The 72,089-nt window shown below is 36.3% G+C and overlaps 2 pseudogenes; one reads left to right on the top strand and one right to left on the bottom strand.

Annotated features, from left to right (window-relative positions):
• Positions 1–19,585: 19,585 nt before the first annotated feature.
• On the top strand, positions 19,586–19,837 carry LOC148121705 (Nuclear RNase P; annotated as a pseudogene).
• Positions 19,838–34,894: 15,057 nt separating this feature from the next.
• Positions 34,895–35,609, bottom strand: LOC125388395 (14-3-3 protein zeta/delta pseudogene; annotated as a pseudogene).
• Positions 35,610–72,089: the final 36,480 nt, after the last annotated feature.

Below are 72,089 nucleotides of genomic sequence, written 5' to 3' on the forward strand. Positions count from 1 at the left end.
TTGTCTCAGTAAACCTGTTGTATGAATAGAATTAAAGAAATATTTTGAAATATAATTTGGATGAAACTCTGATGGGTCTTGAGAATGGATTTGGTCTGAAAACAGTGTGACTATAAATAATTCTGCTAAAAATAATACAGTCAAGAATATAAATTGCTTCATTTTTTCTGAATGGAAGAAGGGGGAAGGTGGAAATTTTTTATTCAAAGAAATCCTGTACCTAAGTTTTGCGTATTGGCCAGGAGGTGGTGACGCACACCTTTAATCTCAGCCCTCGGGAGGTAGAGGCAGGTGGAACTCTATGAGTTCGAGGCCAACCTGGTCTACAAGAGCTAGTTACAGGACAGGCTCCAAAGCTACAGAGAAACTTTGTCTCAAAAACAAACAAACAAACAATAAAAAAGATTTGGCTATTAAAGAAATGTTAGACGTAGGAAGGTAACAGTCTTAAAATGAAAAGTTAAGCCTAAATTCAAAGCTTAAGGGCACCTTTTTCAGATCGTGAGAGTCTATGCCATTTCAGAGGGTGTCGTACAACAGATCTTCACAAGAATGAACTGCCGAGCACACATTTAACTGTTGCTGTCGTTGTTCACACATGTCAGATTCATTAAATTTGTTGGTAATTAGTGTAATAGGAATTGCATTTTCAACTTATTTTACATAATTAAAGCAAATAGAAATGGGAAGCTAAGCATTTCTCTCTCCCTGATTTTGAAACCAAAATTAATTGGATGGGAAAAGCTGAAGGAGTCAAGACAGAAGCAGAAGAGTGAGTTTGTCCATGTCAAGGTCAAGAACAGGTGACTCTGTGCGATTTGTGCCACTGAATGTGAGAAAAGGTGCAGCAGGAGTAAGATATGTTGTTCTTTGAAGGCATAAGAAGAATAAAATACAAAATGAAGGCTCAATCTAATCTGTCAGTTCTTAATTGATTATCACGAGTTTTTTATAACAATTGTTGGTTTAAAAGAACTCATTATTCTCCTTAAAGAATAAGGCCAAATATTAAATGGAGGGATTTGTGTTAGTTTCATCTCTGCATGAATTGAAGCTGAGAGTCCCCATCTTCAACAGAAAGCCTTAGTAGATTGAGTAAACAGGAAGTGGGTTAAGGCTGAGAAATCTCAACTCCAGACCGTGTGACATTCTTCATTCAATAATACTGAACTATCCCATAACCTCCTCAAACAGTGGTACTTACTGAGGACTAACTGTTCAAATAATTGAGTCCATGGGGCATATGTTTCACTTAGGTCACCTCAAGGGGAAATTGTATTTCTTAGAAAGCATCGTAAAGGAAGATCAAAACAACTCAATCACATTTAATTGGATTTTGTTCTTTAATCTTCTCTTTAATATTAGTACTTTTTAAAAGTACTATTTGGATGTAGAAGAAAAATATTTACTACTTTCTTCGAGTTTTACTCAGAGAGTGAAGAAATTTTTAGTTATTTAATATTCCTTCAGTCCTCTTTAGGAACAGATGACATAAACTGAAGGTATGTCTGATTGTTGGAACAGATTAAGTTTCCTATTATGCATTTGCATTCCACATAAAGAGAGATTGTATACTCCTTTTTTGAAGACATATATTTTTTTTATTATTTTGTATATAGGTGTTCCTACGTGTACTTATGGGCACATTGTACATGCAAGTGTCCCCAGGTACTCACAAGTGCCCACAGAGGCCCAAATAGGTCATGAGATCCTTGAAATTGGAATTACAGGTGAGGCTCCCACTGTTTTGGGAAGCTCCCACGAAGGTCAAGTTTTCCAAGAGAGAAGCAAAAGCTCTTAACTGCTTAGCCATATCTCTAACATGGGGAGTATGTATCCTTAAGAATTCTCATGACTGAGATACCATTTTACATCTGTCAGAATGGCTAAGATCAAAAATCCTGAGATCAAAAATCCTGAGGACAGCCAGGCAGTGGTGGCACACACCTTTAATAATCCCAGCACTGAGGAGGCAGAGACAAGCGGATATTTTTGAGATCGAGGCCATCCTAGTCTACAGAGCGAGTTCCAGGACAGAGCACATCCCAGGGTACAGGACAGACTGTAGGACAAAGGTTATGTGGCTGGATTGTTGTCCCAATTCCTCCACTGGAAACCTTGCCTGGTCACAGGAAATGGCCAGTTCAGGCTCTGTAACCAATAATCCTAGGAGTCTCAGCTGGGGTCATTCTTTGAGATTCCTTGGAGTTACCATTGCACCAGGTTTCTACCTGATCATGAAAAACCTGCTCAGTTAGCTCTTTCCATACTCTCCACCTCCCTCCACTCCCCAATATGATCTCCCATGTTCACATATCCACTTGCCTCCAGTCTACCTCCAAAATCTTCTCATTATAGATGGCTGTGAGCCACCATATGGCTGCTATGAATTGAACTCATGAGCACAGATTGCTACTTTTCTATGAGTTTATCCCTATAAAAGAATAAACCTTTTTTTTATATTTCCTTCCAGGCTATTGAGAAACTTTTTTATATGCCAAGAAGAAAATTTCCCTTTCCCAAGGATATCTCTTGAGTCCTCTCTCTTAGCTAGCCTTTGGGTTATTGCATGGCTATCCTTTACATTACAGCTAATATATAAAAATTATTATTATTATTATTATTATATTATAATATATTTATAAGCAAGCATTATACCATGTTTACCTTTCTTGGTCTGGTTTAACTCACTCAGCATGATTTATTTCCTAGTTCCATCCCTTTGCCTGTGGATTTCATGATGGTAACGGTTTTTTGTGTATTACATTTTCATTACCCATTCTTCAGCTGAGGTGTATCTAGGTTCATTCCATTTTCTGTCTATTACAAAAACAAACAACAACAAAAAAACCCCTCTATGAACAATTTTGAGCAGGTTTCTTTGTGGTATGATTCAGTATCCTTTGGGTATGGGCCCAAGAGTGGTATAGCTGAGTCTTGGGGTAGATCAATTCCCAATTTTCTGAGAAACATCCATATTGATTTCCAAAGTGTTCGTACATGTTTGCATTCATACCAGCAATGGAATAGTGTTCACCTTGCTCCACTGTTGTAGAATATTATTTTAAGATTTGTTACATTTGCTTATGCTGTGGAATATTTGTTTTAATGATGCAAAGATATGTGACATTTATTTAATTCTGTGAAGATGTGTTCCTTTGCCTGTCTAAGACACATGATGGTCTAATAAAGGGCTTTATTCTTTATTAAGCAAGGTGGGAGAAAGAGGCAGGGCTAGAAATCTGAGAGAATAAATATGAGGAGAAATTTCGGAGGCAGGGGTTGATCAACAGGCAAGAAAAGAATGTCCCAGCCACCCAGCTACACAATCAGCAACAGAGAAAGAAAGAAAGAAAGAAAGAAAGAAAGAAAGAAAGAAAGAAAGAAAGAAAGAAAGAAAGGAAAAAGGAAGGAAGGAGAAACAGAAGGAAGGAAAAAAGGAAGGAAAGAAGTAATGAAGGCAAGTTATACAGAAATAGAGAAATGTAAAAGCCCAGAGGAAAAAGATAAATTGAATAATTTAACTAAAAAAAAAAGCTGGCTGGAAACAAGCCAAGCTAAGATCAGACATTTCTAAGTAATAATAAGCTTCCATGTGTGTGATTTATTTTGAAACTGTGTGGCAGGCATCCCAAAAAGCAAAAATAATGAAAACAGTAAAAAAATCTACAAACTACACTCTACATTCTTCTCAGCATGAGCTGTCACTTGTGTTTTTGATATTAGCCTTTGTGATATTTGTAAGATGGAATCTCAGAGGCATTTTCATATGCATTTCCCTGATTGCTAAGGATGCTGAACATTTCTTAAAGTATTTCTTAGCAATTTGAGAGTCCTCTATTGAGAATTCACTATTTAGACCCATTCCCCATTTTAAAATTATATTATTTGGTTTTATGATATTGAGTTTCTTGAGTTCTTTATTTAGTTTGGATTTTAGTTTTCTGTCAATACTTCTTTGCAAGAATGAAGAGATACCCAAATAGACATGGTTACATGGTTATACAAATGAGAACACAATTCCTTTGAACTAATTATATTCATTAATTTCATATACTGTGTTTTGATCATTTACTTTCTTCTTAGACTTTTCCACACTCTTCCTTACCCTCCTTTGCACTAATGTTGTTTCTTCCTTTTAACTTTTAATAACAGATTCATTCTAATTTGTGTTATTCAAATACTCCTTGGTATGTGATCACCCACTAGTTTATGGTTGACCTATGAGGACCCTCACCCTTAAGAAAAACCTTGATCTCCCTCCTATAAAAATCATCAACTTTCCACAGCTCTTTTGATACAGGATGGGGTTTGTGGGTCCTTTCCTGCTCTTTGCTAGAATGTTGTTTGGATTGACTGGATTTAACTGTGATGGTTTTTATCCATGACAAGCCCTTTATTTTGTAAAACAAGAAAAAATTCAACCTTGCTGAGAGATTTTGCAGTGAAGTGTGCCTAAATTTGAGCTCTCTAATAGTCCATAATTTACACCTTGTCTCTCTGATAGGCTTGGGTAAGACCAACTTTAACTAGAATTTTTAGATTTTAGGCATGACAGTAATGAAGCTGCCATGGGCAGTCCCTTTTGTTAAAGTCTCAGAGATAGAGTTTAAAATAATGTGTTTCGAAGCAGTACTCTCTGAGGTCTTCCAGAACCAATCATATTCTGCTGTTGATTTAAACAAAATCTCAGAACCAGAAGCACATCAGCAAAGCACCTTACTTAGCTTAATAATTTGATATAAAGGATCCTAATCACATCTCTGCAAACAGATCAATTGGAAGACCAATAGATATACAAGATCTGACACTCAAAAGAGTTTTCTTTTTTTCAAGAAAATAGATACTTCTGAACTTGAGGCTAAATATTGATTAAGAAGCATTGTTAAGTTTATATTTGTTGCTGAAATAAAGGAGTCAGATGTGTAAGATGCCTCCATATTGGCATTCAGGATGCCTGAGGCTGGCAATTTATACACAATTCAGGCTATGAAAACTACATTGACTCATCAGATTGCAACAAAGAAATGGAATTCCAATGGTTTTGAGAGGTCACTGCTGAGAGCTGCTGTGAGGTCATGCCATCTATTCACTATTCAAAGCTCTTCATCTACTTATTTTTCACTCACTCTTACCCAAATGATTTTACAACTATCATTTAACCCTCTCCTGAAAGGCCACACTCCTTTCAGAGATTTAAATAAAATAAGAAGGTATTTCTCTCTACTCTCTTCTAAATATTGGACTACTTTTCTGGAAATTTAATTTTTCTATTGTTTGCAATATTTTTTTTCAAACCTAATGATTGACTTGATCTTGCTATTGTAGAAACTATTTTGTCATAGTGCATATGAGTTTTTGTATTCCAGCTTAGGAATTCCCTTTGTGTTCCTAGAAAAATAAAATCACCTAACATCCTTAAAGCTTTAGTTTGTTCATTCAGAAAACAAACAAAACAATAAAGACAGATAGTAAAGTCAAACTTCTGTCAATTAAATAGTATAATATATGCAAATCATCTAGAAACACTTTGGGAAAATGTGGATTTCTCGATGCAAATTTAGTAAGATATCATCAAAAGAATCATTTTGATTTAACTGAGTTTCTCACTAACAAATCTCATTTTTTCCAGAATAAATAAAAGAAAAGACTAATTGTGAATAGAGACTATTCCTTCATTTTCCTGCTGTCCAGATCCATATAATCATGTAGAAACTATATTAACTGTAGCATTGTTTGGCCAGTTAGGTTTCTTATTAACTCATTCTCACATCTTAAATTAACCCTTTTCTATTAATCTATTTATCACTGTGAGACTGTGGCCTACTGGTAAGTTTCCAGCCTGTCCTTCTCATTTGATAGTTACATGGCAACTCCTTGACTCAGCCTATTTTTTTTCTATATCTCTTCCAGCCTGGCTATATTCTGCCCTGACATACAACAAAGCAGCTCTATTCACCAACCAAGAAGAGCAACACATAAGCAGAAGGACATTCCATGTCATCTGTCCTTATCTCTCTAAATAAGAAGTAAGGTTTTAGCTTTAACATAGTAAAATTTCAGATAAGAAGACAGATAACAAATAAGAATTATACTTACATTATTTACTCTATTTGTATCTGTAAAGTTTTATATCTAATTTATCTTTTATCATAACTTGGAAAATCATGACTGTCTGTCTTCAACTCTTCTACGATCCCAGAAGGATATAATATTTCCTAAGTAAACAAGAAGTCCATTGCTAAGTAACTTTCAAAACTTTTGAATTGACAGAGATATCTCACTGTCTGGAGAGTTATCCAAACTTCTTCTGTCACATTGGGGCATTCATATTTACCTACAGGCCCATAGTATCTGGCAGACTTTTCCATGAAGCAGGAAATTTGAAAAACTGCTTTGCATATTTTGATAGTTTGTCAGTCACGTTCTTCCATGTGCTGCGAATGTCTGGCATAGTGATTAATAAAGCAGGAACCCTGGAGCACAGTCTCACCTTTAATCAAGTTCAGCCTTTTATGAACTTGATTTATAAAAGTTCACTTTTATGGATCTTGCTTGTCCAATTGAAAGATCATAACATCAAGAAGTCAGGGCAAGAGCAGTTTCTTGCCCAAATAACTAGCAAACTCCATAAGGAAACTTAGATGCCCAGCTTCCCTTTGAGGTAATTGATGATGGCAGGAGCAAACATGTCTTACTATTGAAAAAGTCTAAGTCTTTAAAATATTTTAAATACCATATGTTGTAGGTCATTGAAACGTTGAAGACAGTCTAACTAAAATATACCGCTGTGTATCTAGAAAACTTAACAAACATAATTTGACTATTAGAACTGATTCTCTATTAATCTGCAATTTTAAATCAAGCATTGCATTTTTTAATGAACTGCATAAACATTAACAGCTTAAAAACAAAATTAGATATGTACATATAACAAAATTGACCTTAAATTTGTATCAATAAACCAAAATCCATACTGATGTAAAGCATTCATTTCTGTATCATATCCGCCATATTTTATTTTTTAGAAATTGACTGTGGTTCATTAAAAATTTATAACCAACACCTTCAAAATTAAAACAAACATTTATGAAAAATAATTTTGGAAATTTGAGTGTAGTTTTCTCCAAACTGCTTTCTACTGTTTGTTGCACAAAGTATTTTTAGTGTTCGGGCAGACCTTGCTGGGGTCTTGTTCTATCAAACCACATTATCCTAGAAGGAATCCACAGGTTTTCATCTTATGTGGAAAGAAAAGCAGAACCAGTTCTCTGTCTCCTAAGTCTAAGAAAGTCTAGCATTGTGCTTTTAGAACTAGGCATGGAGTCAAATTTGAAGCTAAATAATTATGCCTCTCATACTGAATCATAGCCCTCATATTCATCAATTCCTGAATATCCACTCTGAGGCTTAATATTAATTAAGGACTGTTTAGACAGTGGCTCAGGCTTATTACTAACTCACTTTTACAAACTCTTTTCTTAAGTAACATATCCTTAGATTCAAATTTTGAATCAATATACCTTTATAATATATATGTTGGTTTAGCTTAGAAGCCTGTACAATGAAATATTTCTCTATAGTTAGCTCATTCACAGTCAAAAAATTTAAAGAAAACACAATAATTTGCACAATCCTGACTCTGCATTTTCCATCTTTATGTGGCTTTTATTCCTTTTGTCTATGTTTGTATGCATTCTTTTATATTACTTTTACTGTATCTTTAAAAACTTTAATTTACATTTAAAACCATTTACTTATTTTTATAATTATTTATTGTCTTTTCCTTCTCTCTCCCAAGCCTACATTTTTTAACACACTGTGTCTTGTTTACAGGTTTTTTGTTTGTTTGTTTGTTTTAATCTGAATCTGTCCTATTGTATATCTATAATAATTTTCTGACCAGGAGCAGTTATTTTTAATGATAAGGGGTGTGGTTAGGACCAACTCCACAGCTCTACCTGTTGACTTTGTCCTATCTAACATGGTGGAGGTATGCTTGCCTCTTGTGCTAGACATGCTCACTGCCCCAACTCCAGGGACTCAGTGAATCTTTTTCCCATTAGCAGCATGCTGCTCACAAACATCATTTAAGTGCAGAACCTCTCAAAAGAATCAGAGTTTTTGCTTCCAGCATAAACCAGGAAGCTACCATTTCTTAAAGAAGCCACACAGTTTTTGCTGCTAATGTTGAGTCAGGAAGCCTCCTCTTAAAGGAGCCACACCTCTGCTTGTGGCCAGAAAATAAACCCTATCTGGAAAAAAAATGTGGCTGCCAAGAAACTACTACTCTTTTGTGTCTAGAATTCCTTCCCAAGCTCTCTGAGGTTTCCTGTGGATAGAAGTGGTCCACATTGAAGTCATTTTGTAAACAGAGACTGCTCGTTCATTTCTGGGCTGCCCAGACCAAAATAATCACTGAAAAACTATATTAATTACAATATTATTTTTGGCTTATTAGTGCAGGTTTCTTATTAACCAACTCTTATATCTTGAATTAACACATTTCTATTATTTCTATTAGTATGTGTATTTCTAAGAAGCTGAGGCCTACATGTAATGTCCAGCCTGTCCTTCTCCTTCAGCAGCTCCATGCATCACCTTGACTCCACCTACTCTATATCTCTTCCAGACGGTCTATTTTCTGTCCTGCTGTAGGCCAAAGCAGCTTTATTCATTAACCAATAAGAGTAACACATATACAAAAGGAAATTCTATATCAACTAATTGAGAATATGTCCAGATATATATTTAAAAATCAAAGTATCAAAGATATAAATCTCCCTGTGATTCTTGTGGTAAAGTAATTGTCACACATAATGCTACCCTTTAACTGTGATTGACATATTATAAAAGGCCACTTCTTGTTTCAGGCAGGCCACAAACAGTTTCCTTTCACTTAGTGGTTTCATACTGTTATGTTTCATTACACGGTATGATGTGAAAATAGGAAAACACTTCTCTGACTGGCTGATGAAAATTTAACATGTCATTTTTGAACCTATTTCTCATTCTTAAAAGTATTCCCCAAGCTGAAATAACATGCTAAATAATTGTTATGTAGCTTGAAGTTTCAAAAGAAAAGAATAGAATAAAATGACTATTCTAAACCATTTTTGATGCTTGTCAGGCAAACGCCTTAATTTGGAGAACGCACAGTTGTATGGAAGGTTGCCTACACTATATAGCTTGAAGACCAGAAGACAAATTCTAACTTAAGTAGTTTAAGTTGTGGATGGACAATATTAATATTAAAATAACAATGACATTTAGATTTTATTTAGAAATTGTTATGAAAATTTCTACCTCCATGAGTGTTAAAACTTTCAGTCCCATTCAATGAAATTTATTGATGGGCTAATTGCCATATATCTAGAATAAATCGATTTAAATAATTAAAAACAGAAATAGCCTGTAAAAAATTGGGGAAAAAAAACAAGGGATACGGCTGAGCAATTATCAAGATCTGAGTTTTTATCTTCAGTACTTACATAGAAAGCCATGCACGGCAGAATATACCTGTGTGACTGGCTGTGCTGAGACATCAATATTCCTAGATGTTGCTCCCTGGGGGCCTAACAAGACCAGTGGCTGTGATGAGATATGAACATCCCTAGAAGGTGCTGGCTAGTGAGACTAACCTATGAACTCCATGTCTTTAAATTGTTCAAAAACACTGACAAGAGTGAAGACATTGACATTGAACTCCCTTTGTCTTCCATTCTACTGCACTTTTACACACAGTATTGTACATTTGCCTGAATACATGTCAACACACCCACAGGTATACACATAAGAGGGGAAAAGAAAGACACAATGGTAATGTTTCCTATAGGACATCACCTTTCTTGTAATAGGGCAGTTGACTAATGTGCCTGGGTAAATTCTTTCAGGAACTATTTTATGACATTTAAAAATTCCTATGAAGAACATGACTGGAGATAAGCAATATAAATATGCAAGAATTTATTCAGTATTAGCAGTTGTTAAACAGACTGTTCTAAATATCAGCTATAAAAATTTCTTGTGGATACATCAGGAAGTACCAACCATGGAATATGTGTAAGAACACTCATACTATAGTGAGAATTTAAGGTAATGGAAATTAAGCATCAAATTTAAACCTAAATTTTAATCTGCATTCATCTTTGTACTTGAACAATTTATTTTTTGGTATTTCTATCATTTTCAGTACCATTAAAATCATGGTTTTAATTGTTATATTTTTCTCAAAGTACAAAATTATGATTTACATACACACATCCATAGATTACCTATTCATTGGTGGTCTTTCTTTTCCCGGTGATTTTCCATCCTGCTATTGTTCTGGAGCTAATCTTCAGATTATGGTTTTAATAAAAGTATTGTCAATTTCACAACTCAAAACCATGCATGTAAATATGTATATATGCATATTTATTTTAAATATGAGAACTCTTGCTAGCATTACTGTTCAGAGTTGCTGAATCCTTGAGTACTCACTGTAGTGTCCTATATAAGCTGAAACCAGAGTATGTATAAAGTTCTTGTATTTGAGGACTACTTAGATGTCTTCCTCACCCTCCTGGAAGATTTAATTCTCTGTACTTTCCTAATTCCCCAGAGCCACAACATTAGTAGAAAAACTTAACTGTCATTTTTGGTTGTTCATGCATGTTCCAGGCATGTACTCTCTTCTGCATCCTTTATTATTGTGGAAGATAAACAATATAAGTTATTTAGCAAGCATGCTAAGGGGTCAGGAAGTGACGAATATTCTCCCTCCCTTCCCTCCTTTCTGGCTGAAGTTAGTACACATGAACTCTCACCACTTGCTTGCGCAGGTGTGAGGATTCAGGTGATAGGAAGATTTAAAGGGTTGTTGGTTGGTTGGTTGGCTTGTTTTGTCAGTGTTTCCATTTTGCATTTTCTGAAGATCTGACACAGCATTTTTAAAAATTCTACTCTCATATAATCCATCCCAACTGCAGCCTGTCATTCCTCCACTCCTCCCACCCTCCCCACCTCCCCTCTATCCCAGATCTGCTGATCTTCTTTTCTCCTTTAGAAAAAAAAAAAGGTGACCCAGTGACAATTATTGATCATAGCATAACAAGAAGCAATAATACTAGGGGCAAACTCTTATGTCAAGTCTGGAGGAGGAAACTAAAGAGGTGGAAAAGGATACCAGAAGCAGGCAAAATAGAGAAAGTCCCTGCTTCCATTGTAAAATCTCTCTCTCTCTCTCTCTCTCTCTCTCTCTCTCTCTCACACACACACACACACACACACACACACACACACACACACACACACAAACCCAGGCTAAACAACCAGGCCCTCTTCATACAAAGCAAATCTTCATACAAAGCAAATACTTAGCTGAATTCTGGAACTCACATAAGATACCTTGGTCAGCACTTTTTCATGGGATTGGTGTTTTGTGGCAATACAAGAATGGAGATTTCATTCTCTGTTCCTTTCCTGGAGATCCACTACAGAGTTAGATTTCACATTAAAAGGCAGACAATTATAGGACTCCCTGCTATTTCCTGGGCATTAATCACTTTCTACAATATTACTTACAGATTCCCCGGGTCATAGAGAAGAGCCCGTTCCATGTCCCTATCTTCTTTGGTTCTGGTTCTAGTCCACAAAAATGTAAAAACTTGTAATTTATGGCAAGCAGATACACATCTTGGTGATAACATACAATCCTTTTAACAATAGACACAAAACTCTGAGAAGTGAACACTCTCTGTTTTAGAGGTTTGACAGTTCATAATTGTCATTTTCTTACTGAGAATATAAAGTTTACTGACTATATGTTAGACAACAACAACAAATGCAAATAATAGAACAAAATAATTGAAATTAATCTGCTAACTATAACACTAGTGATCAACTTGCTTGATTCAGCAGAAGCCTAGTATTGCCTACTGGATAGACAATAGCCACAATTGGATTTTATTCACTTCTGATCTTTAAGATAAAAAATAACAATTGTCCAGTATAATAACTGAATATAGCATCATGAACATTCTTGCCAGACATCAACTACTATCTATTTATAAATGTTAGCTTCAAAGCCATGCCCACAGCGCCTTTTGTTTTTACAATTACAAGATGACATATTTTCTTCGATGAAGAGTTAATCACTACTTTACTTTAAAGACATTGTAGAAGGTAAAAGAGAGAAACTAAATTGGACCATAATGAAAAGAGAAAAATAGACATCCAATGAAAAGGCAAAATAGAAAACTACAATTTTCGCCAAGCAAAGGATGTTTTGGTACCTATGACCTTTGAAAGGTCAGAATGTTAAGATCTCGTGCTTAGGTGAGCCAGAGATGAAGGACCTTTTAAAACTGATGAATGTGAACAGAATTTTAGTTTCTTTCCTTAATAATAAATTGAATAATTTAAAATAGTGCTCAATTTTAAAAATGTGTGTTGTATTATTTAAAAAGTCATGAATTATAATATTTTTATCTATAGACAAAATTTCATCTATAGATAACAATGCACAAGATACTAGTTTAAATTGTTTGTTGAAAAACTTTATGTACTTTATACAAATAGCAATTTTTCTATGTTAAATTCTAATCAATTTACAAAGAGTCTCCAAAATATTATATAAGAATAGATAATTTTAAATTTTAAAATGTCTTTTATTCATCATCAAATTAGTTTTAAATAATATTTAGCCAATAATTTCTTACAATTCTGAAATTATGAAACTGAAGTTTTTCTCTACTTTTAGAGTACAAATGCAATTAATCAATTAGATAATCTCATGAAATAATTACATATGTAACACAAATAACATAACATAGTAAATATATTCATATATAAAGAAAAACATAAATCTAAACATTTGATGTTTATATAAACCTATATTGTGAAATATAAAATGTATAATTTTTATTTTAAATTTTATAATTTTGATAATTTCATGAGTTCTGTATTTACAAAATCCCCATCCAGCTCTCTAGCTCCTGCCATGTCCCAGGACTCCTCAACAACATCTTATTGGTTAATTATTATTGTTTTATATATACATATATATGAAGAAGAATGCTTAAAAGAAATCCCACACTAGCTCCGAATTGAGAATAATAGACGCTTATTTATTTAGGGGTAGACACATATCAGAATCTTTTGCTAGACTGGAGAACAAAAACTGGTTGATAATTCATTGCTTTATATGATTTAGAATATGCTTGAATTGTAATTAAAATGTTAGTCTTCAATTAAAAACTCTTACTGACAACTTTTCTAAAATGAGAGTATGTTTTAATTTCTAAAATTCCCCTATCATTGATTAAGTCATGTTGGAGTAAAAAGTATGCACTTGAAATCCTCGTAAATGGTAGTATCCTTTCTTATCTACTTGATTGTGATTCTGTAAACCCAGATGAATCAGAATAGCAGACTGAGCAGCAAAATCATGTGTTCACCTCAGAAGGCTCTCCTCATTTTAGTGGTGTTTTGAGCTGGCTTCATCAGATTAGTTTTGATAGCTTCTAGTAGCACCTGACTGAACCAAAGTAACTCTTCACATTTGCTGGCACCTTGCTTGATTCATTATTGATTTCATTACTTATCTCCCAGGCTTGCTGTCTCCAGCCACCTTTGCTTTAAGCCCACATCAGAAACTCTGGTCAACAATCTCTGAAGCTTTTGAAGTGCTTTATCATTGCTTCTTTAACATAGTATACGACCTAGTAAATTTTAAAGGTTTCCATTTTACATATTTATAAAGTATTGCTTACCCTTTGGCAAGTTTTTAAAGTTATTTTAAAATTATTCTGAATGCTTACATTAATAAAATTACCTTTATCAAGCAATGGTTTGAAGTTTAAGCATATCTTTGGTTAAACATTTGGCTAGGAATCATATAAATACACAAATTTATTTTTTATTTAAACACCATCTGAGGAAAGAGTTAGATATTATAAACGAATAGCATATGCCTACTTAAAATAGCTGTTCTTTTATCTTTTTATTTTGTTGACTTATGTCCTCTGTTCATATATTAGACATAAGAGCAATATGTTTCTTCATCGTGCAATATAGACTTCTTTTCTTTCTCTTGATCTATTTGACAATAATAATTTAGACACACATACATGTAATATCCCAAGACAACAGTAAGATTTCTGTATTTCCTCTGTTGCAAGAATGGTTGATGTTATATAAAATGTTCACCCATGTAAATGTTGTAAGAAAAGAGATTTACCATATGTAGTTAAAACTAATATGTTCATGATATGAAAAACTAAAACGGTAATTCATATTAGGGATTTGTCTGCTGCCTTTGATCTGTGTGGTCTTGTACAGCTAGGGGATCCTTGTTACTACAACATAATTCCACAAGTTTCACAATCCATACCCTGTTTTAAGAGTCCATGAATTGCAAGTTTATATTTTTATTCATTTTCTTTGTTTTTTTTATAAATAATTCAGTTTTAGTTCCTTTATATATTTGTTTAAAATACAATAAATGTTTATTCTCTTTAGTTATTATTGGGAAATGGATTGCTTACATTTCTATTGCATATTCATTTACATATATGTACAATGATCCTTTTCCATTGTCTCTTTTCCTTATTATATAGGACATCGATTTGGAATAAAAACTTTATTTTTCAGACTGTCTCTATTAATGAAATAATATAATGGGAATTGTCAAATCCATAAAATATATAGTTTAATGAAAGCACCAAAAATCACCTCAGCCTCTACTTTTTAAAATATTATCCTTTAAGATATGCTTGCTTACTTTTTGGCTTAATATAGATTTTGAGAAATAAATTATTTTTTTTCAGATTGGCATGCAATCCATGTTGAGGTACGTGGCAGAATATCTTCTACACCCAAACGTTATGAAAATAAATTCCTCCAGTATAATTAACATTTACCTATGAATGTCTGAAGACATGAAATGAAGCATGGAACCAAACTATAGTAATAGAAATATTTATGTATCAACGTAGGTTACACTGCATACGTATACAGCATACATCACTTAAAACTTAAATTGTAGGCTTTATTACATTTTCATGGATGAATAGGAAGTTGAGACTGGATGAAGACAATGTTTTTCACAGGTAGTTTTTTTAAGATTTTGTCCAAGGCTGCAGTCTAGCAGAACCAGGCTGTGGTAAGAACATTTTGAAGATCACTCGTGATATTTGGCATTTTCAGAAGATCCTCTCTAAACTCACATGTGTGGCTATTGATAGTTCTCAGGTTGTAACTGTCTATGAGAAGACATCTTTTAATCACCACTTAGATATCTCTACAACTCATCACAATAGGTGAACTGCTAAGGAGAGAGAGAAACTTGCAACATGTTTATTCATTAAATAGTTCACTGAATATACTGTATATTCAAAAAGTAATGAATTATGCACAGACATCAAAATAGCAAAAGGTCAGTGGTAAATTCTCTAGAGATCTTCTACATTCATCCCCTCGTTCACTTCTAATCTTTGATAGACATTTCCATGTCTAGAATCTGCTATAAGTCACTTCCATTTTAGTACGAGTGCCTTGCTTTGCTTCCAGTTCTTTATTAAACAAACAAGAAAGAAGACTGAAAGTTGAGCTTCCCTGAAATTATAGATATCTATCTATAATTTGAAGTTAACCTTAGTCATATGAAGATGTAAAATAAAAACTAATATAGTGTTGATGAATTGTCTCAGCTAGTAAAGGTACTCGACAGCAATGCTGACCAAGTAAGTTTGGTTATCAGAACATACAATAGAAAGATTTGAACTAAATCCAGTTATGGAGCCTCTTACTCCAACATGTTCACAAAAGGAAGAATGCATTCTCACCCCAGTACACACACAAAAGTAATAAAGTCATGTTTTTAAAACTAGCATCAAATCAGAAAAAATTCCAGATACATCTGTATACCAAGAGTTGTACAACTAGGTATAGTAAATTTTACTATACAAGCAATATCTTCCTGGAAACAATTAAAATCTGAAAGCTGGACAGATCTTCATTGCATAAATAAGGCTTGAATCTTATGTAGAAATCTCTAAGAAAAATACTCAAAAAAACCGTATTAACAACATTTTTACTGATGTGAATAAATACTTGATATAATATGTTAAAAGAGGTTGGTATCATTAGAGATTTTGCCATGTATGAGAGTGATAACCTAATTATTATTAATTATTTACTATTAATTGACAATATTATTATTAATATCACTACTTATTATTAAAACTTGGTATTAATTATTAATAATTATGCTAATTATCACCTTCTAAAACTTAATTATTAACATTTAATTTAAAATTTTACATTCTTTTGCAAAGAACTGTTAATAACACATAGGAGCTCATATTCTAATCTCAGGGATTGGCATCGTTAAACTTGAAAGGATGATTTTAGAAAGAACAGTAAATAGTCCTTGGTAATGCTGAAAGCATATAGAAGTTTTACTGTCAGCCATTCTCTAGGCTTTCCCCAAAAGAACATATGACCTTTTACAAAGTAAACTGTACACTTGGGTAAAATAAACTATCAGAATTTCCAGGGCTTATTGGATAATGGCCCTGAATTAATGCTGATTCCAGAAGATACCAAGAAACATTATGGCCATCCAGTTAAAGTTGGGGTTCATGAATGTCAGGTGATTAATGGAGTTATGGCTGAATATCTGACTCTCAGTAGGTCGAGTGGGTCACCAAATACATCCTGTAGTTATTTCTGCAATCCCAGAATTTAAAACTGGGAGAGACAGACTTAGAAGTTGGCAGAACTTTCATGTTGGTTTTCTGATTTGTGGAGTGGGGGATATTATGTTTGGAAAGACTAAATGGAAGTATTTAGTGTTGCCTATGCCAAGAAAGACAGTGAATCAAAACAGTATCACCTTACTGGAGGATTTGCAGAAATTAGTCACTGTCCGGTTTTAAAAGTTGCAGGCATGGTGGTTTCCACCCCAACTCCTTTTAACTCTCCCATCTGGCCAGTGCAGAAGACAGATGGATCATGGCGAATAAGAGTTGACTATAGAAAACTCAATTAGGTAGTTACTTCAATTGCAGCTACTCTACCGGATGTGGTGTCCCTACTTAGGCAAATTAACACATCTCTTGGTATATGCCATGTAGGTATTGATCTAGTAAATTCTTTTGTCTCAATACCTATCCATTACAATCACCATAAGGAATTTGTTTTCACTTGATAAAGCCGGTAACATACCTTTACAGTTTTGACTCAAGGTTATTCTCTAGTCCCATGTCACATCTTATTTAAAAGAGAGCGTGTTTCTCTGTCTTGTCCACAAAATATCACATTGATGGACTATGTTGTCAACATTATGCTGATTAGACCAATAGCAAGGAAGATAGAAGACATTTTGGACTCATTGGTAACAATGTGATTCACTTAATGGTGCCTGCTGAAGGCCCCAAATAGCAACCCTATCTTCCACTGGTACCTCAAGCACCATCAGGTTTTCTAGGTCATGTGTTCCAAGTGGTAGAGCAGTCTGCACATCAGCCTGGACCTGCTGAAGAGTCTTTTTTCTGTTCTAAACCCCACATAATCCTATCACCTTCCTAAGTACTTGGTATATGAACCAGATTAACACAATCAAGTGAGGAAACTACTGTAGTACTATTTGTGAAATTCAAATAGGAACACTTAATGCTGCGCTTCTATCCAAATTGTTCGGGGGCAGGTGGAGTAACACCTTTCATCTTAGAAAGAATAGCTCTATGTATTGCACACTCATAGACTCCGCAGAATTTCCCTGAGGTGGAAGACCCTTGAATTTTTGTTAGATTTTTGTATTAATCAGAGTTCTCTAATGTAGCAGAATGCATAGAATGAAATTCTCTCTCTCTCTTTCTCTCTCTCTCTCTGTCTCTCTCTCTCATATTATCTCTCTATATATAGATAGAAATAGTTGATAACAAAGAGTAGCCATCCAAAGTCCACCCCTTGTCAAACTTGATAACTCATTATGAAATGATTAATTTCCAAGTGAAAACAATAACCAGGGCATAACAATACCTAAATATAATATAACTATGCCATTTACAACCTTAAATGCATTATAAAATTAATTGCATTATCAATGATAAAAAAATTATTGAGGAAAGAAAGTACAAATTGAAAGCACCTGTTCTTACTTACTGGGCAAAGCTACCCAATAAGGCCAGGTGAGGAATTAAACCTGGCTCAGATTTAGGGACCACAGTAACACTAAGGCTGTAAAATTTTATTGAGATCTATCATACTTTATATATCCCTATCAGAAATAAAATATAGTGGCAATTCCCAGGATAAATACAGTTATAGTTGCCAGTATACAATAATATTTGAAAGGTATGCTAGGTACACAAGATTAATATCCAAGGGCAATAGTCCTGTTGTAGGGAGCCACCTGGAGGCACAGGTGGTCCTGCAGTTTGGAGGTATACAAGCCCATACCTGGCTTAGTCACGTGAGGCTGAGCACCCTTGCCTGCACATGCTCAGAACAGCAGAATGGCATTAACCAATCAGGACAGCATTCAAGCCTCTCCACCGTTTAAAAGCAGCTGCCTCTGGGCTCTACTTCCTCTCTCTAAGCTTTCTCTTGTCCCTGCACTCTCTCTTCCCTTCCCCCAATTTTCCTCAACCAAATGCTCCGAATAAAGACGTGTACAGGGAAGGAATTCTCGTTTTTAGTGGCGTTCATTCCTGCTGGTCAGGAAGCGCGCCGCAACTGGTGCTGAAAGCCCGGGAGGAAGAAGGAGCTGAAATCAGACACCAGGACATAGAGAGCCGTGAATTTCAGAACTCTGGACATGGAGCGGTGAGTGACGTCAGTTAAATCCTCCAGAAAGGGGAGGAAAAAGAATGGAAAAAGTATAGGCCTAAAAAGAAAAGAAAATAGAAAGAATCAAAGTTAAGGTATCTGAAAGAAGGTACAGAAAGCAACCGGGAAGAAAAACCCCTCAAGTTCAGTGCAGGTGGAGCTGAGAAAAAGCGAGGTTTATGGTTGGGAGATCCGCGGCTTCCTCCGTCTGTACTCGCTGTTAGAGACTGGAGGCAACAGTCTCATAGGGAGGCGGGTTTGATCATGTTTGACGACTGCCTTTCCTATTCTTAAAGAGCCACAGAGTTTTTGAGGTGATTTTTGCCTAATTTTGATAAGAGAGCTCAGTCTCTGGCTCTCACGTACAGAAAACTTTAATTTTGATTGAGGAAATGGGCTGGTGCGGTGGCGCACGCCTGTTGTCCCAGCTACTCAGGAGGAAGACGCAAAATTGCACCGCAGAATGCTAACTCGTTCGGGAGGCGTGGCCATGCTAACCAGATGCTGGTGTGGAGTTTGCTGGAGTCCGCAGAGGCCTACGAAAAGCCAGGTCGTTATGGCGACTTGGGCGGGCTAAAGTCCGTGTGACATCAGAGGCTATGTGTCCCGGCCTTCTGGCGGGGCTATGGTTTTCGGAGGACTTTTTCAGCACCTGAGCGGACTTGACCTGACTGAGGCGGAAGCTGCATGGTGAGCAGCAGCGTCGCTAAAGACCTAAAGACGGAGAGGGGCCAAACTCTGAACCGCATTTCCATAGCAACATGGGCGGGGAGGAAGCTCATCGGCGGGGCCACGTGTTGAGTGCTCGTCACTCCCCGGTCCCTGGAAAGGTCTGAGACTGGGGCCCCCCGCGGCCCTAACTGGGCCCTCCGTGCGCGGGCAGACCGGGCAGGAGAGGCCCCCCCATGGGTGGGCAGATGCCCCCCCTCGCCGGAGCTTTGAAAAGACTCACGATCAAAAAGACTCACGGTGGTGCGAGTTCAATGCCTGAGGTGAGACAGAGTGCACAGTTCACAGGTACAGGATAAACCGGCGAGACCGCGCACGGCCCGGGGCGGGGCCATGCCTTTGTTTGGGCCACAATGGGCCACAATGGGCCGTGCCTCAGCCGCGGCCGCCAAAAATTCAGTCAGATAAAAACATTTGTCGCCAAAAATTCAGTTAGATAAAAACATTTATCCCCCCCCAAAAAAATACACATCGTCCCCAAGTCAGCAGGAAGCAGCTAGATCGATTGTCGACGCCCATTTTCCCTCAAAGAATTGGTCATATTTATCATAATAAAAGAGCATCAACCTGGTTACTGTATCCTAGGTAACAAAGACCTATTGCCTCAGGCAACGGGTGGACTAAACAATGCTACCTAGAGGTTTTTTCATTTGAATGCGGGCCTGGAGAGATGGCTCAGTGGTTAAGAGCTTTGCCTGTTCTTCCAAAGGTCATGAGTTCAATTCCCAGTGACAACTGTTTTGGTTTTAGACAAAAAGGGGGGACTACCAGTGACAGCTTCCCCCAGAGAAAGGATTTCTCTTGCATTCTTTACATTTAATTTTTAATTCAAAATTTTGCTGGAAAAACAGCAACAGACAGAGACGCTCTGTTTGAAAGCAATTCCATCTAATTCTAAGGCCTGCTTTAATGGCACAGGCAAACAAGATTTGCTCTTTGGAGCAGAGACATGCAGGTCTCTAAGTTCAAAACCAGCCTACTTCCAGTACTGATTGTGCTGAATTTTTACACTGAGAGTTTTTAGTACTCTTAAATGTTAATTTGGGAGGAGAGTTTTGTTTATGTTTTTCTAGGAATGCTGACATACATCTGGATGCCAGCGAGACTGACAAGAGAAATAAAGAAGAAAGATGACCCAGTGGATGCTGAATGTCCTGCTGTGGAAGATTCGTGCGGAGGCAGCAGAGATGACCTTCTGGGCGGTGTCAAGAGCAGCTGTTTCACACCATCGACTTGAGCAGCACCCTGTGCAACCTCTTATCTCTTACTCTATTTTGCCTTTTCCTTCCTTAGGAATGGGTGGGAGCAGAGATATTCTTGGCATACTGTGTCTAGGTGGAAGTGCTGTATGTCTTTAATTGGTGTGCTACCTGCTAGCCCAAGTAAGGAGGGACAAGGTCTTTGTGGCACAGGCCTTGGCAGCCTTGGAATGTGTATCCTCACCCCAGGTTTGGCTCTCAGCCTCAAAAGAGCTCATAAGCAATTAGCCATGCATAACCTTTGCACCCTCTAGGGACCAGATAGTCCCACGGCATAGAGGAAGGTATGCATAGGCGGAGGGTGTGCAGACACAGCCCTAGCACTCCCAGGGTAGTTGTCCCATTGCACGGGAAGGGTGTGTCTTGTTTTTCTTTTCTTCAATCGGTCCACACATCATGAGGTGGGGACCAGATTGGAAAATAGTTTTGCCTTATTGCTCTTATTAACAAGAGAAGAGGGAGATGTAGGGAGCCACCTGGAGGCACAGGTGGTCCTGCAGTTTGGAGGTATACAAGTCCATACCTGGCTTAGTCACGTGAGGCTGAGCACCCTTGCCTGCACATGCTCAGAACAGCAGAATGGCATTAACCAATCAGGACAGCATTCAAGCCTCTCCACCGTTTAAAAGCAGCTGCCTCTGGGCTCTACTTCCTCTCTCTAAGCTTTCTCTTGTCCCTGCGCTCTCTCTTCCCTTCCCCCAATTTTCCTCAACCAAATGCTCCGAATAAAGACGTGTACAGGGAAGGAATTCTCGTTTTTAGAGGCGTTCATTCCTGCTGGTCAGGAAGCGTGCCGCATCCTGTGAGGCTTCTGTGCTTGTTTTTTACTTTTAAGGCAACATACAGAGAAACACTAAATTGACTGAACACTTCACTGCCTAAGGTAGCAAGAGACTTAATTTCTCAGGAACTGAAAGGCACATAGTGACCCAGGAGCCATGGAATCCAACCTGTAAAACCTGTGATATATGCCTCCAAAGGCAGTTAGGCCAGACCAACTCTATGATCCTCTTCAACAAACATCTATACAAACACATTCTTAACAAAATATGCCAGGAATACTCATGCCAGTTATGCTCCTCCTTCTGCAAGTGGCCAAGTGGCCTTAGCTGGTTTTCATAACTACCTCATCTACTACCCCTTCTGCATTTCCTTCATCCTCAGGAAATACCTGGATAGGTCTTGGCTGGTTTTTGGAGGAATGACTCATACCTGCATTTCTGTTAGGTCTATTCTCTTTGTCATCCTGCCTGGATTAGGATATAATAGTTCCACACTGACTTTAATCACAAGAAATGATAGCACCAAGGCACACCCTAGAATCTCCTGCACTCCAAAAAGAATTATTCTTTTCTCCATTCTGGATAACAAATCCAATTTCTCAAAGGTAATCTAATCAGTCATCCCTCCTAATACTGTTATTCTTTCCTTAGCCCTGTTGGTTTAAGGACATTAGAAGGCCAAATTTCCCAGGGGGATGTCTGCACTTCCAGTTCAACGGAGTGCTTTTTCACACTCATGACTGTATATTTTTCTAAGAGTAAGGAAGCATAAATTAACAATTTCTTCTTTAAGGAAATAGAGGAAGGAAATCATGAAATTTAATTCAGTAAAATATTATGAAATGTTATAAAGTAGTTTTAGACTTCCAAAGTATTATAGTCTTCAGTAAGATATAAACCTCATTTCCTACAATAACCAAAGAAGCATTTCTTCACATCATATTCATGTACACATGTGTTGTAGTTCATATTTCCAAGAATTGGAAGAAAGAGTAAATTCCATACACAAAGTCATTGATAATCTTACTGTTATAATACATGTGACATAGTGTTGACAACATTTTACATGAAAAGAATGTTCTGTATGCACACATTTGAAAATTGTACTACTAGAATTAATGAAAAACGTATTTGTATAATTACAGTTGTGTTCACCTCTGTAAGAAAGCAATGACAGATTGTTTTGACTTTTTAAATTTTCTTCATTGTGCCCAATTTTCCAATGCAATTTCAGGATTTAGCATTCTATTCATTAAAAAAGTCTTTAAGAATTACTGGTAAGCCCCTTCTGCTTAGTTCAAGCATGATCAAACACTGATAAAGTACATTTTCAGGACTATATGTAATTTTAGTGATATTTTGAAAATATTTTATCATCACTTACACTTGGTTTTCCCTCTTCTTGATAACTCCTTAGATAAAAGTATTTACTATATCAATATATGTTTCTGTGTTTACTAACTTCATTATTTTTAATATGAACAAGCATATTTTAATTACTTTTTTAAATATTCAAAATGACTTTTACCACAATATTTAACAATTTGTAAGTGAAAAACAAAATATTAGTTATTCTTTTTTATGTTTTTTATATAAAACTACATTTTTCATTCTCTGTTTCCACTATTTTTTGAATGTACAGTACCTGGAATTATCTATACCACAGATATTTATCATTTTTGACATTAGGAAGAGCACGTATTTACAGAAGGGCCTCCTGGATCACCCATTATCTTATTATATCCCACTCAAAAGATTTAGCTCATTGTTTTTCTAACTCATGGAATTTTACTAGCATCCCCAACATACGTTGAGCTTATGATTTCTCATCAATTCAATTATTCATTTTATCTACTACATCTTAGTAAAAATTTATGATAACTTTATCTTCCCAATAGTATGTAACATTAAATCAATCATAAAAGAATTTGAGTCTTTTAACCATAGACCATCTCAAACAAAAGTGACAAATTAATATATTACATTTGCTTTTTAGCTCCATGATTTAGTAACACTTTTGTGGCAAAATTGTAAGTTTCTCCACAATTAAACTAAACTTTATTAATTTAGTTAAATTAATGAACTTTATTAATTTAATTCAGGCTTTTCTGAAGGATAAGTGACACCAGGTAAAGAGCGTCCATAACTTTGCAACTATCTGACTGGTAAATTTCATATGTATGTACATTTGCTCATCTATTAAATATGTTGCTCAATTATTAAATATGCTTGAGTGAAATATAAGAAATCATTAAAAAGTTTCTCATAGATGTGTCTGTTTTAGTATGGGTGCTGAATGTGGTGTGTGTGTGCTTGTATATCTGTGATGTTTTCTTATAAGCACACAGGTGTGCATTCATATATTCTTGGTGCAAGAAGCACTTTATCAACTAGGTCATCTACCTAACGTCTGAAATATGACTTGTGTTGATGGAGGCTGATCGTGGGTCTCTGGCCACTCAGACCCAAAATAATCACACAGAAACTATTAATTACAGCACTGCTTGGCTAATAGCTTAGGCATATTCCTAACTACCTCTTATATCTTATATTAACCCATTTCTATTAATCTGTGTATCAACATGCTATTGTGGCCTACCGGTAAGGTTCTATCGGGCATCCAGTGTGGGTCTCCTGTGGAGGGCTATATGGCTTCTCACTGACTCCACCCACTTTCTCCCAACATTCAGTTTAGTTTTCCCTCCTAGCTCTATTCTGGCCTATTGGAGGCGAAAGCGGATTCTTTATTCACTAACCAATAAAAGCAACACATATAGAGAGGTCTTTCCACACCAGACTTCAGTGTAACAAACTCTTTCTCATGCAACTTCCAAGGATCGAGGTTCCTTAGAGAAGTGGATGAAAGGTGCAATCCACTTCAAAATAATGACTGTGGATTCGGTCATTTGGACACTTAAATGGCACTTGACTGAATCGCTTTCTAGAACAATTCGCTTTTGTTTCTGACAGGGTTGAGTGGGTTTCCTGACTCTTGGAATAAGGCTTACTCCCTATCTTTCAGCATGGAATTCTTATGCTAGTCACCCTATGGTCTCATAATCTATTGAGCAGTTTCCCCCTAGAATAAACATCTAAGGAATTTAAGGTACAGAATCTTTTATTAGCACCCTTGACACAGTGTGAGCATTCGATCAGTTAGACTTGTTATTCTTCTCATCATGACTGCTAGATATACAGGAAACAAAGATCTTTGAGGTCATTTAGAGAGTTGATTTTACAATCATTCAAAACACATTCTTCATCTGTTTGAAGACATTGGCCTAGGACATTTGTAAGTTTGGTTTGTATTAGGTCCCAAGTTGTAAAAATATTGATATCAGCTATTGACATAATGTGGCTTATTTTGTACAATTGAAATTAATAAAATAATTTTTACACTCACATTTATATTAAAGATCTTTGTTTAGTAAATACATACTCAAAACTTGTTTTAACTGTTAGTTATGATGCGTTAATAGTCAGGTTGAGAGTCTCTAATAATGTTTACTGAATGTGAACAATAACCAAGAAGGTTATAAAGTAGAGTAGAATAAATAACAGAGAATTAAAGTGTAATAGAGTTTAACAGATAGCTAATTATTTATAAGTATAGTATTTGGATGATTTCTATTGTCTATATTACAAGAGATAGATTGTGGAGACTTATGAGAAATGAGATAGTGAAAAAAAGTTAAAAAGATAATCTTCAAAATATCAACCATGTGTGTGTGTGTGTGTGTGTGTTTATATGTATATATGGGAGCACAAATGAATATATGAAGAGAGATTTGTTGAATGATCAAAATTATTTGTTCAAACTTTTGTAGCATACAAAATAATTTTAAATCAAACATATCTGTATACACCCAAAACAAAAACAGCATAGACAATGAATAAAGTGAATCTTAAGCTCATATTTATTTTTAATCATATTTGATTGAAAATAGATAGGAGATAGCGAGGTAGAAGAAATCAGAACGCAGAATCAACTATGCAGAACACATAAGCCCACACAGAGACTGAATTGCTAATCAGAATTGACATGGGTCTGCACTAGGTCCTCTGATTATATGTTATGATGTGTTAGCTTGATATTTTTGTAGAACTCCTTCCAGTGAAACTGGGGGTTTCTCTAAATCTTTAAGCTGTCTCTTGGGACTCTTTTACTACTATTGGGTTGCTTTTCTCAGACTTTATATGAAAGTTTGTGCCTAAACTTATTGTGTTCTATGATGTCATATTTGATTGATTTCTTCAAAGGGTCTGTTCTTTTCTGAAGAAAAATGAAGGAAGAATGGATCCGGGATAGAGTGGAGATTGGTACAGGGTATTGGGAGGCACGGAGGAAAGGAAACTGTTGTCAGGATGTATTAAATGAGAAAAGAAAATATAAAAAATCCTGTGTGTGTGCACACACACGTACACTGCAAAACAAGAAGATGAATATGCTCACTGCTGAGAACCAGTAACGTCACCCAATGCAATAGGATAATGCCTGTAATTCACTGTCTCTGATGTGAAAAATTTTTTTTTATTCAGCAATACCTCTTAGTGTTCTCTAAACTTTTATAATTTTCACATTCAATTTCAAGATTACAGGGATTGTCACAGGTTCAGAATTTGAGATCTAAATATTCTTCACATTTACTCCTCTTTCTTCAGTGTTTACAAGACCTAACCAATTAATCCCACATTTGTTAAAATTTATTCTAGTTTCATTCTTTAGTCTTATTTTTAAGGAATCCTTTAATTCTGTGTCTTCCTTCTACTTATTTTCTAAGCCATGCATAGAAAAATCATGTGGTACATTCAAGATGTACTACAGTCTTTATGTAAGCAACAGGGAGGAAGTACATGAGGGCTATGAAGTGTCAGGACCTCCTGGGTGATTTGTACCATCATTAAATATTAGTAAAGGAAACTAAGTCACCTAGGCTTATAAGAAAAATGACTTTTACAAAGTCCAAAACTTTCATTCATTTGCTGAAATTAAGTTGGATATTCCTAAGTAAAAAGTCTTATCGTCTCAAACAATGAGGTAAAATTGATAGTGCATGTTATTTAGTGTTCTCTGTCATACAGAAACACTAAAATGGTACATCAGACTGTGGTTTGGGTGTCTGATATTTGTTTATTTCATTTTAAGTGTACTTCTGGTTTATATAGGGATTATAACTACATTTTGAAAAATGTATCATAAATTTGGCTTTAAAATCTTTGTTTTATAAACTTACTTTCCACGTGGACTCCTTTTTAAGAATCCATAGAATGTCATGTTTTCTCCAAAAACAACAGGTCTTGACTAGTGAAAGACAATAATGTGGGAGAGTTATTTAAATGAGTGACAATATTTGCCTGGAAAATCTGTGATTTTTAAACAATAACATCACGTTGTACAATGCACTTACTCAGGAAAAGAAGCTTGCACACAAATATTGCACACAAATGAAACAAATATTTCATTGTTGATGAACACATCAACAATGTTCATCTTGATTATTTGTGGTGTTTTACTGTAGAATTTCATTTTGCCTTAATAGCCCTTCAGAGCGTTATCATCTTCATCCAGAGATAATATTTATAAGTGAATGGAAAAAATGCATCCACAATTAAAGAATTGTATTCAGCACATGTGAAAATACAGCTGCATGTAAGTCATTAATCTTAACCCATCTATAAGTAGACTAGAATTTTGACTATTAGAAGAGACCACATCTTTCAAGCATTTTTAGCATGCTTACTAAAGAAGAAATTCATTTCCTTTTAGCTTTATTTTTACTTTCCTTAATTATTTGAGAAACTTCATACATTATCATATTGATAATATTCAGCAGCTACCCTTTTCCTCTCATACCCACCTTACTTTGTGTTCTCATTTTTCTTAATTACTAATAGCTCTTCAGCTAGGTATGGAACTTGTGCTAACCTCTCCCCTCCATTCTGAGAGTTTGGTCTGGCTTGATCTGGCACCCATCTTGTATATGCTGTCTGAATTTCTGTGAGTTCATGTGTGTAACCACCCTGTGTATCCAGAAAACATTTTATCCTTGTAATCATTCTATGTTTCTGATTCTTACAGTTTCAGCAAACACTCCACAATACACCCTGGGCCTTGTGAGGGTCTGCATGTGTGCATGTGTGTGTGCAGGTGTGCATGTGTGCATGTGTATCTCATTCCATAGTCAATGATTCTCTGTACCCCAGGCAGCCATAGGTCCCTGGGTTAATCACCGGCTTTTCTGATGAGGTTTGAGAGATGCTCTGAACTATGTACGCAGCAGGTTGTTAAGAGCTGACTTAATACTAGGTTCATCAGCAGAATTTCATCATTCTTATGACCTTTTATTTAAACAGGACAGCAGTCTTGTGAGTTTGAAAAATATAACCTTATCTTACTATAAATTTAACAAAATGAAGACCATATTTTTTTATCAACATTTCTCTGTGACTAAAAGGAAATATCATAGAGAAGATATGACAGAGATCTCTAAGTAAACATGTCACAGACCCATGGTGAAAGGCAGTTATGTAAGAGAAGGAGCGGAGTAGGAAAAAGGTAAAATCTCCAAGACCAGATCTCCAAGACCAGGAGGCTTAGCTTAGGCTGTTGTATGAGGGAGAGAGAGAGAGAGAGAGAGAGAGAGAGAGAGAGAGAGAGAGAGAGAGAGAGAGAATCCTGTTCTTGTCTGAGGAGATAGAGATTCATTGTGTGGATAATTGTGAGATAGAATAGATCCAATTTAGGGGTCAATGGGAAGGTTCGTTCTCTGAAGAATTCCTGTCTGTTACTAGGTACTGTAAAGACTGAGAATTCTGAAAATTCAGAAACTGCTTGATAACTGCAACTTTCTCACTCCATAAGAATGTCCAATGATTAGCATGGTTTGAATTATGGAGACAGGCTTCCAAGTAAAAATTGCAGTACTCTGATTTACCTTTCTACTTCTAATGCATTTGTTAGGTACTTCTGGCTGTAACATTAGTCACCCCTGTGTGGGAAACCACCCTATTCTACATATGAGGTAAGCATGACAAACAGAAGCTCCTGATTTGCAAAGGGAAACAGAAATTAAACGTGAAGACTCTCTAGGTGAACCACTGTAGCACCAGTGGGTGTAACTTGTTTGGCATGTAGCTGTTGTACAACATGCGGCCCAGAATCTACGATGTTGTCATCGTGGCAGTGAAAACAGATCCATCACTAATCATGCATGATGATACAAGTCTCATTCAGGACAATAGAGCTTGAAAACTTAAACCCTTAATGAAGGACCTCTCTGTGACCAGGTTAGTGACCGATACCTATAATATAAGCACTTAAAGGTGGAGGCAGGAAGATGAGGGCTCCAAGGTCATTCCACATTACATATAAAGCTTGGGATAAGCCTAGGCTAAAGGAAACACCGGAAAAATATGAATCTTCTAATGTCATAACATTAGATACTAACTTCCAGTACATAAATTATAAGAATAACTCACATTTCCGTATTTTCAAAACATATATTTAGAATAACTAAATAACACACTAAGTGGGAAAAAATCCCATTCATAAAATAAACTCTATTTTAGAATGTGTGCCTATTACATTGCGTTTACAAATGATTATTTCAGAATAGTATTACTATCTATATTAAAAGTTAGATAGCATATTAAAATATTCTACTTTTGTTTTTAAATTATATATTATTAAGTATATAGAAAAGATAATTTCTGCAGTGCCTATTCTGCATGGAAATTGATAGCCACTTTGTAGTACAAGCATCATATTGACGCCCACAGGGTAATGTCCCAGAAGGGTTATTCTACAGGATCATAAGAAGTCATCCCTCTTTTAATCTATTTTGAAAATCAAAGATCTCACCATTGGTGAATTTTTTAAGGCCACTCATCTACTTTATGTTTCCTGTGATATATAGTCTAATCTAGCTTGGAGGTGAAAGACACAGTTAAGGAGAATTTTGCTATGCAGCACTTTGATTCTAAAGGGCCATTAATGATCATAATGGGTGCAGCAACAGGAGAAAAATGTGCCTTGTGTCTTTGCAGGGCTTGTACTTTGCTAACAGATCTGACTCAGTACATGTCATTTAGTTAATATTTTTTTTCAGTGAGAAATCCTGTTTTGTATGTTTGTATTAGACTAAATTAACATCTTATAGGGTACAACGTATGTTTTATACTGCTTTCTTCTCATCAAAGTCACAGAAGCATGTTAACACTTTACTACCAGATCGTAGAAAAATAAAATATAATCAGGTCTATACTAAAAATCTTTCCTTTACTTGCCACTTCTACACATAGTTTTTGAAATATTTCTTTAATTTCAATCAAGACTTTCTAAGTCCTCATCTTCAAGCCCTTTGACAGAGAATTGACTCTCTCCAAAGTCTCCTCAGTGTGATTCATCTTTGAGCACCTTGGCCTTGGAAAATGTGTTTATTATTGCATAGAATAACATTTTTGTTACTGTCTATTGGATACAAAAATATGATATAAATTCTTCCATTTTGTTTGAATGTCATAAACATATCTAATGTTTGCACATTTAGATCCTGCTGAATCTCTTTTGCAAATCTGATTCAATTTAAAATAACCTATACTAGCAATGATTTTTCAGCAATAGGTTTATAGTCATGAATAAGCCTGCCTAAGGCCAAGTCCCATTTTTAACTGCTGGAAATTGCCTTTTGTTGTACATGATTAAAAGACAAAAGAATCTAAAGTGGGCAACTCTCCCTTTCTTTATCCTTTATTTTTATAAATGTCAATAATTATTCTTCAGTGTTATAAAAGTTATATGCTTATTTTTATATTATGTATGCTGACTACATGTCAAAGTACTGTAATTTTGACAAAAGTCTTAATCTCTTAAAGCCAACTTACTTTAGAGATTAAGAAGACAAGTTAATTAATTCCATGTATGGGCTAATTGTTCAAGATTTCAGTAGAAACAATACACATAATAGTGATTTCATGCTTAGCAACTATGTGAAAGCAAGGACAATAGCAGGAGGTGTTGCTGGGCCATAAGGAAAGTGTTTTATTTACTGTGTGCTCATTAAATCATTACACAGGGTAATGAGCCCGCTACTAATGGAAGAAAGTTCAAAATCTGCATAATGTCAGAGCTTCCGAAGAAAAGGTTCTGATCAAAACAAAATTAAAAGGTGGGAAACTAAGTAAAGTAAAAGATTAAAATTTGATATGCATGTTACAATAAATTTAAATTAGTCAAGTATCAGAACACAATTTTCAATTGAAAAGCATTTGATATAAGTTACTGAGATACCACTGTAGCCTTAATATAAGATTTTGAGTGGGTTTATATAACTTCTTGACTCTTTTCTATTTCCTTTTACATTGATAATACATTTGAATTAATATTAGAATAATGGATGCTTGTCTGTAATAACTTACCTGTCAAAGTCATGACACTTGAAAAGGAAATTATTTATCGTAGGAATCTAGGCCTGGGTTGATTTATAAGATATAATTTAATGAAAAGTGCATCAACCTTCAAGTAGGGAAACTCAAGTTTCTAGTCTTTAGTTTCTGTTTGATGAAAAGTAAGGAAGAAATATTCATTATGTTTTTGCCTACAGTTCTTCTAACATATAAAATAAAATGTCAAATTAATATTTTATATAAAAAGTTACAAAGGGTTTTTAGAACATTAAGCAGTTGTGTTCTCTTAGCAACATTCACTATTTTAGTAGGTATAAAATATTAAACATAGTAACTTTTTAAGAAACAAAATTAGTATTAAAGAAAATTTTAAAGACTATAATTGTAGTTTGTAGTATGAAGTTGTTTCAAAGAGGAATGACTGAAGAAGATACTAAGAGTCTAAGAAGTTTGCTGCACCCCTTAAATGACAAATGCATTGAAGGATATCTATTTTTCTATCTCTTATGCTATCTATATATGAAGATATTAGACAGATGAAAATTGAGACGAACATTCTCAGAAGAAATATATTACAGAGAATAAAGATCATGATTTGAGCTAAAAAGCAAAAGAGTAATTTTAATAACAAACAAGTTCATCTCTTGTTTTTAACAGATATTGGCATAGGGAGATTGTAACCTAGATCTACATGTACTAGATTTACATATTTGAAAGTTTATTTTGGTTATATCGCCTACTGCAGACTTAAGTATTTTAAGACTTAAGGGGGGATATAGAAACAAATTAGTGACAGGATGAGTTAAAGGAACATCACAGGCAAAGAAGAGGTTAATTTGGGAAATGATAAAGCTGACAGACTCACATCGAATCTACCCCTATGCGAGTCAGTAAGAAAAGTAACAGGAAAAGTGGGACAGTGTGGGTCTAAAGATGGGGCCATGTGGTGTCATGAAATGTCTAGATGACGAAGACGGGAAGACTCTCAGGGGCATTGCCTACAGGAAATCCAGAGGACATTTCACAGTCATAAATAAATCAGTGCAGAAGAAAAGGAAATTTGGCAGTCAGGTGGATACAGTCATTAGAAATCATGGAGAATTAAATGACAAGAGAGAGTGATGCGTACCTGAAAACTACAAGAACCAAAGCCATTAGAAGCTGACAGTGAAGAAGTTGTGAAGTTTTCCAATGTCTCCCTCCAACAGTGAAAGAGTTAATTGAATAGGAAAAACAAAAAAAGTAAAATGTTCAAGGTCTTATTTCTTTGTAAATCTCTCTCTCCATATTTGGGCACTAATAGCAGGTGAGTATAGCAAGCATCACAATTTCAAAGTAAAACAAGTAAGTTTAGCAATGCCAAATGCCTATGAGTAGCCAATTACACAAATGCAACAGGTTTTAGGCATCATTTGTAATTTACTTGAATGATATGACATCTTGTGCTACATAGATTTATTCTCCTTGGCTTAGAGGCAAATGCAAAGTAAATCTGTTATGAATTAAGATGAATCACAACATTGCTTATAAACTTAACTTTATTTCTTCAGAGAACACTTATAATGACCATTACCAGAGCATTTTTATTTGAAAGCAGTATTTGGGATAACTTGTCCAAATGGACTGGAATTTTCTGATATAATCTGATCACAAACAAAGGAGCTATCTATCCGTGCTTGGGATTTCTTTTTCACTATCATCTCGACTCATTTACTACCATCATCACATTTATTGATCATTTGCAGTGTACTCTGTTCAATAGAACATGCAGAAACATTGCTTCTGTTTTTTAGAAGCTTACATTCTAAAAGGAAAAAAATGCACTTCTTTTAAAATAGCATTTTTCTTTGGTGTTTTCTTTAAAGCAATCTCCATAGGGTGTGAGCATTGGGTGTCATTCACCTTATCATTATTTGAGAAAAGGAAGAGAAATCATTTTAAAGGGAGACTGTGACAGACAATCCAGGGTAGGTTTTCCAGGAAGTTAAACACAAGTTCAACAGCAGAGGGAATTGTGCTACAGGAGAGGATGAAAGAGTCTGTGAGGTGTAAACAGAGAAAGAGAGCAGGGTACCTTAGACACAGTGGAGACAGAAATCATGTGGTCTTTCCCCAAATGCAAAGCCTCCAAGAAGGCAACAAGACAAAAAGGGAGAAAGGTGCCACCTGTCAGATAGAAGTAAGGGAAAGAAATTAGAAGCAGACCACAAGAGTTACAAGAAATACTGAACATCCAAGAGCAATTTGGTGCTATCCAGTGGAATGGTGGAACAAGAGTACTTTTTAAAAAAAAAAAATTATGTATTTATTTTTTATTTATTTTTTTATTTTATTTTTTATTAATAATATCCACCTCCTCCCCTCCTGCCATTCCTCCCTCCTCCCCACCCCCCCTTCCCCCTCCCTCTGAAGTCCAAAGAGCAGTCAGGGTTCCCTGCCCTGTGGGAAGTCCAAGGTCCTCCCCCTTCCATCCAGGTCTAGGAAGGTGAGCAACCAAACAGGCTAGGCTCCCACAAAGCCAGTACATGCAGTAGAATCAAAGCCCAGTGCCATTGTCCTTGGCTTCTCAGTCAGCCCTCATCGACGGCCACATTCGGAGAGTCCAGTTTGATCATATGCTCCATCAGTCCCAGTCCAGCTGTATTTTCTTAAGTTAAAAAAAAGTCTCACACCCAAATTGCCTTTGCTCAATCTTCCCTTACGAAGAAAAGAAAATACACTTCAGTTTTTGAGTTGGAGGGCATAAGCAGGAGGTATATGGACTTTATTGAGAAAGATAGGTATGTTACCAAGTTTTGTTTCAGCAAAGTTTGTGTTCAAAATTGGTAAAAGCCCATAAGCAGCCAAGAGGAAATAAGGAATCCATTTCCAAGAATATAATTTTTTCATCAAAACTAATTTATATGAAAAGCTGTAGAGAAAGTAGCTGAAAAGTCCATCCATAAACCTTTTATTTCACTTACATGTACTGTACTTGATACAGTACAAGTATTCTTAAGAATTATGCTTGCTCATGAAAATTGTATAAGGCATCAAACAAAGCTAGCCATAGTCTTCTCAAATTATTTCTTTGTTAGCTATTTTTACAAAACATGCATGTTATACAAGTATCAGAGAAGAAAAAAATCACAAAAGCAATAAACAAAACAAAATAGAAAAAAGGTAAATACATAGGATTATTTTTACTGCTGTGCCTGATACACATGGAGCAGTGAACACTAAACATTTCATTTTTATTGCATCTTGACTTTTACATTTGTTCTTAGATTTTTAGAAAACATTTAAATATATATTTGAATATACAGATAACTTTACAAATAATGAAATGTGAAATATTTTTTTCACTGACCATAGTAAATTGGGCCATAATTTTGTGTAATTAGAGCCTCTGAGGCTTCAGTCAAGGGTCTATGAATGCTAAGACAGGATTCCAATGTTCACCCATGGGATGTCTATTTTTACCACAACTGTGCAACTAATCCAAGTCTTGAAATACCACAATAACTACACTATGACTGGAACCTTTATATTAACCAGCAGCACAAACAAATATGCAGACGGTTTGTTTACTTAGACATGGAAGCAGCTTTAACCTTGGTCCTTCTGAAGGCACAATATTCCAAAAGTACTGAGCCTAACAAGTATAACTCTTACAAAATCCCAATACTTTGTTTTGGCCACATCAAGATCAAAATGAGTCACTCCTGAAAGTTAATTGGGAACTGGTTCTATTCTTCTAATACTAAAACATAAAAATAATATGGAAAGTACACATATTAAAATAGAAGTAGCAAACCCACCATAAATCATAAACAAACAAAAAATTCCTTGTGAGACAGCAAGGATGACAAACGGTCAGCCGTGTGAATTTTAGAATGAGGCAGACAAAGGCTGGAAGGCCAATTAAATTTCTCCTCCTTCTTTGAGGTCTGCTTTGTTTCCTCATGTATCCAATGTCCACAATATCTAGTGGATCCTCAGTAACTGCATTATTTGTGTGTTATCTTTGTTCAGTTCTCTACTTCATGTGTCAAGTTCAGCAGCAATGGTTTTCTCAACAGCTGTTTTTTGCAAGAAAGCAACTTTTGCTGGGGATTTCAGAATCTCATAATAGAACACAAAGGAGTCAGACTGGCCAGATCTAGTCTGATAGGATGTGTTGGTTGCATTTCCTCTTTGCTGATCACATTTCTTGACATGCTGGCCTGGCTGTGACTGGCCCCCAATTCCTTTCTCATCAATAGCAGCAACCTCAGCCAAATAAAGGAAGTAGTCGCCCTTCATTGTCAAATAGAAGGCTTTTCTCTCGGATTGTGAAGTTTGGAGGAAGAACTATTCCAAAAAAGACCACACATCATTGCAGATGTGTCTTAGCTCAGTTTCAATTTTCTCTCTATATTTTTAGGCCATCTGTTGTTTCCCCTCTCCACTTTCTATCTTTCGCTAGATAATTGAGAAAACCCTCCCAGATGATGTATAGGCAGGCTCCGTGGCGTTTTTATAAGCACTGGTGAGAAGACTCCTCTCCTCATTAGATAACTTCGCTCCTTGCTCAGTTACAGATATCATTTCATTCAGTTTGCTGGACCAGTTTGACTTTTTTCATCAATTCATTTTTATCTAAAACTGGATATTCGGAGTCCAGGGTTGGTGAATGTTGCATAAATAATAAAAACACAGAGACAGATATTGGGGTTCTACCTGAAGATCAGAAAAGCAGCCAGTCACTGACTCTTACCTCTACCTCAGACTAAAAATGAGTGAGATCACATCTCCATGAATCCTGAAGACTCCACATCCCACACTCCAGACTCCACTTATTTCCTGTCTCTTCTCCCTTATATTCCTCTCTGTGCCCAGCTATATCAGTCCTGTCTCCACCTCCCTAGTGCTGGGATGAAAGACATGTGATCCCATATCTTTGGGTGAGCTTTGTTTCTCTTTTAGACAAATTCAATCTTATTTACCCCAGGGTGGCCTTGAACTAACAGAGATCCCATCTGCCTCTGTCTCTTGAGTCCTGGGATTAAAAGGTGTATACTCCACTTCCTGGCCTGTATGTCTAACTAGTATGTCTGCTTTGCCCTCTGATCTTCAGGCCAGCTTTATTTATTAAAGCAAAAATAAGCACAATATAGGTAGAAGTGCATTTACCTGGCTTGGAGATTTCTGGAGAGTTGTCTTAAATGTTGTCCTCTGAACATGATATGCCTGTGGAACAAATTAACACAACAGCTGGTTACCTGCACGAGACTTGTATACAATTAATCAAGTCAAATATCACTTTTCTTTGAGTGGTGGTGACTGATAGATTACCTATACTCCTGTGGATGAGACCACACTCATGTACCCAAGGGTATTAATTAGAGTGAGTGGATTATAATTAATATGTAATTAAATAAACAAGCAAACAAATAAATGAAGCGTATGAAGGTATAAGGTGTATTGTATTTGAACCTGAATGAAGTTCAGGGAGTAGGGGTTGGGTATGAAAAACATCTTGTTGCATATATGTGTGGAACTTTCAAAGAACAAAAATTATTAAGAATATGATAATCAAAAAGGTGTCCAGCACCTTTTTATATAAATCAATGAAGTACAAAACTGATTCAGATGGCATTCCTGTGAAAGCCTATCACTAACAAAACATTACACATTTTGCCTCCTAATAAGCCTTCAAGATGGTTTCTATATTGGTCCCTGGGAAATCACCCCAAATTACAGAGTTGCTGAAGAACACAACAGGGCTTCATGGTCCTTGTTTGATTGCCTAACTATTTACAATCACTTCTTTCTGTTGTGATTATATGAAGGCTGCAGTTTACCTTTTATTCTCAGGAGTAAGGGCTATGCTTTCGTGTCTGTAGGCTTGGATAACTGGGGCAATGAGGTGCCTAACTCTATCCAGTCCTCTAGTTGATCTGAATTAACCAACCTCACTATCCCACAGTATACACTCCTCAGATTTTTTTCTTAATTACTCATAAACTTTTTTTTTTGGTCTCTTTTCATCCAGTGAATTTAATTTGAATTTTAATTTTATACAGATATTTTTATTTTTTTCTTGGAAACTTTGCACCAATCTCCTGATTGTATTAGACCCTCATAAATTCTGACAGCACACAATAATTCTGTTTAAATAGGCATTGACACAAATAACAAATAAATATTTTTTATTGTCCTCTCCTTCACCGTTGCAGTTATTTCAAAATTCTTTGATCATTAATGTCAACCATATATTTGTTTGATTACCTTTAGTGTGTGTGTGTTGTGTGTGTGTGTGTTTGTGTGTGTGTGTGAGAGAGAGAGAGAAGAGAGATGGAGGAAGAGAGAAAGTGTGTTTCTGGTTGATTTACATCACAGGTTGACCTTATGAGCAAAGGATTAGCTAGGTCAGGAGTAAAATGAATAGTCCAGATAGGTGCTAATACATCAGAAAGAGACTGGCACATCTTCCCTTGCTTTTTCTCTTTAGTTTGTCAGTTATTTATTCAGTAAAGTCAGAAGAATGTTTTATTTTTTGTCATCCACAAATGAATGAAAGTGAGAAAGAATGAAAGTGATTTGTTTTGGAAGGAGAGAATGGATAAACTCCAAATTAAATATTAATCAATTTCTGGGTGCTTATGTGTGGTTAGGTAATTTCAATTAAAATTATGGATAGAGTTTTACATTATTATTTAGTATTTGATCAGACTTTTGGAGGGGTTCACTGAATAAGTTTTGTACAATATATTGAAAGTGTGTATATGTCTGTGTTCATGTATAGGCATGTGGTTTGATATGCACATGTGTATATGTGTAAAAGACGGAAAAAATGTGTGAGCATGTGTATGTGGGTATGTATATTTTTATGTCTTCTGAAGGTCACAGAATAATTGTTGAGTCATAAGAAACACAATTCTATTCGCAGAAGGTTATTTGTTTCCTTCTTCATAGCTATTTTAAAGTTTTATTTATTTATTTATTATGTATACAATATTTTGTCTGTGTGTTGCCTGCATGCCAGAAGAGGGCACCAAACCCCATTACAGATGGTTGTGAGCCATTATGTGGTTGCTGGTAATTGAAATCGGGACCTTTGGAAGAGCAGGCAATGCTCTTAACCTCTGAGCCATCTCTCCAGTCCCCTCATTGCTATTTTAAATGCAAGAATATCTTGTATCTGTGTCATCAACTTTATAAATGTGAATGACTTTTTTCTAAGCCTTGTATTTCATATTATTTCCATGTTATTTATTTTCTTGATGATTAATATTACATTGAGGACTAGAGAAATGACTTAGACATTAAGAGTGTTTGTGGCTTAGGAGACTAGTTCATTTTCCAGCACCCACATAGGGTCACTCATAACCAACTCTAATTCTATCTTCTTGTGATCCAATGAACTTTTCTGGCCACATAGGCACTATACATACATATTGCATGCATGACACAAACATACATACACAGAAAACACACCAATAAAAGAATAAAAATAAATTCTTTAAGAAGTTAAACAGGATTCAGATTCTAGTAGACAAATGACTTTCACTGGGATTCCTCAGAAACTAATTATTATGGAAGCAGAGATCAATTACTAGCTATGTTCTTTGGTTCCTCAGAAGAGTTAAGCAAATTGGGATTCTCAATTCCTTGTAACTAAAAGAAGAAGAAATCAATCTTTTAAGAAACTTAAAATTTGTTAAAGTTGCTTCGGTCCTAAAAAGATGAACTTGGTAGTCTAATTTTAGACTGTTTTCCCCAAAGTATTGTGTAAAGAAAAGTCAATGATCAATTTGGCAAACACTTTACTCTGCTAGGATTGGTACTACAGAGACCAGGAATAAAATATTGATCCTTCAAGAAGTATGTCAGTTAGAATAAACACACACACACACACACACACACACACACACACACACACACACACACACAAAGACCATAACAAGATTGCAAAAAGAGTTGCTATGAAATGCATGACATACTCTGGGTAGATGGTTCCCAAAATGATCTCTATGTCACATTTCTCATGGAATTTAATTTTTAAAACCTCCAGAAAAATATTCAACTATTGCAACTCTTTAAGGCAAAGGAAGAAGAAAAGAGAAACATGGAAAAAATATGAAAAAACAATAAGCCATAAAGAAGAAGAAAGCAGTTTTCTCCAAAATGGAATACATAAAAGGACACAAAACCAGTCCCAACTGTCATAAAATTTTTTAAAAAAGTGACAAAAACAAACAAAAATACCCTGCATCCATTCTGACTACCATGGATTAAGGCTGACTACCAACAACTGAAACAGGAAATTTACAACATTGTGTGATCTGAAAAACTCACTTCTGAATGAAATATATGCTAAGAAAAAATTTTAAAGAGTTCAGAATGGTTTCTTTCTTCCATTTTGAATTTTGTATGCAAATGGATGAAATACAAAACACTATCCTGAGTGAGATAACTCAGACCCATAAAGATGAATATGGTATGTACTCACTCATTAGTGGACTCTAGCCATAAACAAAGGACATTAAGCTTATAGTTCACAAGCCTAAAGAAGCCAAATCACAAGGTGAATTAAAAGAAAAACATATATAGATCATCCTGAAAATTGGAAGCAAACAAGATTCCCCGGCAAAAGTTGGGAGCATGGGGGTGGGGGTAGGGGTGAGGGTGGGGTTGGGAGAAGGGGAGAGGAGGAAAGAGAAGGGAGAAGGGAAAGACTGGACAGAGCCTGGGGGAGTGGTAGGGTGGACATGGAGGAAGGGCAGATATAGGAGCAGGGAAGAAGATATCTACATTAATGGAGCCATTTTAGAGTTGACAAGAGACTTGGCTCTAGAGGGGATCCCAGGTGTTCACCGGGATGTGCCCAGCTAGGTCCTTGGGCAGCAGAGGAGAGGGTGCTTGAACTGTCCTTGCCCCAGTATCACACTAATGATTATCTTGAATATCACCATAGAATCTTCGTCAGGCGATAGATGGAGATAGAGACAGAGACCCTCATCAGAACAAGTGACTAAGCTCCCAAGGTCCAGTTGAAGAGCAGGAGGGAGAAGGTGAGCAAGTAAGTCAGAACTGCGAGGTGTTGGTCCACCCACTGAGGCAGTGTGCCTGTTCTAATGGGAGATTACCAAATCCAGTTGGACCGGGACTGAAGGAAAATGTGATCAAACCTGACTCTCTGAATGTGGCTGGCAATGGGGGCTGACTGGGAAGCCATTGATAAAGGCACTGGGACTTGTTTCTACTGCATGTACTGGCTTTTTGGGACCCTAGTCTATTTGGATGCACACCTTCCTAGGTCTGGATATAGGGTGGAGGGCCTTGGACTTCCCACAGGGCAGGATTCCCTGCCTTCTCTTAAGTAGGGAGGGGGAGAGAGAAGGGTGAGTGGGGAAGCAGGAGAGGAATGGGAGGCGGGGAGCAAGTGTAAATTTTTAAATGGAAAAATAAAATAAAATATTTTTAAAAAGTTCAGAATGGAAAGAAAATGAAAACACAGCAAACTAACATTTATTACCCACTAAAGACAGTTCTAACAGGGAAGATCGTAGTACTAACTACCTAGAATATTGTAGAAATGTCATATTAGTGACCTTAGAGCACACATGAAAGCTCTAGAAGAAAAAGAAGAAATTACACCTGAAAGGAGTGGATGGCAATAAATAATCCAACCCAGGGTTGAAATCAATAGAATAGTAAAAACATAAAATACAATAAAATGGAGTTAGTTTTTATTTGAGAAAATAAATAAGACTTACAAACTTTTATCCAAATTAACAAAAGGCATAGAGAGAATATTTAAATTAACAAAATCAGAGATGAAAAGTGGGGCATAAAACAGATACTTAAAAAAATCTAGAGACTCCTGGGAACATATTTTACAAACCAATATTCCACCAAATTATAAAATCTAAAGGAAATGGATGATTATCTTCAATATATGCCACCTACAAAAGTTAAATTAGGACAATTTAAGTAACTTAAACAGATCTATAACTCCTCATAAAATATAACCAATAATTAAAACTTTCTCAACCAAAAAAAAATCTCATAGTCAAAGGTCAAATGGTTTTAGTGTAATATTCTGCCAGTCTTTCAAAAAAGAGTTAACACCTATACTTCTTTTTTATTAATTTTTTTTACTTATTTATTTATTTTTCTTCAGAATTATATTTATTAGAAAACTAACATCATAAGGCATTCAACAATATTTTACCATAACATGACCATCTCCCATTTTCTTTGTCTATTATGGAACAAAAGGAATTCCATAATAAGTCTTTTTCCTATTTTCTTTTATAGTGTTGAAACTTAAATCTGGGAAAATTATTTTGGGTAGGTTGGCTACTATAACAACATGAATTCTACCCATTCAAGATTATCAGGGGTCATTCTTTCTTCTGGTATCTTCTTAAGTTTCTTTTACTTCAGGGTCTTAAAATTTTCTTTTTAATTTATTTATTTATTTAAATTTATTTATTTATTAATTAAAAATTTCCACCTCTTCCCAGCCTCCCTTTTCCCTCCCCATCCCCATCTCCTCCTCCCCATCTACCCCTCCTTCTCTAGTCTTAAGGGCAATCAGGGTTCCCTTCCCCTTGGGAAGTCCAAGGTCCTCTTCCCTCCATATAGGTCTATAATAGTGAGCATCCAAACAAACCAGATTCCCACAAATCAGACCATGCAGTAGAATCAAAACCCAGTGCCATTGTCCTTGACTTCTCAGTAAACCTTCATTGCCAGCCATGTTCAGAATGTCCATTTTGATCACATGCTCCATCACTCCCAGTCCAGCTGGGCTTGGTGAGCTCCCATTAGATCAGTCCCACCATCTCAGTGGGTGGACGCACCCCTCGTGATCCTGACTTTCTTGCTCACGTTCTCCCTCCTTCTGCTCCTCATTTGAACCTAGGGAGCTAAGTCCAGGGCTCCAATGTGTGTCTCTGTCTTTTTCTCCATCCATTGCCAGATAAAGGTTCTATGGCGATATGCAAAATATTCATCAGTATGGCTATGGGACAAGGCCAGTTCAGGCACCCTCTCCTCTGCTGCCCAGGGAACAATCTGGGGACCTCTCCTTGGACCTGGGAACCCCTCTAGAATCAAGTCTCTTGCAAACCCTAAAATGGCTCCCTTAAATGAGATATTTACTTTGCTGCTCCCATACCCATCCTTCCTCCATCCCATTCATCCCATTCCCCCAAGCTATCCTGAATCGTCCTCTTCTCCCTTCTTTCTACTCATCTCCCCTTACATCCACCCCCCCTTCTCCCCCCTCCCCATGCACCCAAGTTTGCCTGACAATCTTGTCTACTTCCAATATCCAGGAGGATAACTATATGATTTTCTTCAGGTTTACTTTCTTACGTAGCTTCTCTAGGATCACAAATTTTAGGCTCAAAGACCTTTAATTATGGCTAGAATCTACTTATGAGTGAATACATACCATATTCCTCTTTTTGGGTCTGGGTTACCTCACTCAGTAAAGCGTTTCCTATTTCCATCTATTTGCATGCAAAATTCAAGATGTCATTGTTTTTTTACCACTGAGTAAAACTCTAATGTGTATATGTTCCACACCTTCTTTAACCATTCTTCTACTGAGGGGCACTTAGGTTGTTAAAAATTTCCACCTTCTCCCCGCCTCCCTTTTTCTTCCCACTCCCTCTCTAGTCCTAAGAGCAGTCAGGGTTCCCTGCCCCGTGGGAAGTCCAAGGTCCTCCCCCCTCCATCCAGGTCTATATAGGTGAGCATCCAAACAAACCAGGCTGCCACAGAGTCAGTCCACGCAGTAGAATCAAAACCCAATGCCATTGTCCTTGGCTTCTCAGTCAGCCTTCATTGTCAGTCACATTCAGTGTGTCCATTTTGATCACATGCTCCATTACTCCCAGTCCAGCTGGCCTTGGTGAGCTCCCATTAGATCAGTCCCACCATCTCAGTGGGTGGACGCACCCCTCGTGGTTCTGACTTCCTTGCACATGTTCTCCCTCCTTCTGTTCTTCATTTGGACCTTGGGAGCTCAGTCCAGTGTGCCAATGTGTGTCTCTGTCTCTATCTCCATCCATTGCCAGATGAAGGTTCATTGGTGATATGCAAGGTATTTATCAGTGCCTTGGGCAGCAGAGGAAAGGGTGCCTGAACTGGCCTTGTCCCATAAACACCTATACTTGTTAAATAATTCCACAAAATAAAAACAAAGAAACACTGACCAAGTTTACTATTACTCTGCAGTTACCCTGATACTTTGACCACATAAAATCTAATGACAGCAACAAAATTACAAACTAGTACACTTAAGAAGAGATATGCAAAAATTCTCAATAAAATACTTGAAAATTGAATCCAAGAACACATAAGAAAGATTATCTACCATGACATTAGGATTCATTCCAGAGATACTGGGATGAATACAGGAGTTTACAAATGTAATTCAGCATAAAAAGAAACTGAACAACAAAAACCACATGATCATCTCAATAAATGCAGGAAAAGCCTTCCGTAAAATTGAACACCACTTCATGATGCAAGTTCGAAAGAGCTTAGAGATACAAAGGCTATAACTCATCACCACATTATAACCAGTTTGCAGCAAGCCCATGGCCAATATCAACTCAAGTGGAGAGGAGTTCAAAGCATTTCCACTTCAAACAGTAATATGACAAGGTTGCCCACTCTCTTCATACCTATTCTATAAAATACTTGAATTCTCAGCTAGAACAATATGTCAACTGAAGGAGATCAAGGAGATATAAATAGAAAAGTAGGATATCAAATTCTCCATTCTCAGATATTAAGATCGTCTATGTAAGTGATACTAAAAATAAATCTATGAAGAAACTCCTATATCTTATAAACTCTTTAAACAAAGTAGCACAAAAAAATAAAAAAAATACAAAAATAATCAGTCTTCCTTTAAAAAAATAGCCAGAGAAAGAAATCAGAGAAACACTGCCTTTCACAATAGCTTGCAAAAGTTGAAACTATCTTGGGTAACTCTAACCAAGAAAGAGAAAAACTTGTGTTATTAAAATTTTAAGACCCTGAAAAATGAATTGACAATAGATATAATGAGATGGAAAGTCTCTAATGCTTATGGATCAATCAGATTAATGTAGTAACAATGACCATATTGCAAAAAGCAATCTATGTATTTAATATTCAAAGTAATCCTCTTCACAATTCCAATATAATGCTTTCCATATGCTGAACAGAAAATTTTGCACTTCATACATAAATATAAATAATTCAGGACATCCAAAACATCTTGACTGATGAAACAACTGCTAAAATCTCCTTTCCCAATCTCAAATAGTACTACAGAGATATATTCTTAAAAACATCACTATATTGGCATAAAACAGACACAATGATCAATGGAACATACTTGAAGACACAGAAATAGGTTCACACATCTGTAGATACCTTATATGTAATAAAACCAGAAATACACACTAGAAGAAAACAACGAAATATTCCTGATTCAGCTGGATGCCTGCATGTAGAAGAATGAAAATAGATCCATATGTATCAGCCTGCATAAGATTCAACTCCGGATGAATCAAAGACCTACCTCAACATAAGGCCAGACACAAGAAATCTGATAGAAGAGAAAGTACAGTAATCTTGAGTTCATTGGCATGGCTAAAGACACCCTCACTGGAGTAAGTGGCAGCCAACAGAATGGGAAAATGTTTGACCAACTACACATTCAATAGAGGGATACTATCCAATATATATGTGTTCAAGAAAACAGAACACCAAATTTAAAAATCAAGTACAAATATAAAGAGAGCTCTTTAAAGAGGAAACACAAATGATCTAAAAACATTTACACATTAACAAATGGTCAACATTCTTTGTCAGCAGGGAAACTCAAATGAAAACTATTTTGAAATTTTATCTTGTAATAGTCAGAATGACCAAGATAAAAAAAATGATATCTCATGTTAGTAAAGACATGGAATAAAAGAAATATTCATGAACTGCTGCTGGAAGTTCAAACTTTTACAGCCCCTATGAAAATCAGTGTAGAGGTTCCTCAGAGAGTTTTGAATTGATCTTACTCAGGATCCAGCTATAACACTCTTATCCATATAACCCAAAGGCTGCTTAATTCCACAATAGCTCAACAAGGTTCATTACTACTTTACTCATAATAACCAGGAATTAGAAACAGACTACATGTCCTTAAATAAATGGATAAATAGAAAAAATACTGCGATACATTTAAACAGTGGAATATTACTCAACCATTTAATGAATGAAATCATAAAAATCACAGATAAATGGATGGATATCAAAAATATTCATCTTGAGTAAGGTAACCAAGACCCAGCAAATCTAATTTGATATGTACTCACTTATATGTGGATATTAACTTTTACATCATTGATGAGAAAGTTACAATCTATATAGCCACAGATGTTAAGTATAGAGTACCTGACTAATGGGGCAGCGATAAAACTCCTTAGGAAGGGGAATTATAATTGATAGTTATGAGTGGATGGTGGGGGGGAACCTGGAAGGCACAGATCAAATGTGAAGGTGGCAGTAGAAAGAACATAAGGAGGGAGAGCAAAATTCAAGACAATTTGAGAGGTCATATGTATAAACTGCATAAATATAAATATATGAAATTGATCTAATTGAAATCACTAACTAATGGGGAGAGAGAGACCCAAATTTCTCTTGTATCCACAAATGAAGCTTACAATACCAGTAATAGGTTATATCTAATTGAGAGTTTGGTCAAAGGGGACCCATGATAACCCCTAACAACTGTGCTATTGTAAAAACTATTGGTTGTTATCCACAAACTGATGATAAGAACCATTGGTAAAGACAACACAGACACAACGCACTGAACACGCAGAAGTGAAACTGATGCCTACCTAGAGCTTTCAGCCCTGTAGGCTGATATTCAACATACTGAAAGGTCATCTGCACACTACCAAAAAAGGAAGATAAAGAGCAACCTAATTACAAGACATTCAGTCTACAATTGTGACCTGCCTGAATGATGTACAACTGTGGCACAAAACTTTTGGGAATAATCAACAAAATCTGAATGATTTGAGGCCACTCTATGAGATGGAATCCATAGACAACTGGCATTAATTGGGTGGCCATGACATGAAACTAGATAGGCCATAGATCCAAGGGAAAACCAAAAACTATGGTTCTCCTAAAGATATGTAGTCATAATGTGACTCCTATGAACACTCTGTTGCACTCTTGGATCAGTAAATTGCTCAGACATCTTCAGAGAAGACCCATCTTGTAAATGAGAAGAATTACAGAGGCCTATAGACAAACAATGTACAGACAGTGGGAGGCCTTGGAACTTTCTGTATTAAATGTGATGTTTCTGTCAAATCCCTTCCATCAGGGCAAAAGAACCACTGTGGAAGAGATTACAGAATAATTGTAAAAGCCAAAGGGGATGGAAAACACCAAGCAAACAGTGCATTTTAAACACAGCAGAACTGATGCACATAGGAACTCATAGAGATTGTGGTGACAATTGTAGAGCCAGTACCAGCTGGGAGAAAAGGGCATGAAAACCCCCATCCCTAGCTCAGAAGCTACCTCAAACTGATAGCCACTTCCAAATGTAAATTTATTTTTCTACAGTGTAATCTCATTGGTAAGAAAAACAAAACACTCAAGGGTACATGTTCAGCAGTAGATTAGTAGACCACCAACTCAAAATTGACTCAATGATATTTTTAGACTTTGCTGTCTCATATTTTTGCTTCAGGATATTTTACTATTTACCTTAAATGTCATTGACTATATTATTGTTTCTGCTTTTGTGTTTACAGAGACTCCTATGTGGGTAACTTTGTGTCTTTAGGTTTATATGTTCCTCGTGATTTTGATTGGCTTTTTTATTATTTACTTGTTTATATTGTCCTATTTCTCTTTGTTTGCTTTGATTTATCACATTTTATTTTGCTTTATCATTATTCCTTAGATGTCTACTTATTTTTTAATGAGAGTCAGAAAAAGGGTTAATCAAGATGGGGAGGGTAACTGAAAGAAGGTGGAATATGGAAATCCATAATCAGACTATTGTATGGAAAATATATTTTAAATAAAATATGTGAAGATGTAATTCCTATAACTAAAATAAAATTTGACAGCGTCACCAAAGCTATACCGTGAAATCCTTTCTTGAAAAACCAAAAGAAAAATAACAATGTAAGATATGTTCAGGAATGAAGCTAGAATATAAAGTAAACTGGAAAAAAAGCTATTTTTTTCCCTGTCCCATGAACACAATATGGGATTTCAACAAAAGGTTATGGAAAACATAACATATTTCAATATTTTAACATCAACTTGATTAAATTATATTCAGAATAATTTATTTCTCTGCCATCACTACAAGTAAATAATGATGAAATATTAGTATAAATTTTATAACAAATTTTTGAGGATTTTACTGACTAAAGGCCAAGAGCATGTGAAAATCTGAAGTCATCTATAATAGCTAATAAGAAATTCACCATCAACTGAGTTAGACAACAGTATGTGAGAGCTGTTTTTAGAATGACAATTTCATGTTATTAATGAGCATCTGTTCAGTAACATATTCAAAAGAACATACATGTATTAGAATGTATGTGAGCAAATCTTCCCTTCCAGCCAATTTCCGTTGCTTTTTGTTAATAGCTGATAACCCAAAACTCTTTAAACCCATGATACTACAACTAATACAGTTTCTAAATATTCAGCGAGGGCAATAGTGGACAAAGTTTGGTGCACTCAGTAAACAAAAACAAGGGCAAATACCAACACCTAGAATCACCTCAATCACCATAACTCCACATGCCTATGCACCACTACAAAAACACAGCCATAAACAACCAAACCAATAGATAAAATGTCTTCCCCAGCACCTGATAAATCAACTTCAGTAGACCCAGAGAAATAAAATATTTTTGAAGGATAAGTCAAGGCCTTCAAAAATATTCATATGACTATGAATATGTTCAGTGACTAGGACCTTCATAAAGATATGAAGAAAATCTCTCAGTGAGGATCATAAAAACACAAACAACATTTGAAGAAAATAATGATAGTACTTCAAGACATGAAAGTAGAAACTTATCAGCAAACTAAAATAATATTGAAAATGAAAAAAATCAGAAATAAAAATAAACCCCAGTGATCAATGCTTCACTCAGGTATTATCAGTGAAGAGTTTACTTGCAGTAGATGAAAACTAACATAGACATTAACAACTGGAGAAAGTATGGGAAGAAATTTTGCACACATATCTTTATAAAACACTTTCTCTCAGCGTTTAGGGAATTATTGAAATATTGTAAGAATCAGAAGAGATAGATGACTTGAAGGAAACCATTCCTTACAGACACAATAGGAATGATATATGTAAGAACTCCGAGATGTAGCAGCAAACACAAGGCCAGGATATATTTAAGCCACTCATGATCATAGCAACGAGACAAGGAAGTAGCCACAGAATTTTAATTGATGAAGTCTCAATTTTCCTTTTAGAATTAACGCAGAAACTTTTTCACATTTTAACTTTTTTTTTTAACCTTTTGATCTATTTTTATTTTAAAAAGCAAGAAGATAGTTTCTAGACTTCTGGCTATGATCAAGTGGCAAAGCAAAACAAATTAAATATTTTGAGTTAAAATATCACCATTATCAATTAATAAATAACAAAGTTAAAAAGAGGGAAATTAAGTCTCATGAAGTTAATTTCTAAAGCACTGGTATGTGTATTTTTAGATTTTAACACACACACACTTGTACGTATTTCCACACTAGATTACAGTTGCATATTCCTTGTGAAGATCAATCTGTATTTTTACAAGTCAGCAATTTTCTGTCTTAAGAATGTATGATTTTTGTCTTGATATTTGAAGACTATGCACAGCACATTCATCAGTCAGTATTTTGCATCTTATTTTTATGGGATATATCATGAGTTTTATGTACAGATGAACTGTGTTGCATGAACACAATATGAAGAATTTTTCATAGTACACTTGACTTTAATAGGATTGCTGTTATCATTGATGTTACTCCTACAGGTGGTAGGAGACTGGTCCTATGAGGGGCAGCAGTCCCATGAGGGGCAGCGGAGTCTCCCTAAACCTGGGCTGGTCCCCTTGGCAGGTGCAAGACAGACAAATACATCATGCAGAGAGAGAGTTTGGGTATAGAGTTTATTTAGTGGGTTATGGAGGGGGAAAGGAAGGGAAGAAAGGGGGAAAGGGAGAAACGGGGGAGAAGGGAGAACTTCTGCCAAGAAGAGGGAAGGGAGGGAGAGACAGACAGACAGACAGACAGAGACAGGAGTCCATTTGCCTCAGCTGGAGTGGGGGTTGGGAGTGGGCAGAGCTTATCTCTTAAAGGACAGGGTACCCAGGTGACACACCAGGTCAGTAGATTGTAACAGTTGCAACTGATACAATTAGAGATACCAGTTGTAACTAACTAATGAAGTGTGTATCTGCTGAAAATTTGAAACTTGTAAAATTATGAAGTCATAATTTTATTAATTCTGTGTGAATTTTTTTCTTAATGAAGTGAAAGTACACTTTCCCACAAAATTAACATTTATGGCGGTGAAATTCACAGGAGTTAAAATGTACAACTTAAAAGTTCCATACACACACACTGGGATCTTATTCATCTGCAGGAAAATGGATGGAACTGAAAATGATTATATTAAGTTCGTTTATTTATTTATTTATTTGTTTATAAAAATTTCCACTTCCTCCCCTCCTCCCCATACCCTCCCCCCACACTCCCTCTCCTCTTCCCTCTCCAGTCCTAAGAGCAGTCAGGGTTTCCTGCCCTGTGGGAAGTTCAAGTTCCTCCCCTCTCCCTCCAGGTCGAGGAAAGTGAGCATCCAATCCGACCAGGATCCCAAAAAGCAAGTACATGCAGAGGAAACAAGACCCAGTGCCATTGTCAATGACTTCTCAGTCAGCCCCCATGTCAGCCACATTCAGAGAATCCAGTTTGATCACATGCTCGTTCAGTCCCAGTCCAGCTGGCGTTGGTGAGCTGTCATTAGATCAGTCCCCTTGAATCAGTGGGTGAACGCACCCCTCACGGTCCTGATTTCCTTTTTCATGTTTATCCTCCTTCTGCTCCTCATTTGGACCATGGGGGGCTAAGTCCAGTGCTCCAGTGTGGGTCTCTATCTCTCTCCATCCATCGTCGGATGAAGGTTCCCTCTGATCCTGACTTCCTTGCTCACATTCTCCCTCCTTCTGCTTCTCATTTGGACCTAGGAAGTTAAGTCCAGTGTTCCAATATGTGTCTCTGTCTCTATCTCCATCCATTGCCAGATGAAGGTTATATGGTGATATGCAAAATATTCATCAGTATGGTTATGGGCCAAGGCCAGTTCAGGCACCCTCTCCTCTGCTGCCCAGGGAACAATCTGGGGACCTCTCCTTGGGCCTGAGAACCCCTCCAGAATCAAATCTCTTACAAACCCTAAAATGGCTCCCTTAGTTGAGATATATACTTCCCTGCTCCCATATCCATCCTTCCTCCCCCCCATCTCATTCCCCCAAGCCATCCCCAATCCTCCCCCTCTCCCTTCTCTCTAACCATCTCCCCTTACTTCCACCCCCACCCCCTGTGCACCCAAGTTTGCCTGACAATCTTGTCTACTTCCAATATCAAGGAGGATAACTATTTGATTTTCTTCAGGTTCACCTTCATATTTAGCTTCTCTAGGATCATGAATTATAGGCTCAAAGACCTTTAATTAAGGCTAGAATCCACTTATGAGTGAGTACATACCATATTCCTCTTTTTGGATCTGGGTTACCTCACTCAGTAAAGCGTTTTCTATTTCCATCCATTTGCATGCAGAATTCAAGATGTCATTGCTTTTTACCGCTGAGTAAAACTCTAATGTGTATATGTTCCACACCTTTTTTAACCATTCTTCTTTTGAGGGGCACCTAGGTTGTTTCCAGGTTCTGGCTATAAAAATAGCACAGCTATGAACATAGTTGAACAAATGCTTTTGTAGTATGTTAGGGCATCTCTTGGGTATATTCCCAAGAGTGGAATTGCTGGGTCCTGAGGGAGGTTGACTCCCAGTTTCCTGAGAAACCGCCACACTGATTTCCACAGTGGCTGCACAAGTTTGCATTCCCACCAACAACGGATGAGTGTTCCCCTCACTCCACATCCTCTCCAGCATAGGCTATCATTGGTGTTTTTGAGTTTAGCTATTCTGACAGTTGTAAGATGGTATCTCAAAGTGGTTTTGATTTGCATTTCCCTAATCGCTAAGGAGGTTGAGCATGACCTTAAGTGTCTTCTGGCCATTCAAAGTTCATCTGTTGTGACTTCTCTGTTCAGTTCAGTACCCCATTTTTTAATTGGGTTAATTAGAGTTTTAGTGTCTAGTTTCTTGAGTTCTTTGTATATTCTGGAGATCAGTCCTTTGTCTGTTGAGGGGTTGGTGAAGGTCTTCTCCCAGTCAGTAGGTAGCCTTTTTGTCTTACTGACAGTGTCCATTGCTTTACAGAAGCTTCTTAGTTTCACGAGGTCCCATTTATTCATTGATTCTCTTATTGTCTGTGCTACTGGGGTCCTACTTAGGAAGTGGTCTCCTGTGCCTAAATCTTGTAGACTACTTCCCACTTTCTCTTCCATCTGGTTCAAAATGGTCAGATTAATGCTGATGTCTTTAATCCATTTGGACTTCATTTTTGTGCATGGTGATAGATATGGATCTACTTTCATTCTTCTACAGGTTGACATCCAGTTATGCCAGCACCATTTGTTAAAGATGCTTTCCTACTTCCATTGTATACCTTTACCTGATTGGCCCATTAGGTCAGGCTTCTTATTGGCTAACTCTCACATCTTGATTATCCCATTATTCTGATCTATTTTAGCCATGTGGCTCAGTACCTTTTTCAGTGGGGCAGCTTACATCCTGCTGCTTTGGTGGTCTGGGCAGGAGTGGGAGGAATCAGCTTCCTCCTCCCCAGAATTCTCCTGCCTTCCTTGCATCATTTCCACTTCCTGTCTGGCTTCCCCACCTATACCTCCTGCCTGGCCAATCAACGTTTATTTAAAACATGATTGAAAGAATACCCAGAATTCTCCTGCACCACTTCCCCTTCTTTTTTAAAAAGACGAAAAACAAAGGAAAATATCCATAGCCCATTTTTGGGAATGTGGGCGTAGTATTCCAGACTACTTCCAGCTGGTTGGAGGCACTGATAATATTATGGGGACCTAAAGAAAATTTAGAGTTATGATCAAGTCCTGACAGAAGTATCTTGTGAGTCTTGATCATCTCAGGCAGCAGTCTTGAACCTGTTCTGGATGAAGACCTCAGATATCTGGGCCATCTGTTTCTACCAGAGATTTCTCAGGTAGTTTCCCTTGGTCAAAGATGATTTTTCTTAACTCTGAATAAATCCAGAGCCTTTAATTTTCTGTGGAAACAAAAGCAAAATTTCTTCTCCAAAGTAACATACCTTTTGACTTCAATTTTGAAGCCAAGGTATTTTCAAAATATCTATCTTGAATTAATTCTGCAGCATTTATAAGCAAATATATTTTAGCAGCTGTTGCTCCTTCCTGAGCATTCAAATGATCTAAAAAGAGCATAATAGCATACAGTATCGAGATGCTCTGTATATTTTCCATCTTTATGCAGCTTTATTTTCTTTTATTTTTACTTTTAACTTTTGGTTGTTTGAGACAGGTTCTCTGCATATCTTTGTCCTGGAATAACTCTGTAGACCAGGCTATCCTTGATCTCCCAGAGATCCTTCTGTCTCTACCTCCCCAGTGCTGAGATTAAAGGTGTGTATCACCACACCCAACTACTCTCTTTCTTTCTTTTTTATTTTAAGGCTTTAAACCTTTTTTTTCAAGCCTACATATATTTTTAACACACTGTAAACCATTTAGAGGTTTTCTTACTCCTTGAATCTCTCTTTACTGCATATCTCTCTTTTTCTGACCACATGGGTCTTTAATTTGCTATGGTGAAGACAACACTCAAAAGCTCTTAAGGCATTTCAAGGTCCTTGCCAAGGAAGCAAGCTGCAACATTGTATCCATCGGGACTGCCTGCTTGAAAGAGTCAGAGTTTTCCCTGGCAGGATGACCCAGAAAGCCGGCATTTTAAAACAGCACAGCTTTTTTCCTGCTATGGCGGAAAACTGAAATGCTTTACTCTAGTCTTTCCCAAGCTTTCTCAGGCTTTCTGTGGATGCAGTTATCCACATTGTATCCATTCTGTAACATGAGGTGGCCACATTGGGCACTGTTCTGTAACATGATGGGGCCTGTTTCTTGGGGGTTTTTCTATTCTCCCACCAGGTCCCCACAATTGTTTAGTCCCAGAGAAAAATCACACAGAAATCTCTATAAGTTATAATGCTGATTGGCCCATTAGGTCAGGCTTCTTATTGACTAACTCTCACATCTTGATTAACCCATCATTCTGATCTATTTTACCCATGTGGCTCAGTACCTTTTTCAGTGGAGCAGATCACATCCTCCTGTTTTGGTGATCTGGGCAGGAGTGGGAGGAATCAGCTTCCTCCTCCCCCAGAATTCCCCTGCTATCCTTGCATCATTTCCACTTCCTGTCTGGCTTCCCCACCTACACCTCCTGCCTGGCCAATCAGCGTCTATTTAAAACATGATTGACAGAATACAGACAATTCTCCCGCACCACTCTATGATCTTTTATTATTAAGTTTTTCTAAGACCTGCATCTTTGCAGTTAAACCAAACAACTTTTTAAGACTTAGATCAAGTATTATCAAAATATCAACAAGGAATATCAAAATAATAATTAACAGTATGTCCATGCTGGTTAAATTGATTATCCATTCAAGTAATTGTTTTATTTTTAAATCATGAAAGTTAACACTTAACTTTCTCTATTGTAAACGTGTCTTAACATGAGAAAAAAAATCTCCTTTTAAACTAATTCTTCCGTTAAGAATCCCCAATTTTTCTCACCAAATTTGCCACCAATGATTATGAAGATATGCGATTTATTGCTGCTTTGTACAACAGTAAAAGACGCACTGAATTTCAATGCAGCTAATTACTTTAGCAGCAGCCTGAGAATGGGATCAGGGTAAATTCAGGAATACCTAACCTATAGAGTAGTGATGCCTATACGTAGCCAGCTGTCTGTAGCTCTGCTCTATGTCACTGACAGTAAATTCACAGGCAAACGTCTTTATGGGAATTTGTACCCCCAAAGTTGGGTACCAGATTTAGCATGAGTAATATAAGTCCAGAGAAAAATATTGGGGTTCAAGCTGAAAGAGAAGAGAAGCAAAGCAGTCAACTACTAGAGAGCTCTTTCCTCTAAGAAATTTTCAGACTGAAAAGAAAACAAGTTCCTGTCTCATCCCACCACATATTCCTCTCTAGTGCTGGTATTAAAGGCTTGCACCACCACCATCTGGCCCTTATGGCTAACTATGGTGGCTGCTGGGATTAAAGGTGTGCACCAGCACCATCTGGACTGTATGACTCACTAGTGTGGCTAGTTTTGCCTTCTGATCTTCAGGTAATCTTTATTTGTTACATCATAAACAAAATATCACTGCATTAATCAGTTTCAGAGTAGACCACATAACCAGTTATAGACAGCCATCAGAAGATGAATTCAGCGTTGTTCTTGGTCCCACATTGCCTTGGTTGGGCATTTTCTATTCTTTTGCTTGTATGATATTGCGCCTGAGATTGTGATTTTGTCAGGTGCATTGTGTTTCTGCGTTGGAGGATATGAGTGTTTTCTGATTCTGTTGTTTGTCTTATTTGCTTTCTTGCTCATTTTGTAAAGAGAGAGATAGAAAGGGCTGGTAATTGGAGCTGCAAGGAGTTTGTGTCTACTGCATGTACTGGCTTTTTGGGACCCTAGTCTATTTGGAAGCAAAGCTTCCTAGACCTGGATGTAGGGGGGAGGGCCTTGAACTTCTCACAGGGCAGGGTTCCCTGCCCTCTTTCAAACAGGGTGGGAGAGAGAGATGGGGGTATGGGGGAGCAGGAGGGAATTGGGAGGAGGGAAGGAAGTGTAAATAATTGAATGGAAAAATAAATTTAAAAAAAGGAAAAAACAAAACAACAACAACAAAAAAAAACCCAAAATGTAGGTCTATGAAAATAGGATAGGTTGCAAAGACAGATAGGTAGAAAGGAGTGCTGCTGAGTAAAAATGAGGATGTGCTTTATCCCAGAAATGACTTAAATTTTAGGTGTGATCCAGCAGGGACCTATAATCCCAACACTGTAAAGGCAGAAAGAAGGATTACTCAGACTTTCTGGTCTTTAGCTTCACTTCTGCTTCAGTAAGAGAACTTCCATTACAAAAATAAGGCAAAGGGTGATATATATCAAAGGCACTCCCCTGGTTTCTGCATCTGTGCTTACATGGTCACCTGCACTGAACATATAAGAAAGGCAAACATAAAGAATGAAACTCAAAATATTCCTATCTATGGTATTAATCATTAAACATTTGTGATAATTCTTATTGGATCAAGGGATCTAGTCTATTGTTTTGAATTTGAGAGTAATTTAGGTACCAATGATTTATACCACTCATTCAAACATTCATGCAGTATATATCTATTAACCTTTCTATGGATAAAGATTTACTTTATAATTTTCTCTGTTTAGTACCATTTTTCAGAAAGTACCTTTATAGGAATGCACAGACTCTCAAATCCATAGTCAATACTTAGAAAATCCTCATTCTTTTCCAGGAACATGAAAGATCATTTGAAGTCTTTTCTTTGGCCATCTCTGCGTCTCATCAATATTTTTACCTTCATCATGTGCAGGGAGAAATTCTATTGCTCTGCCACTCATGTTTTATTTTCTGTTGTCCACAGAACTCTGTTAATCAAAGAAGCCTTCTTTATTCTATTAAGCACAATACAACATGGAAGGAGCACCATCTTTTCCTTCCTGGAGCTGTAAACACAAGCAACTTGTGATAACATTATTTCAGTAGTCAATATTTCTTAGATATTAATGTATTTTGAGTCAAAATTTGTTACATATTAATGCAAGCACATGCTCTGAAGACCAAACATTTTCTGTTGTAGACCATATCTTTAGATTAAGTTAACATTGCCCACAATTTCTTAGAGTCATTGCCTCTGTCTGACTAGTTTAAGCTATTTGAATTTTATTTGATTTGACTGAACACTAAAGCGGGTATGCACCCTTTTGTATAAATAGCATGACTCAGCACAAAAGCAGAATAAGCTCACTCAGTGATTTTTGCCAAGCATTTTAAGTGTATTCAATAATGTTTTCCCACTAATAGGGAGTAGGATTATCTTACCTAAGTCATAAAATATATGTTGAGAACTTAAAATGAGCTTCTTACTTGAAAAATAATAAAACCCAATGTTCCAATATGTAAAGCACCCAATTTCATGATGCCTCAGTCTCCTAAACATTAACTTTTAAATTAGAACCATGAAATATACTTTAACCACAGCAAATGCTACTTAGTCCCTTTGTACTCTGATGAGACTGTATAAAGCATACTGTGATCTAACTGTTCACAAACAGAGCAAGGTGTGTTGGAGTTATATGATGACAATAAAGATTTAATAATAAGAACCTAATTGTCATTTAAGGATTTGTGGAAGAATGATATTTTTCATGCCTATTTGAATATAAAATTGAACATAATAATATGTTCAAATTTTCCAAGGGAACAATGCTGCAAAATTCTAACAGCTATTCTACTAATGACAGAAGAAATAACTTTCAAGAACAGTTTATGAATTACTAAAGCATGCATTGAAGTATAACAATTATCTTTCAGTCAGTCATTCTCAGCTCAGGTGTTTTTAGAAGTAAATGGGAAATAACACTCTCTTATATGTTAAATTTCTCAGTTCATATAGCAACCAATTTTGTTCTGTCTTAAATACTTAATTTTCCATATGATTTTGTAGTAATCAGCAGAAATGTGTCAGCATTACACTGTGTAAAATAAATTTTTATTCAGATACAAAAATTTTGTGAACCAAAAAAGCATAATCATTGAGAATCCTCAAGCTGAAATAAGTCATACCTTCATATTATTCTACTTGAAATTTGGTTAAATTACTTCCTTTGAAAATAACTCTGCTCCCTTACAGCTGCCTGTGAGTTTTTTTATTTATTCTGGAAAGGAGAATAGACATTTTCAAGTATTTTGAATGTGCCCTGCTTGGATAAATGCCACAAAATACAGTATATGTCTAAGTAGAAAAATGAGACTCAGATAAGGAGAGTTTCATCAAACTGGAAATAAATTTAAAATGTGTATGCATCTGTGTTTCTGTATATGTGTGAGTGCATATATATTGAAACAAAATTAAAAATTTAATGAAATGTTAATGCTATAATTTAGTAGTATTTTTGTCTGAAGAGAAAATGAAATAGGACAAAAGAGGGTGGTTTATTTGCTGCATGGTTCTTTAGTGAATAAACTTGTGTGGTGAATGTTTTTTTATCATATCTCATATTAGCATTAAATGCCTACCTATAAGAGAATGAAAGATGACAGTTTTCCATGCGAGTATGAAGAAAAGACTGAGCGGCCATTGTTTCCTCCCTTGTAATAAAAATTAACTATGTTTGTATTGTTCTCATGAATGAATCTTATAAAGGAACTCTATGACAGAAAACTAATTAAAAATCATGACTTATCTGGTATTATCATAGCTCGGCCAGTTACTCTTAGACATGAAACAAAGCAACTAGAAGTAAATGACATTTTTTTATTTCATAGATAAATGGCAAGTGTTGACAATTCTGTCATTGTAAACCCCTCGAAAAGTTCACACCATTATGCTTTTTCTCCATGAGCCTCAAGAGTTCTTCATAGCCAGGCTGAAGAAGCTGTTTATGTGATCAAGTACTTCAAAAGAACCAATGTAAGACAGGACAATTATATTTTGGATCACATTTTGAACTTCTAGTCCATGACGGCAATAAAAGCTTGTTCACATCCGAGCAAGTCAGAAAGCAGAAAATTATATTGCTCTTTTTGTCTTTCCCCCTTTTCTTTCAAATTAGCTCGGGCACCCAATACACGGGGTGGTAACACCATGTTTAGGCACATATTCCCTTTTCAATTCAATGTTTTTTTTTCTTTTTGGAAAAACAAGATCAGAAGCATATTCCTTTAAATTCTAAGTTCTGTGCAGTTGGCAATGAGTTTCAGCATCAGTGTGAGAATTTTGATAATTCTTCCCTGAAGTAGGGATAGGAAGGGAAGAGTACCAGCTGCTGATACTTTCCTCTGAAGTTCATCTTATCTCTGTTTCATGTAGCAAAAGTGTTAGTTTTCAGGTAAAAAGCCAACGTATCAAGTTCCCAAAAGACACAGCAGCACAGCAGAAATGGGTAAAAGGGATAAGAACAATATGTAAATTCTGTATCTAGAGAGGGTTACATAAAAGTGCTAAATCCACTACATGACATGGAGAAAGGCCTGTGTTGTCGAAGTTATACCTTTCTAAGCTTGAACACATTGCCAGCAAGAGAACACAGGTAAGTCAGTTTGCAAGAATAGTTTTCGCACTGGTCCTTTTCAAAACAACAAAGATGATGGGACAAATAACAAGAGAATAAAACTGAGTTAGCATTGACTGAACGAGCATGTGATCCAACCAGATTCTCTGAATGTGGCCGGATTTTCTGAATGTGGCTGGCCTGCAGTCTTTCTGAGAAGCCATTGACAATGACACTGGAACTGGTTTCCTCTGCATATACTGGATTTTGGGGATCCAGTCTGTTTGGATGCTCACCTTCCTGGACCTGGAGGGAGGGGGGAGGAACTTGGACTTCCCACAGGGCAGGAGACCCTGACTGCCCTTGGGGACAAAGAGGGAGGAGGAGAGGGAGGGGGGGAGTGGGAGGGCGTTGGGAGGAGGGGCGTAAATGGAAACTTTTTATAATTTAATAAAATTACTTTCAAAAAAAAAAAGAGACAAGTGACTTACAATTGTGTAACTTGGTCTTTTTGTTGGATTCCTAAACAGCAGGAGTGGGGACTTCCGATGACACTTTTATTTATTTGGGACCATTTTTTTTTCCTACAGGGTTGCCTCATCCAGCCTTAATATGAGAAGAGGTACCTAGTATTATTGTATCTTGATAGGCTATGTTTGGTTAATATCCCTGGAAGTGAAATTCTGAAGGGAAAAGGGAAGAAGTGTGTTTGGGGGAGGTAGGGGTAGAGCCTGGGAGGAGCTGATGGAGGGAAACGGATAGGATACTGCAGTCAGAATTTAACATAAAAGAAAATAAATAATCACATTAGTTAATTATAAAAGAAGACAGACATCCCCTCCAGTAATGTTCCCTTTTCCCAACATCCTCTCCAGCATAAGTTGTCATCAGTGTTTGATCTTGGCCATTCTTACAGGTGTAAGATGGTATCTCAGAGTTGTTTTGATTTGCATTTCTCTGATGACTAAAGATGTTAAACATTTCCTGAAGTGTCTTTCAGCCATTTTAGATGCCTATGCTGAGAGTTCTCTCTTTAGGTCTGTACTCCAATTTTTTTTAACTGGATTTATGTGTTCTTTTGATGACTCATTTCTTGAGTTCTTTGTATATTTTGAAGATCAGACCTCTGTCTGATGTAGGACTAGTGAAGATCTTTTCCCATTCTGTAGACTGCCGTTTTGTCTTGTTGACCATGTCCTTTGCTTTACAAAAGCATTTCAGTTTCAGGAGGTCCTATTTATTAATTGTTTCTCTCAGTGTCTGTGCTGCTGGGGTAACATTTAGGAAGTGGTCTCCTGTGCCAATGCATTCAAGTGTATTTCCCACTTTCTCTTCTATGAGGTTCAGTGTGGGTGGCTTTATGTTGAGGTCTTTGATCCATTTGGACTTGAGTTTTGTGCATGGTGATAGAAGTGGATCTATTTTCATTCATCTACATGTTGATATCCAGTTATGCCAGCACCACTTGTTAAATATGCTTTATTTTTTCCATTTGATATTTTTTGTTTCTTATCAAAAATCAGGTGTTCAAAGATGTGTGAATTGATATCTTGGTCTTCTATTCGGTTCCATTGGTCCTCCTGTCTGTTCTTTTGCCAATACCACGCTGTTTTCAGTACTGTAGTTCTGTAGTAGAGTTTGAAATCAGGGATTGTGATGCCTCCAGAAGTTCTTTTATTGTATAGAATTTTTTTTGCTATCCTGGGTTTTTTGCTTTTCCATATGAAGTTGAGTGCTGTTCTTTTGAGGTCTGTGAAGAAATTTGTTGGAATTTTGATGGGCATTTGGATTGAATCTGTAGATTGCTTTTGGTAAGATTGCCATTTTTATTATGTTAATTCTGCCTACCCAAGAGCATGAGAGATCTTTCCACTTTCTGGTGTTTTCTTCAATTTCTTTCTTCAAAGATTTAAAGTCCTTGTCAAACAAGTATTCCACTTTCTTGGTTAGAGTTACTCTGAGATATTTTAAGCTATTTGTGGCTATTGTAAAGGATGTTATTTCTCTGATTTCTTTCCCAGTTTTTTTTTATCATCTGTGTACAGGAGGGCTACAGATTTTTGAGTTAATTTTGTATCCTGCTACATTACACAAAGTGTTTATGAGTCGTAAAAGTTCCTTGGTAGACATTTTGGGATCGCTTATGTACACTATCATATCATCAGCAAACAGTGAAAGTTTGACCTTTGCTTTTCCAACATGTATTCTCTTAATCTCCTTTTCTTGTCTTGTTGCTCTAGTTAGGATCTCAAGAACTAAATTGAATAGATATGGAGAGAGTGGACAATCTTGTCTTGTTCGTGGTTTCAGTGGAATGGCTGGGAGTTTCTCTCCATTTAGTTTGATGTTGGCTGTTGGCTCGCTATATATTGCCTTTATTATCTTAGGTATGTCCCTTGAATCCCTGCTCTCTCCAAGACCATTTATTATGAAGGGTTGTTGTATTTTGTTGTAAGCTTTTTACAGCCCCTTTGGATGTCTGTGTGGTGATTTCTCAGAAAATTAGGAAACAACCTTCCTTAAGACCCAGTAATACCACTTTTGGGGATATATCCAAAGGATGCTCAATTGTGCCATAAGGACATGCACTCAACTATGTTCATAGCATCATTGTCTGTCCATAGAACCTGGAAACAATCTAAATGCCCTTCAACCAAAAAATAGATAAGGAAATGTGGTTCATTTACACAATGGATACACCACAACAGAAAAAAAAATAACATCTTGAATTTTTCAGGAAAATGGATAGAGCTAGAAAACATTATTTTGAGTGAGGTAACCCAGAAACAGAAAGACAATTATCACATGTACTCACTAATAGGTGGTTTTTAAACATAAATCAAAGAAAACCAGCCTACAGACCATAATCACAGAGACTTAGACAACAATGAGGACACTAATAGAGACTTACATAGATCTAATCCACATGGGAAGTAGAAAAAGACAAGATCTCCTGAGTAAATTGGGAGCATGGAGACCTTGGGGGATGGTTGAAGTGGGGAGGGAAAAAGCAGGGAGGGGAGCAGAAAAAATGTAGAGTTCAATAAAAATCAATAAAAAAATAAAAAGAGAAGCATATTCTTTTGAGATTCTGTGGAAAAAACATATATAAGTCAAACTTGAACAGACATTGAAAAAATAAGTTTGGAAAAAAACATTATAGACACCAAACTCTATGTTTCAATTGGAAAATTTGAAGTCTAAATTGCATTAGAATATCTTCAGCAATAATAGGCCTATTCTGATCTCTCTTGGAAAAATGAAAATCTCACTTTATAAAGAGGGAAAAAGAAAGAAAGAAGAGAGTTAGTAAAATCAGAGTTATATCTCAGAATATCTTTGATTATTTCATCAGAACTCACACAAATAATAAAGATGAAGTGATTCTAAGGACCATTCAATGGAGTTATCCAAATATAAATCTAATAATATAAAAATATGAATGCAAAAGGTAATTCACTTAAAGTTTAAGGAGAAGAAAAATGGAACAATATGAATGTACCAACATTAAACAAAGAAACAGAAAGAGAACTTAGGAAATATGGAGGAAATGTCTAACATTAGGGACAGATAAAAAATCTGAAACACATCCACACCCAAAAATCTTCAAAAAAAAAAAAAACGAACTGAACGCAGTGCCTTAGACTACTCATTTTTCTTACTCCCTCTGATGAGTGAATGGGGGATGGGATAGAGAAAGGTGGGGTAGGGAAGGCAGGGAGGGGGTACTGGAACTAGTATGTAAAATTTTTAAAAAATTAAATAATGAACAAAATATAAACAGAAACATTCATGACTGAATCAACATCATGCTATGAAATTGCTTTTAAACAGTCCAGTGGAATTTTTGAGAGATAAGTAGAAAAAAATGGCAAGGCTGAGCACTGTTAAAGCTGAATAATAAAGATTATGAGCATCCAAATGATTAACAGGATTAAAAATTAATACTAAAACCCCAGGCACACTTACCTTCAAAAGGCCTATGCATTAAAATAGATATTATGAAAATAGAAAGGAAGAAGAGGTTTAGGGACTGAGACATTTTATGAGGCAGGGAACCTGATAGGAGACTTTCTGGTTTGGTTTAAGATAGCCTATTTCTCTGCATCCCAGACTGGTCTAGATCCTCTTCTGTAATCTAGATGTATTCAGATGTTAGTGGATTCTCCTGTCAAAACCCTCATATTGCTAGTATTAGAGATGTGGATCAAATGTATAATTATGTTTAATAGTAATGAGACAACAAGACAAGCAAACAAAACCCATTAACACATAATTGTGCATGCAGTGAAAATCGGAAGAAAAAAAAAGAATAATAAAAATTCCCAGATAGAAACTGAGAATTTACTACTAAGAAACCAATTGAAGAAGAAATGTTAAAAGTCCTTTAAGACAGAGGTAAGTTCTGTTAGGCAAAAATGCAGATGTGCACAAAGCAGACCATGAATTTGCCCTCATCCTTCCAGAGAAGTTCTAACAGGAAGTGATGAACAAATGCTTGGAAAGTTTCTACACCAAGGAGATTTAGACTTTTCACTGGCCCTAGATTTACCCAGTGCTAAGCCAGAACAAGCTCTCTCTTTGCCTCTAATCACAGCAGGGGTGTGTTCTCTGTATCAAGAAATAAAGCAAACACATGGAGATCATATGATAATGGAGCTTAAAATATGACTGACACCAAACAATGAAAAGCAGTTAATTCTACATATTCAAACCTGAATATGGTGAATGCTGATGAAAATGTACTTGACTGTGACAATTTGTCAATTAATAACAATAATTAATGTTATGATAAAAATGCCATTTAGGATATCAAAAACCAGGAAAAAAGAAACATAATAAATTATCAATAGACTGATGGGGCAATTTTCCTAAAACTATGCTAAAGAGTACAGTATAAGCATCTCAAAATAAGTGAAAGCTGAAAAATGTTGCAAATGATCATGAATTGTAAAAAAGGAGAACCAAATGGAATACTGGACAAATTGGACTACACTGCAGTGATTTTAATGAATGGTGTTACATAAAATAAATATTCAGCTCCAGAATATGTGAATGTGTTCTGATTTATAAGGACAAGTATTTCTTTTTCAGACTCTGAAGAAGAAATGATACTATCTGAGATAATATAGGTGCATCTTAAAGCTAATATCAAGTGTCCTTAAAAGAGAAAAGGGTCTAAGAAGATAGATTTGTGGGTAAAACCTTTGCACAAACATGAATATACAAGGTTTAATCATGCACACATACACAAAATTGGCCTGGTAGCCCACATCAGAAGCTGCAGTGTCCTTAGGACAAGATAGAAGACAGAGTCAGAAGAATTCCTTGAACCTTGAAGCCATATGCACAGTCAAACAATGAGAGACCCTAGTTCCTACAAGGTAAAATACTAGAATCTATACATACATTTTGAAACACACATGCAGACTCACACACACAGGTGAAAACACACAGTCACATACTCACAGTCCCATTACACACAAACATACACAAGAGAAAGAGAAAAAGAGAGAGGGAGAGAGAAAGAGAGGGAGACAGAATACAACTACTCATATATACTATCACACAGTACCACATCCTACAAAGCAGGTATAGATAAATGATGTACTTAAGAATCTACAAGCTACAACAGTAGAACAAATCTGCAAGAGAAAAGTGTTAAATTTCTTTTTTTATTGTCTTTTTTCAGTTTTTTGGGGGAGCTCATTCCTATATTCATTATTATTATTATTATTATTATTATTATTATTATTATTATTATTATTAAAATGTTTTACCTCCTCCCCACCTCACATTTTCCTCCCCCTCTCTCTCCAGTCCAAATAACAGTCAGGGTTCCCTGCCTTGTGGGAAATCTAAGGTCCTCCCCTCTTCATCCAGGTCTAGGAAGGTGAACATCCAAACAGACTAGGTTCCCACAAAGTGAGTACATGCAATAGAATCAAAACTCAGTGCCATTGTCCTTGACTTCTCAGTGAGCCCTCCTGACTGAGAAAATCCGGTTTGATCACATGCTCCATCAGTCCCAGTCCAGCTGGCCTTGGTGTGTTCCTATTAGACCAGCCCTACCATCACAGTGGGTGAGCGGGCCTCGCGGTTCTGACCTCCTTGCTCATGTTCTCTCTCTTTCTATTCCTCATATGGACCTTGGGAGCTCAGTTCAGTGCTCCAATGTGGGTCTCTGTCTCTATCTCCACCCATGGCCAGATGAAGGTTCTATGGTGATATGCAATATATTCATCAGTGTGGCTATAGGATAGGGCCAGTTCAGGCGCCCTCTCCTCAGCTGCTCAAGGAACAAGCTGGAGACATCTCCTTGGACACCTGGGAACCCCATCTAGAGTCCAGTCTCTTGCCAACCCTAAAATGGTTCCCTTAAATAAGATCTACACTTCTGTGCTCCCATATCCACTCTTCCTCCATCCCAACCATCCCATTCCCCCAAGCTCTCCCTTTCTCACTTCTCTCTCCCCATCTCCCCTTACCCTCACCTCACCCCCACCCCCAAGCTCTCAATTTTTGCCTTGTGATCTTGTCTTCTCCCAATATCCAGGAGGAGAGAAAAGTGTTAAATTTCTATAGAATGTCAGAGAATTTGAGGCCCTGCCAGCATGTTGATTTTAGATATTTGGTATGAAATTCTGAATAGAATTATTTTTATTGTTTTTTCTATTATTAAAATAGATTATTTTCTCAAAAAATATGTCCTGATTATAGTTTCACCTCCCTCTATTCTACCCATCCCCACCTCCCTTTCCATCTGGATCCATCCCCTTTGAGTCTCTCATCATAAAATAGACTTCTAAGAGTTAATAGTAAAATACAACAACAAAAAAAGAATAAGGTAAAACTATCACATCCAAGTTTTACAGGAGAAACCACCAAAAGGGAAAGAGCCCAAGAGAAGGCACACATCTCAAAGACTCACTCTTTAGAACACTCAGGAATCCCATAAAAACAGCTGAACTGGCAGCTATAAGAGACATGATGTGTATCCATGCAGGGTCTGTGCTTGCTTCTTCAGTTTCTGGAAGTTCTCATGAGTTTTCTTCGAGTGAATGTACAGGGTATTGTTTTCTTGGTGCTTTCCATCCTTTATGGCTTTTAATTTCCTTCCACCTCCTTTTTCTCAGGGTTCCCTGGTATCTAAGGGGTGGTATTTGATGGACTCAACCAATGTGAACTGAGTGTTTCAAGTTATCTTACTCTCTGATTAATGTCAAGCTGAAGATCTCTATATTCATTCCCACCTGCTGCATGATATATATTCATTTATATGTGGATATTAGCTATTAAGTCAATGACAACAAAGCTACAATCTGTAGAAACAGAAAGAGTATATGTAGAGTAAGTTGCTGTGTGAGTACATTCTGCTCCTTCAGCTAATAGCCTTTAAGATACCAGCCCACTTGGGCATGATCTCTTTTGCTTTAAAAAAGCAGCAGTAGCTGTGTCCTTGCTCTCTTGCTCCCAGCTCCTGCTTGTGGCTGCTAGACTCTGTTCCTGGTTGCACAGAGGGCTGTTGTCAAGGACAGTGATCTGTAAGTTTTCACCTTAAATGAATAACCATTTTATTCTATTATTAGAATTTATTTATTTATTAGAATTTAATTATTTATTATTAGAATCATAATTCTAAACTGGTGTGGAATTGTTTTGGGACTTACACCTTCAGTAAGTGACTAGAAATAGCAGATGGATATCATTAGGAAAGAAGAATAAAATAGATAATTATGGATAGATTGGCATGCTGGAATAGGAGAATCAAGTAGGTAGTGGATGAGGTGAGAAAGTTGAGAAAGGGAAAGTGGGAAAAGCCAGTTAAAAGTAAGGGTCATTTGAAGAGTAGTATGGAAACCAAATACAGTAGAAATTTCCTAAAATATGTACATATATGAAGGTGGTCTAAGAGAAATCACCAAATAATAAGGGAGATAGAATCCCAATAATCCATTTCTTGCCATCAAACAAAGCTTAAAGTAATGGAATTTGGTTAGATCTAATTGAATTGCTGACCAAAGGGTTCCCATGAGAATCCCCAAAACACCTAGGCTGATGTCAAGACAACAGGTTGTTTTCAATAGAGAGACGTCAAGGTTCCCTTACTGAGCACAATACCTACAGAACTTATTGAACATTGAAATAGAGTTAGTACCTGCATAGCACCTTCACTTCCATGTTACAGCTTCTCTAGTATAGGAAGGTATTCTGCATGCTACCAAAAGAAAAACATAAACACTAAAATAGCCACAAGCCCTTTAATCTAAAATGGTACACTGCCTGCAAGATATACTAGTGCAATAGTGGCACAAAGTTTGTGGAAATAACTAACTAATATATGATTTGACTTAAGGCTCACTCTATGACCAACGCTGCTTGGTAAACTGAAAATCAGAGACTAGATAGTACAGAAACCTAGGGTAAAACATATATTACTGGTCTAAAAATGAAAAAAAAAACATGGTGATATAATGAATCCTAGTGATATTCTGCTACACTCCTATATAAGTGTCCTTTTCTACTTTTTCACAACATGGAAGCAACAAAGAATTAAGGATATTCATTCACTACAAGGAAATAAGACTGGAGCTAGAGAGGTGACCCAGTGTGCATAGTGCTCTAATAGAAGACCTCTGTTCAGTACTAGAACCCACACTATAGAACAACTTGTATGCAATTCTATCTCCATATCAACTCACTCCTCAGGCCACGAGAGAAATAAGCACATACATGAAAGAAGACACGCAAAGCTGTATACTTAAAATCAAATAAAATAAAAAAAGAGAGCAATAGAGAGATGGAGTGAGGGAGAGATTTAAAAAAAGAAAAGCCTAAAAGTTAACCAAAAGCAAAAATCAAACTGCTTTTCCCTAAATACTAGTCAGGTAATATAAAGACAAGCAGTAATACAGGTAAATACTTTTACACCATATACCAAACTAATAATTGGTATCTAGAGATTAGAGGACCTTTAAAACCTAACACAAAACAGAGGGAAACAAGTCAGCAATGTAGAAATGCAATGGACACCTCTACAGTTAATTACATATGAAGGGAAAAGACCTACAAATGGTAAATAACCACCGGAGAAGATCTTCAAAGTGATGAAATAGCAGGAAAAATGTATACTAACATCCAACTAAAAATACTTAGGGTTGATAGTAAATACTAGAGAGAACGTATAAATGTAAAATTTGATCACTAATGCATTATGACTACACATGGAGAAAACACAGTCATGCTTAAAGCCATACTTAGTGATTGCTTATAAAGCCAAACATTGAATTTTTATGTAACTAAGCAACTGCACTCTTTGGCATTTCTCTGTGAAAATAACCAATTTATGCTTACACAAAAGCCTGTAAGCAAATGCTCACTCAGGCTATGTTTGTAAGCACAAAGCCAGAAAAATTGTTGAAAGTTATTACATAGGTGATTGTTAAAATACAATTTTGCCAAATATATGACAAGATTGCATTCATAAGTAGAAAGAAAAGAGTCTTCATTGCAAAGAAGATAGCTGGCTTTCTAAGAAATTATGCTGAAGTTAAAAACCATAAACTTCAAAACAAAGTAAAACACACACACAAAAGCACAAACCCCTAAGGTGGCATGCTGTGACACTTTATGTCTACATCATGCTGAAATGATGAAACTTCAGAATCTGATGATGAAACTTCAGAATCTGAGAAGGTCTTGGTTGCCAGACTTGGCGAATGGCTTAGAGGAAAAGCAGATACCTGTGATAAAATATAGCCGTACTCTTCATGTGGGTGGGATTACTCAGAATTTTAACCCTTATGGTAGATAGATGTACACGTTTCTCTAGATATATCATTAAAAGCAAGCATGCATGTACACCCATACTACATACAACCACAGGTAAATATAAGCAAACTTTTAAAACTGGTGTAAGAGACACAGATAAGACCTATTTCAGAATTTTGGTTATAATATCATGCTATGATTTTGAAAACTTTTACTGCTGAACACAGCGAGTGTATTTTATTTGTAACCTCTTTTTGATCTCTGAAAATATCTTTTTGAACTTATTGTTAACAAAATAAAACATGCATGAAGGAGCCAACTAAATATTTGAAGTTAACTTAGTAAAGACAAAATTTAACTCTGCTTAACTATATTTAGAAATTAAGGAAAGAAAAATATATCCAGATGGCAATATTGAAAGTCCTAGAATTAAATAGTTATGACAATATCGACTGTTATAGGAAATAAGGAGAGGATTATATCATTTGATATGTGAATAATTCTAAAACTTAAAAACCAGTGGTTTTGTGAATTCTTACCATCTGAATAGTCTCTTTTAACTGGGAGCTGATTTTACTGTCGTTGTGTAAATTGGCAGCACCTATTGTTATCTTTGTTGTCAGGACTGTTAGTGATGTGATTGGCATCTACTTGTCTATAAGGAAAGATCACGTCCTTCAACATAAAAGATGAACCCACACAAAAAATTAATATATTTCAAAATGGCAACAGTCCTGAAATGGGAAAATCATGTGAATTGAAAGCGAGTTTCAGACGAAAGTGATGTCTTGCCTCACAGTGTGAGGGCAAACAGCACTCTGAGTGACCTCTTGGGAAGCAAAGTAAAGCAGGTAGGTAGACAGGCAGAGGCTGGTGCTTGACTCTTGCTTGCTTGCTCCTAGGTACTAAATTCTGTATTTGTCCTCCAGGATGGGTTGACTTCCTCTTAAATGTACCTATCCAACACACACAAGTTCAGATGTGTATTTCCTAGGTGGGTTTAAATTCAAGAAAGAACACATTTTCACAAGGAGCCTATCTTTTAACAGAATAGTTCTACACACATCAATAATTCAAGAGAAGTGTAAGTATATGCCTTCATGGTTAGATTCATAATCTTTGTCCCACCTATATTAATGATCAGAAACTGAAATAAATGTATCAGACTGATGGAAAAATTTTCTTTATCCATAAACAATATCATTTTCCGTGACACAAGAGATTGCTGATACCCAAGCAATATATTGAATGAAAATTATATAGTTAAAGGAAGAAATTAGGCACAAAACCATGCATAATCTACTCATCTTGTTTCATAAAGTTGTAGGACAGCAAAAATAAATCTAAAGTTACAGCAAACCAGAATATGACTTAAATCTCAGATGAGAGAACTGAAGTGAGGCTACCCAAAAGAACGTTGTAAAGGTCTGAGATCGCAAACATATTTTGCACTAATGGATCCTATGTTGAAATAAATCTAAAATAAATTCTATGTTGAAATAAATCTAAAATGTAAGATCAAAATATTAGTTTACTTATGCTATTGACAATAATATTACCATACAATATATTCTGATCACAGATTTCCTTCTCATCTCCTTCCAGTTTCTCCCACCTCCCCATATATACAACCCAAATGTATTCTTTCTCTCTCTTTTTGAAAACAAGCATACAAATAAAAACAACAAACCAAAATTTAATAAAAAAAGAACATGAGAAACACAGAAACACACACACAACATAAAAGCATAATATGAGAAACCATAATATAATAAAAACAACCATTAAAAGAAATGAAGCTCAAACAAAGCATTATGAGACAAAAAACCTCAACAATTACCATTGAGTTCCTTTTGTGTTGGTCATCTACTGCTGGGCCTGTGGCCTTCATTTACATGTTGTTTATAAATCGAGTGAGATTTGATTGGAGAAAATTCATTTTTGAGTTGCAAGCGGTTTTCAGTTAGAGGAAGCTTCTGGGTTAGGGACAGGAGCTTGTGTCCTGCTGGATCTAGAAGTACCTCTTTCCTTGATATCTTTGATTCCTTTTTTTTTTAAATAATCACTCTGCCTCTCAGGTGTGCAGAAGGAATTTGATAAAAATATTCCATTTAGGACTGAACATCCCAAGGTCTCTCACTACTGTGGGAGAAAACTCCTCTGATGATGGCTGAGGGAGACACTGATCTATAAGATTTAATAGACTGTTGTTATGACTAATTTTTATTGTTATTTTTCTTCAACAGAACAATCATATTTTAATTTTTTCCTAGGTCCAAAGCTTATCCAGCTTCAGGTACTTGGCCATCTGACCAGTGCCAGGCTTGTGTTCCATTCAATGGAGTAGAACTTAGTTCCAGTCAGAAGGTGGTTGGTTAGTCCCATAACATTTGTGCCACCATTATATAAGCAGGTCACACAGGCAGCTCATCATTTCAGATCACAGACTTTGTATCTGGGTTAATGATTACCTTTATCCTTTTGTAGCGTGCAGAGTACCTTCCAGTACCATGAACACTAGTCAGTGAGGGTTAAATCTAAAGGTAGGCTCAAGCTCAGTTCTCTGTGTTCAAAGAGATATGTAAGTGCTATCTTCAGCAACAAGGTCTTACATTAGCTTGTGACAAAAAAAAAAAAAAAACAACCTGTAGATTCCACAAAAGCCTGAGTTTTGGAGGGTTTCTGTGGATCTACTTTGGGCAATAGCTCAATTAAATATAGCCCATTATTGGAGGCTTACATAGTGGCAAAAGTCTACTTGGAACTCTGTCTCCCTCTTTGTTTGTTGACTTCATTTGTATATATTTTAATCATCTTCTACTATAGGATCCCATAAGACTCTTCAATGTCCTTTAGTATTATTGTTCCCATGTATTCTCTTCCTTTCTCCCTCTTCCTTCTACCTGTTTAATTCTCCTATTCCATTTATTAACTTTGTATATACATATATATATATATATATATATATATATATATATATATATAATGTGTGTGTGTGTCTGTGTGTGTCTGTGTGTGTGTGTTTATGAGAGAATGATAGAGAGAGAGAGAGAGAGAGAGAGAGAGAGAGAGAGAGAGAGAGAGAGAGAGAAGGAGAGAGAGTATGCACATGTCATATAATGCTTACGGATTTTAGAAGTCAATCTTCTAGAGTCAGTTCTCTTCACCATTTAGTTCCTGGGGATTCAACTCACATGATTAGCCTTGAAAGCAAGAATTCATGTTTCATCAATCTTACTACATGCCCTCCATTTTGATTGAGGCTTGCTTTCAAATTTCTTTATGTATTACTTTATTTTTAATAAATTTAGCAACAAATGATTTCTATTACATAGTCTGCACATATGAGAGCAGGTTTTACACCACATTTTAAGAGACAATAACTGACCTCCTCATGGAAATAATTTTAATAATAGGTTTTATCAGGTTCATCCAAGGAAGTATTAACCTATGGGCATTAATTTCACCAGCAAATGATTCAATAGAGACATAAAAACTTATCGGCACAAATAACAAGTTACTCTTAATAAACATAAATTAACAAAAATATTCATAATTTTGCCCTACTTTCATTCATACATGCTTGTAAAATTGGGTTATTTTTGAAATTCTGGAAGCTGAAATATCTATTGCCCATTTGATGAAGTGATGAACTTTATCGCTCACAGATCACAGAAATCCTTCAAAGGCAAACTTCTGAGTGCTGCCTTCCTATTTACTGTTGGTAATCTTTCTGCACACTATCACTCTGAGAGAAGCAGCTTGAAATGTCCACAGACTATCTGATAACTTTCACATCTGAATATCTGAA

The sequence above is a fragment of the Myodes glareolus genome, chromosome 6 (genome assembly GCF_982192425.1).
Source record: "Myodes glareolus chromosome 6, mMyoGla1.1, whole genome shotgun sequence".
NCBI classification, from domain to species: domain Eukaryota; kingdom Metazoa; phylum Chordata; class Mammalia; order Rodentia; family Cricetidae; genus Myodes; species Myodes glareolus.